Source organism: Protopterus annectens, chromosome 10.part0, assembly GCF_019279795.1.
Source record: "Protopterus annectens isolate FY-2018-M chromosome 10.part0, PAN1.0, whole genome shotgun sequence".
Classification (NCBI taxonomy): Eukaryota; Metazoa; Chordata; order Ceratodontiformes; family Protopteridae; genus Protopterus; species Protopterus annectens.
Window position 1 is genome coordinate 749,167,042 of NC_056744.1, and position 72,089 is coordinate 749,239,130.

The window sequence follows — 72,089 nt, forward strand, 5'->3', positions numbered from 1 at the left end:
CTTCAATCATTAATGATTTGCCATTAATTTGCCAGAAAACCACAATTTTATGAAAAATAGACCAAAAATATGAGGCGAAAAATCTAGACATTCTGCAAAAATCTGTACATTTGAGAGGTATGCTTGTAGGCTTAAAGAACTGTATTGCAAAAATTGTAGCACACAAGGTCATTTATTTTGGCTTCAGAAAAAGAGACACATAAAATGTACACTCCCTTTCTTAATATTATTGTTGCCTCTAGCATGATGGTCAAGTAGTCTAATTTTCTTTGTCCAAAAATCAAAAAATCAGTTGTGTGAATGGGTGAATCAAACCTGAAAATAGGGAAAAACTACAAAAAAGGGGCATCCTGTCCATGGCCAAATCAGTCCTGAAAATAGGGATTTTCCTCCAAAATGTGGAATGTTGAAGGGCTTGTTTCATTTTTATGCTGTTTATAAAATTATTTCATTTTAGTTTCATAAAACAGCTGCTTTTCACTAACAAAATTTCTCCTTAGAAACATGTTTTGTCCTTGTCACTTTTTTTAGGGATTATAGAGTGCCTTACAGATTAAAAAAAAACAAGCTATGAATAGGCTAATATCTAGTTTACCTGAGAGTAACCATTTAAAAAGGATGAGTATCTTGCTTTGCATCTGTTGCCAGCTCAATATAAATAGCATAGTGCATGTCTTCGAGACACCTCTCTTCCAGCGATCCTAATCAGAAAGTTAAATTCGGATTAAATTTTCACTAACCACACCAGTAGAAAAGATTGTGAAAATAAAGGTCTTTCCCAATAAGAAGCAAAATCAAACTATTGCTCTACATCATGTATTAGTTATTGCAGTTTACTTATGACAATAAGTCTGACTGAATGAAACTTAATTTTCCAAACAATGGTCTTCCATAATGCTACATTTCTTTAAACATTGTTGGTTGCATATTATGCTGTGAATAAACACACCAAAAGCACTGTAAAAGAAGAAACTTTTCAATATAGTCTCTTCAGAAACATACAGAAATATGAAAGTGTTGAATTACTTGGTTGTTAATGAATCCATGTGGGTTTTGAACACAGTGCTCTGCTGGGGGCAAGCCTGATTTATGCAAAATTAAACAGAAAATGTGACTGATCTACAGTAGAACAGAGAAAATGCGTGGATGGCTACTATCTCATGTTGATGGAGGGAAACATTAATCATTGATACACTTATTACTTTTGCATTTTTCACAGTGAGATTGTCTCCTTTTTAAACAACATCCAGTACTGGGAATGCTCCCTTGAGAAAGATGAATGTAGAATCAATGAAAGAAATTCATATTCTGCAGAGCACGTGGTGGAACACCAAAGGCACAGGAAATATTCTCTCAGTTAAGTGCAGTGGGTGGCAATCTTTCACAGCGAGCATTTATTTCATTAAAAGCATGCAGGTCTTTGTTGTTTTGCTTTCTGATAATTAATTTCATAGGAATAGTTTCTAAAAGATATCTCACAGTTGGCTGAATGCAGTATGTTACATTTCTCAGGACACACACTCACAAATAATGGAATGTTCTATCTCAAGGTTTAGTTACTACATTGGTGTCATTGCGAAATTTACCCTCTTATTTCCTACATGTCCTTCCTGCATTTCCTTATTGACTTCTGTGAGTCCACAAGGCAGCAAAACAAAAAAAAAAAAAACTACTGATATTGAAATTCTGAGATGTATCAGTCAATGAATGAGTTGATCATTTTAACTGTAGTCAAGGTGAACATCTACTTTATGTTTTATTTTCAAAACAGAGGAATGCACATTTGTGTAGAAACAGATTTGATTTAACAACTACATTTCATCATATACTTTTTATTGCAACAACATAATCTTCCCGCTGGTACCAAGGATTCCAGCTTACAGTGAAGCAGGGATAATTGTTACAGATATTGTATTTCATTCAGCCAGGCAACATTCTGCAATACTAGCACAGAAAATTGTTATGAGGGTCATACTAGTTGAACCTGGAGTAGATAAAAGACATCTGTGGCTTTACAGAAAAAAGTAATAAAAAAGGTCCAGTGCAGAAACATTACAGAATTCCAATGTTTTTAAAGCTATCTCACATATCTGCAGCTGAAAGTGCACACAGTACTTGAGTGAGTACTGAGTTCTTTGAATGACTGATGTCACACCCATTCCTTTCTCCTCCATTCATTCTTTCTTTCTTTTATCTTCTTCTTCTTCAGACTCGTGAATTTCATGTAGCATTACAAGGGAGCTACAGCCTATCCTGACACTTGGGTGACTATAACACAATTAAGCCATTCCTGAATAGGTCATCCAGCTATCACAGGATACACACATACTGAATCATAAATGGTACATATACCAAAAGAAAATCAGATGGACTGACATTTCATTTAATGCACATCTTTATGATGTGGGTTGATATTTGAGCACGCAGTGAAAATTCACACAGTCCCAGGTAGGAAGTGCACACTTTACGCAGAAGGCACCCCAAATGAGAACTTTGCAGGAGAATCAGGTACTGTACAGTGACAATACTAACTGCTCTGCAAGCGTATGAAACTGCCTAGAATTTGTTAAACAAAAGTCTTCTGTCGCAACAGAAATATCCAGTAACTCTGCAGCCATGGCCAATTACGGATTTTACAAAATATATTTGCATTACTGACATACTCATTCATTGATTGTCTGGTACCTACTTTGTGCAGTTCAGGGTTCTGGGAAACCATGACCTATAGTGGCACAAACACGCACATAGACACACACGCATGCACGCATGCACGCACACACACACACACACACACACACACACACACACACACACACACACACACACACACACACACACACACACATATATTCAGACATATATACAGAGACACAAAAAAAATATATATATATATATATATATATATATATATAAAAATATAGCTATATATATATATATATATATATATATATATATATATATATATATATATATCTATATATATATATATATATATATATATCCTTTGGAGTATAGGTGAAAAGTGCAATACTTGACAAAAAAGATACAGACTCTGCACACAAAACACTTCAGCCAGGATATGAACTAGAGAACTAACAGCAAAACAAACTACTCCTCTGCTGCGATATAATATGATTTGCTTGCCAAATATAAAACAGATATAACAATATGCAATCATGTATCATTCTAACAGAGAACTTATTTCAATCCATACTTTCAAAGCTTATTAATGGGATACCGTCTCATTCACAAAGAGGATTTGAATAGAAGGATGTTAAATCAGTAAGCAAAGGAGAAGAGTATTGCTGGAATTGAATTCATCCTCATGTTTTGGTAAGTACCTTCATGAGGTGGACCCCGTTTTTCACAAAATCTTACCAAAACGACACTGATATATGGACTGTATTTTATATAGCATATATCATGGACAGAAGTAGGTTGAAAAATAAAAAAGATAGCTGGGTGCACTACACACAGGGTAAAAAACTGCCCAGTCCTGGTAGATACACTGGTGCCAGGAATGAAAAAAAAAGGACGTGGAAACATTACTACAATGGTGCCACAGAGAGCTGTTGTAGAAGGAAGTAGTAGCCCACAAAAATCACAAAAATTGATAGGCCAGGAAAGAGCCATAAAGATGATAGAGTAGACAATTGAGGATAAGAAAAAAATTACATATTTTTATATTATGCAAGAAGCCCCGAATTTCCGGACAGAACATACATAAAAAGATTAAGAGAGAAATTAGAGGAAAGAAAAGTTCTTGCACAACAAAAACTGTCAGAAGCTTCAAATAAAATTTGTGTTCATTAATACAACAGATTTATGAAAAATATTATATAGACCAAGAAACATTTGAATGTTTTGGAAAAAGAAGCAACTGAGGAAGTGCAAAAATATAAATAACAAAATCTATAGATTTTGGAAAGGTATAAAAAGAAATATGGACGTGAGAAAGAAAAAGAAACCTGATGTGGTGCAATATTTAGGAAAATATTAAAGCCAAATTAATAAATACAAAAAAAAAAAAAAAAACAGCTCCAAAGATATTTAAAGAGAAATACAGGCAAAGGCATCCAGATATGGAAAATTTCACTATACAAAAAATAAGATCCCAATGAGAGAATGTAGAACAGAAAATTAGTGAAGTAGAAGTTAAAAACATAGAAGATGAAGTTATAGAATACCTGCAAACTGAATGATTTAGTGTAGAAAGTCTAACACAAGTTATATCACAGGCCCATTCTGTTCTTATGCATTCCTTCCGTGTACAAGTATACACTGTAAACTAAAGTTAAATGAACTAACTAAGACAGCGGCCTGCCCTGCCTCCTCAGCTGAAATCCAACAGGCTGCAGGCTGCTCACGTAGTTGACATCATCACGCATGCCTCCATGCGATGATGTCAGTCTAAAAAAGACGGAAAAAAAGGTGGGAAATTCAGAAATTAAGGGGTGTCACTCGGGAATCGTGGCAGCCCATTAATTTGGACCTCAAAACTGGTAAAAATGGAGAAATTCAGTACAGTTTAGATCTATGATCACAGCATGATGGAAACACAAGTCCCCCAAGTAAGGAGAAACAGGAGGAGCAGGAGACATCTAAAAAAGAAATATGGACATGGAAAAAATAAATAGATTTAATATGGTACAATATTTATGCAAATGTGAAAGCAAAACTAATCAATACAAAAAGAGCAGCACCAATGGTATTTAAAAAGAAATACTGGCAAAGGCATACAGATATGAAAAATGTTACAATAAAAAATAAGAAAACAAAGAGGAAAAGTAGAAAACAAAGAGGAAAAGTGAAAACAAAGAGGAAAAGTAGAAACCAAAGAGGAAAAGTAGAAAACAAAGAGTAAAAGTGAAAACAAAGAGGAAAAGAGAAAACAAAGAGAAAAAGTAGAAACCAAAGAGGAAAAGTAGAAAACAAAGAGGAAAAGTAGAAAACAAAGAGGAAAAGTGAAAACAAAGAGGAAAAGTGAAAACAAAGAGGAAAAGTAGAAAACAAAGAGGAAAAGTGAAAACAAAGAGTAAATGTAGAAAAGGGGATTAATAACGGAGACGGTAAAGAAATCGATACTGAGGTTATAGATTACCTGTGAAGTGTAGAAAGTCTAATTTTGAGAACAGCACAGCAGGATAGAGCAGTGGATCCCCAAAATAAGTAGAAACCAGTGGAGCAGGGAACACCTGATCAGTTGCCATATGAAGATACATTGAAGCCTTCCATAAGAAACCAGTACAAAAGTGCAGTTGGAGTTGCACAGCAAGGGAAGGAACATGACAATGTGACAACTCTGACACACAGTCAGTGTTGTGGAGTGACAGGCCAGTCATTTTCCATATGAAAGATCCACTGAGTATACAGGATGAAACTGAAGAATGTGCCACAGGAAGATTCTCTGTAACTTTTTGTAGAATGCCCTCAGGAAATGGATAACAAAAAAATGTGCCCTCAGTTTAGGAGAAAATGATCTATGATAAGAGCTGCTTGATTTAATAGAGATGGACAGACATAGTAAGATCAATGAAAGAAACAAACTACAGACAGCCAATAAATCCCAAAAAGTTACAAGTTTGATAAAACAAATGAACACAGTAATTAGGACTAATCATAGAGATTATAACAGAAGTAAATAGGATATATTACTGTATATCTTAATTAATAACAGATAAAGTCTTACCACAAAAACACAGGGCATTAAGGGAAAGGAAGGGGAGAAATCAAATGCCATTGTGGAACTATCAAATAGAGAGAATTATAAAGCAATTAAGACAAGACTGTTAGAAGAGGATAGAAGAGGGAACAGATCAACAAAAGTACTCAGAAAGATGTGATAATAGCAATGCACAGTATCAGAACAGATTAGGCTCTATTGCGCACTATTGCAAATAATAGACTAAAAATATCAGCACGAGCAGAAAACCTTAGAAGATACACAGATAAATATAAAGGAAAAGTACAAAACAAGCAATTTATTGATTACCCAGAAAAGTTTTATAGGGAATTGAGAAACAAGCCAAAAGGAATTGAGACACCACCAAAAAAGAAGAAATAGATAGATTTTGGAGAAATATCTATGAAGATCCTATGGAACATAACAAAGATGCTAAATGGATAGAAGTAAAAGCAAGAATAAGAATTTCAAATGTACAAGATATGAAATGGGATGAAGAAATGTCCAGAGAGACTGAAACAAAGTTAAGAAAATCTCCTAAGTGAAAAACCCAAGGCCCAGATGCAGTACCTAACTTTTGTCTAAAAGTATTCTTTACATGAAGATTTGGCCACAAGTAAGAACTATTGGTATGCACACCCCTAACAGACACCAACCTGGTTATTTATTTTATTTTATTTTACATTTGTTAAGTGGGAAAGTCCCGCTGAACACAAGTCCTTTTTCAGTGGAGGCCCAGGGAGAAAAGCTCCTCAAGAACAACATGTATAAATATCACAAATAATCCACAGTATACAGTTTGATTAAGGGTACATAGAAATTATATGCAGCTACATCAGTTATTCAAGAATGTAAGATATGCAAGTACAGATAATTCAACAGACTACATATAGTCAAGAGAACATATGAAACCTTATGAGACATCATGTGTCAGAGAGCCAGAGAATGCACCATATGTTTTGTGTTTGTTCAGGCAAGGGTTCATAGGTTCATGGGTGTGTACTAGGCTAATGGCCCTGGAGCCTTTACAAGCATAGCCCATAGGATTACCCAGGCATTGTGCCACCAACCTAAGTTCCCAGAGCCTCTGTTGAATAGAGCCACTGGAGTGATCACCGGGGTGAATTTTCTATTTCCCATCCGTTCATCAAGATTTCTCTTGAAGAGAGCCAGTGAGGTGCTCTTTTTGACATGTATGGGAAGTCTATTCCATAACATGGGCAGTCTCTGGTTTATGAACCTGTCCCTCCAGCATGTTCTGTTGATTGTGGTAATGAGGATGAGGTCTCTGGAATGTGTGGTGCGGAGGGCTTGGGATTTCTTTAGATATAGCATTTCTAACAGAGCTGGGTCAGACATGGCTTTGTAAGTCAAGCAGAGATAGCCTCTACGTAAGCGATATGAGACAGACAATAGTTGGTGTTTTTTGAGTCTGTCCATATAGGCTAGTTCATAGAGTGTTGAGTGCCAAAACTAGCCTGGACTGGTACAGGAACAGAGCCAAGTATTACCAAGATGAGTTTTTAGTGATTTTTTTGAACTGTGCTAAGGAATAATTGGATGATATATAGGTAGTCAGAGTATTCCATATTTTAGGAATGAAGTTAGAGAAGAGTGATTCACCAGCTGTATTACTGGCATTTGTTATGTCTAGAAGGAGTTTATTACTGAAGCTGAGACTTCTATTACTGGAATAAGGATGCAGTGCGTTTTTTTTTTTTTTGGTTGATATAGAATTTTATTGGCTAAAGTAAGTTGATTGTAGAGTAAGAGCTGAGGAAGTTACAACCAGTTGAGTTGCTTTAGGTCTGTTCAGTGGTGTGACCTATAGGAAGAGTCAAAGGTGAACCTGGCTATTTTGTTGTAGCAGGAGTTGAGTTTGGCTAAATCAGTCTTTTAAAGGTTAGCAAGAACAGGAGAAGCATATAGAATTTTAGAGATGAGGTGAGTGCATGAGATGGTGGACTTCTGTATAAAATGCCCAGTTTTTCATGCGCTTTCTTCATGGTTTGGGAAATGGGAATATCAAATCTCATTATTGTCAATCTCAACCCCTGGGGGGTTTGGTGTGAGTAACGGGAGAGACAATAAGTGGATCTTGTAGGTTTGAAGAGCAGAAGTTTAGTATTATTAGGATTCAGAAATAGTTGGAATTTAGAAAGCTGCGTCTCAACAGAAAAGAAGTATTCTTGTGTTAGTGAGTGGAGTTCTTGTAAGAAGAAGCTGCACATATTAGTGTAGATTCATCTGCATATCGGATGACAGAAGCATGAAGAGAAGAAGTGTGGAGGTTGTTGGTATAGCGAGAAAGACAATAGTAGTGGTCCAAGGATGGAGGAAGGGGGAACCCCTAGGATAACTGAAGAAAATGGGGAGAGGTCCTGCTGCTATCAAACTGCTTGCTGACATCCTCATAAATAACTTTGAACCAGGCACTAGAGGACTGACTAAGACCTAGATCAGAATGAGTATCGATAAGTATATTATGCATGACAATGTCAGAGGCCTTTGAAAGGTCGAGAAAGATAGCCAATATGAATTTTCCATTGTTTCTGTGGAGCTTTACCACATTGGTGAAAGACATTAGAGCAGTGGTAGTGCTATGAAAGGGGGAAAACCTGTGTTGAGTGTTTGACAAGAGTTTATGAGTATGTAAGAAGTCCATAATTTGTGTCTATATACATCTCTCTAGGATTTTGGATACAGGGGATAGAACAGCAATTGGGTGGTAGTTAGTTCTGTATTATCTCCTTTGTGTATTGGTATAATATGGGAAATTTTCCAAATTTCAGAGACTAGATTTTCAGACATAGATCTGTTAATAAGCATGGCTACTCAGTAGGAAATTGCATCGGCAGCAATTCACAGAAAATCGTCTAGTAGCTTGTCTGCTGCAAGTGTTGTGGGTTATAGCATATTAAGCCATTTGCTTATCATATCAATAGAGACATGATAAAAAGCGAAGTTGTTGTTATTATATTATTTGTAGGGTTCGGTGGTGGGGCTGGTTTTGATGGTTAGATAGGGGTAGAATGGTCTTAGTGAAGTATTTATTGAATTGAGTAGATATATTCTTTGAGGTGTTTGCAGTAGTATGGGACGGAGTACTCAGTTACCTGGTTAACAACAACAAAAACAATGCTCCTACTTAAGCAGGAACCCTCAAGCTATCATAAAAACTATAGACCAATAACTTGCCTTCTGAAAACCTATAAATAATACAATTAAATCAATGCCAACAGTTTATTGTTATTTAGAAGAAACCTCAATCATGGCAATGGAACAAAAGGGTAATCAAAGAAAGTCATATGGAACAAAGGATCATTTGTTTTTAAGTAAAGTCATACTGGAGAACTGTAAAAAGGGGACGAATCTAAGTATGGCATGGATAGACTACAAAAAGCATTTGACAGTATCCCATATTCATGGATAAAAGAGTGCTTAAAATGTATAAGATACACCCTACAGTGATTGAGTACATTACAGTGACCATGAAATAGTGTCAAACCACTTGCAGTTAGGACAAGATAAAGGACAAATTATTAGTCCAGGGATAAAAGTCCAAAGGGGATATTCCAAGGTGACTGTTTGTCACTGCTGCTCTGCTGTCTTGCCCTTAACCCATTAAGCTGTTTACTTAACAGATTAGGTCATGGCTACAATTTGGCTCCCCAAAAACAACAAAGTGTAAAGACTTCTCATCTTCTTTTTGTGAATTATTTAAAACTATATAGTTCATCAGATGAGAAATTAAAAGCACAACTATAAGTAATCAAAACTTTTTCAGATGATGTAACAATGTCATTTGGTCTTGATAAATGTGCAAAAGCAACCTTTAAAGCAGGAAAACTGCGGCATCAAGGAAACATCAGTTTGGGACACAAATGTGATATAAAAGAACTTGAGCCAGATGGAGTGTATAAATATTTGGGAATTGATGAAGAATCAACAATAAATCATAAACAAATGTGAATAAAACTTAGTAAAGACTATTTTAGAAGACTTAATATTGAAAATGGCATTGACATCCAGGAACAAAGTCCAGGCTATAAACAAATTTGCTCCTCCTGGCCTAAAATACAGTTGTGGAGTAACTGACTGACCTCTAAAGGTGTTGGATAGGTTGGACAGGAAAACAAGAAGGATGCTTCATGGTCATCAGATGATTTATAATAATCACTGCATACCAAAACTATATACTCCCCATTCTGAAGGAGGTATGGGCCTCCTTGAAATTGATTACATGTATAGCTTTGTAATAGTAGGACTGCATACATATCTGCTGACCTCACAAGACCCAAATGTAGTGAAATCGTGAAACATCAAAAGAATACCAAAAGACAAAAGTTAAATCTTGGTGGCCCAAAATAGTGGACTATGTACGTACACATTGGATTATAAAGTCCATTGAACATGTGGGAAAAGCAGACAAATGCAGGTTTTGTAAAAGAGAACTAGAAACAGATGTTCACCTTGTTGCTGGTTGTGATACACTAATGGCAGAAGAACTGTATACTGAAAGGCATAATAATGTGGCAAGACTGTTGCAATGGAGATTGTGCAAACATTACAATACTGAAGTAGCTGAAAAACACTGGAAATATGAGCCACAAAGCATTATAGAAAATTATGAAGTTTATATCACATGGGTTCACCTATTATCAACAGTTCAAAAAATAAATGCAAGAAAAATAGATAATGTAGTCCATAAAAAGAAGACAAAAGTAGCATTGATCATTGAAATTGCTACACCCAGTCACTGCAGTGTCTGATGTACAGAGAAACACAAAGTTACAAAATAACCGGATTTGCAGGCAGTAACAAGGGCAATGTAGGAGAAGGCTACCCAGACAGTTTCAATAGTAGTAGGAGCAATGGGTCTTATAATAAAGAATTTACAATTGTACTGACTGTAGATATGTTACCAATACACGTGACTCTGTATGAACTGCAGAAGGAGTCATTACTGGGCACATTGCAAGTGCTACAAAGAGCACTTCTGGCTAACTTCAAAGACTAAAACAATATTAATTTCTTGAGTTTAAATCATACTATGACTTAAGAGTGGGGTCCATTCCTGTCATGGTGTTTGGAAAACAAAAGACTTGGAGAAATTAAAAAAAAAATAGCTATGCAAATTACCTTCTGGGATGGTACCTACCTATAGTGTTATATGTAGGGATATAACCACCTGTATTTTCCCAGAAAATGGACCAGGGATAGTGAACTACTCACATAACATGTTTCAAATAGATAAAAAAGATCTATCTATCTAACTATATATATATATATATATATATATATATATATATATATATATATATATATATGGATCTAGGAAGTTTGCTTGACTAAGCAAACGACCAAAATCCAAACGGACGGGCATACTTACGCAAAAGTGCTTTGCACCAAAGAAGCACTTTCATGTAAGTATGACTGTTGTCGAGGCTGTACTATGGTGCAGTTAAGGGAAATTTCCCTTTTCTCCACTGTAGTGCAGTTTCAGAGGGAGAATATTAAAGTAGGGGTGTGTGCGGGGCACAGCCCCCCCCACATGTGTGGTGCAGGGAACAAAGCTCCCCTTGCTAAAATGTAAATGTAGTGTTTTTTTTTTTTTATTTTGTCACACGCTTTAACAAAAGCGCTTTTTCGATAAAAGCGCTTTCGTTAAAGTGTGTTTGGGTTTTATGGATTTGGATGTTTGCTCAGTCGAGCAAACATCCTAGATCTATATATATATATATATATATATATATATATATATATATATATATATATATATATATATATATATATTGTATTGTAGTTGCTAGCCAGTTAATAGCACTGCACTCATCCACATGGACGCTCTACAGACTCACCCAAAGGAAATGACTTACACATAATCGCACAGTAAACAAAGGGAAGCTGATGGAATCAAACCCCAGGTTTAGGAAGCAGCTCATAGTCTTAATAAATTCTGAGCAACCGCCTGACATAAATAGGTATATAAATAAAATAAGATAAAGTTCCAATGGAGTAAATGCTCTACTACGGACAACAGCAAAATCCAAATAAAACGTAACACAGTCCATAGAGCAAAACAATGGTGAGGATTTCAACAATTCCAAGATACTCTCTGTCCAAAACAGCAATAATTCCCCAAGACTTCAATATTGTAAAAATCAGGTTTATTCGAATAGAGTATGGTGGTAAGCGCTTTCGCTTTAGATTTAGGGTGCTTGAGCATATATCTAGGACACATAGAAGGGGAGACGTGGAGAATTATACTGAGATCCGTGAAATTAATTGGATAATTAAATTTAGAGCCGATGTACCACCAGGCATTAATGGTAAAGTTCCCCTACGTCCATTGTTAAAATCAAGGAGGCTCAAGGTTTTTAAATAATTTCTTACTATGTATTTTAATGGTAGGATGTATACTGTTTTCACAGGCACCCATTAGTACTAGGATGTTTTTTAAGATGTTTTAAGATTTTATAAGGTGTATTCCTTTAAGTTGCATTAGCTTTGGCGCCTTTTTTAGATTTAAGATATAAAATGTCTGCAATGTGGAATTAATTGTAATCTGGTCTGAAGAAGCTACATTAGCGAAAGCGCTTACCACCATACTCTATTCGAATAAACCTGATTTTTACAATATTGAAGTCTTGGGGAATTATTGCTGTTTTGGACAGAGAGTATCTTGGAATTGTTGAAATCCTCACCATTGTTTTGCTCTATGGACTGTGTTACGTTTTATATAAATAAAATAAATAAAAACAAAACAAACAAACAAGTAAATAAAAACACATATGCAACAGGCACTTTGAGCAGAGGAGTACCAGGAGAACGATTTCCTACAAGACTTGAGCAGTTAATGGTAAACGACCCTGGTGAACTCTGGACATTAGAAAGAAAACTAACTAGGTAGTAGTCTGGAATGGAAGTGATGTCTATTTGCAGCAAACTATAGCATGCTATGTGAAACCCAGATACTGATGTGTCAAAAGGATTCAGTCAGTACAACAACATTGTCTATCCCCCCAGGTGCAAGGATAAGACAGCCAGCAGGATGACCATTTAGAACTGGCTGCGCAATGCCTGAAACAATTTAGTCACATCAGGTATGAAATAATGATCTTCCTTCCCTGTGTCTTAGAACCAGGAAGAGCTTAGAGTAAAAACACATTCATTCATCCAGAATAGAGTCCTCTGCTATCCTTCTGTGCAATACAGAATCAGAATCATGTAACTGGGTCCAGCTCATGGAAATTTCCAAATTATAAATGCAGATCTACTTGCTTCCAGATCAGTACTCGCACAGTCCTGTTTATTTCACATATTTTTGCCTCTGTTTATTTTTCAGAATTAACACTGTTTTCAACAGTTCAGCCACACATTACATTTCAGTTTGATTTTAGTACAGCCATGCCACGGTGACCTACTGCATATATCAGGAATTACTGAATCAAGTTTGGAATAACCTTTTGTCTTGTTTTATCTGTAGTAGTGGTACCAGTGGAAGTGGTGTACTGGATTTCAACATTGTCCAAGTCTTGTTGTCCAGTAACAACATAAATGATTGCAGCACAAGACTTTAAATCAGACGACTTAACTATGAAAATACCACTCATGACTTCACCACTCCATGTATAGACAGCATTCTTTACTGAGTACTGTCACCCTTAAATAAGCCTGTGTCTACTTAAAACATCACCTTGATAGGCTGCTATTATTCATTTCAGCTATCAATGTGTATTCTCTTTTTATGATCCTTGTCTTCAGTTTTTACCACGGCTGTCATTCCGTACTTCGTATTCCGCTATACCTCTATAAATGTATAGTTACGAGCTTCAAGGAAACACTAAATAAAATAAATAATGAAGCAACAAAAAAGCAGTGTGAATCATGACATTAAATGTAACTGCAAATCCAGAGTGAGACGTGTTGCCAGATGATTCTACAAATGTCCCCATGATTAAATGGCTGTCTTAGTCCAGTATATTTAGAACATTTTGACTACTTTTTCTTTTTGTGCATGCAGAACATTGACAAGTAATTTGTTATATTTGCGCCTCAAGATGCATATTATATTCAAAAAAATTTGGTTTTAAACAATCATATATATATATATATATATATATATATATATATATCTATGAGTCTACTTCATTTGCTCTAACTTCCGATTGACCGACACTCATTTGCCCGAGACCATTTGACCGACACTCCATTTGACGGACACTTCATTTGACCGACAAGAATTATTGGCAAGAAAATGGAATATGCCCTCTTCCCCAATGTAGTGTGACCCTGGAGTTAGAATATATAGTTGGGGGGTGTGGGGTGTACAATATTAAAGCAATATTACAGCAAAACTAAACAATATAATATGAAATTAAGTGGGGGGGCATCGCCCCCACACCCCCCATTGTCGGGGGCTGTGCCCCCCACACCTCCCACTATATATTCTAACTCCAGAGTCACACTACAGTGGGGAAGGGGGCATATCACATTTTCTTGCCAATAATACTTGTAGGCCAAATGAAGTGTCGGTCAAATTAAATTTTGGTCGAATGGTCTCGGGCAAATGGTGTCAGTCGGAAGTTAGGGCAAATGAAGTAGATCCATATATATATATATAAATATATATATATATATATATATATATATATATATATATATATATATATATATCAAGAGAGAGAGAGAGATGTTATGTGCCTTCTATATAGAATAAAGAATCTTGACAAAATTTTACCAATGGATAGACACTCAGTATAGTGTTACTCCTTTATAAACACAATTTATGCATTCGGATGCACCATCTGCTTCACGTTTTTCTTATAATTAAAGTACAAGTTGCTTGGCAGTAATTGTTTTAGCTAAATTTTGGAGAGCAAAGCAAAATTATTCAAAACCAGCTATACAAAAATCTAAATTTGCCTCAGCAAAGAAATAATGATATCAATGTCATAGTTACCTCAAAGTTGTTTATTTTTTAAAAAAATGACAATGTGTGTTCATCATTTATTGTTGTTTAGCCACATCTTATTTCAACTAACTGTATGCATTAAGATGGCACTCTGTGCTAGTCTTGACAGCCATTTGACTATAAGCTAACTTCAAGGTAATAAAAATGCAATGACAGGAAGAATAATAACACACCTCCAAAAAGGACAACTAAAATAATCCTTATTATTTAATACATGCTCATTACTTCGCCCTCGTGGTCAAACCACACCAACCGTGGTTAAATCCTGATATATCCACACATAGTTGTGGATTATAGTTTAACTAATCCTGATGTTCATGGGCTAGGGCACAATGTTAATAATTATTAATCATTTTTTGTTCATGTCTTAATATGTGAGCATTCTAATTCAAATGGAATGTTTCTCAGCCACAAATATGTGACAAATCAGATTACAGAAATAAATCATGCAATACGGCCTTAGGTAAGCAATTATAATATAGATATTTTGGAAACAATGCAGATAACAGAAATAAATGAGGACTGCAGTGTTGCTTTACAAGAGAGTGATACATGACATTTTTATAGTTTGGAATACTTAAAAAGACGTAAACTCAGTACATGTTTGTAATCATGTTGTTTACATACAGTTGTTATCTGAATACTTAATGTCTCCTTATTTCGACACAGAGATATGAAAGAGAAAAGTAGAAAAAATGGGTTACAGTCTCCTGCTAGTAACAAGAAGTTTGAACTAAGATAGCTGCTGTCAGAAGCATTGATATTTCACCATGTGCCTTCGAGCATTCAGAAAGGCGCTTCTGAGGTTCTTCAGGCTGTCTTGGTGCTTAATTCCTGAGATGAGCTAATACAAGTTTTTAGGTCCAAGGAATGAGAGGGCATATCTATTATTTAAGATTAGGTTAAGGTCTCCATAAGCTGCATGACTTCTCTTTAAAAGTGACAGCATATATAACTAGCTGCAGGCAGCAAAACAAGAGGCCAGAAGTGAACAGTGGTTTAAGATGATGACTTTGAAAATATAAAAGAAAATGACGTTTTAGCTCTTTCTTTAGCAGACAAGCATATCATTCTGTCTGGTGTCATACAGAGAAGTTTGGATGATGGTGAAAACAAGATGAACAAAAAACAAGATGAAGTTATAGGCACATTCTTTTGTAGGGATTGTATTAACTACAGATAGGTTATATTCTCACTAGACAAAAACACTTCTTTCTGAAGTTCCTTTCTTTTCTCAAGGAACACAAATATACCTGAAGTCATTTCCCTGTTGATTTTGTTCTGCAGAATAAGACTTGGTAGCTGAAGATGATGACTAACTTGATGAAGCCATGCTTCTGGATTGCAGAAGCTATCATCTGTCAATATAGATACCTATTTTAGCAGCAGATACTGCTGACCACTGGGGCATGGCTGACCACTGGGGCATGTTAACCTGATGAGGCTCTTGAAATGTAAAGCCTTAGTCCAACTAAGGCTAACTTTGATTTGTTCTAAACTTAACTAGATAGACAACTTCTGAAAGTTATTTTCTAGCATGCTCGTGAGTGATCCAGAAGGCCAAGGAAGACCTAAAGCCAGGTATAGTTAAAACAGGGAGAAGAGTAATGACCCCCCCCCAAAAAAAAAAAATACTTCTAATATATATTTATCTACGTTACCAAGCTGGAGAAGCACTTCAGAACTGAACTCTGAGATATCTCTGAAAATACCATGGTGCTGCAGTAATGACCCAGAAATAAACCATGAGATGCAACTGACCAGATTGAGGTCATTTTTATAAAACAGCATTTATTTTGAAGTAAAAATTATTGAATATTTTGGATACTTCCCATTTTGTCAAAAAACTGTGTTACTGTTGAAGTAATATTACTGGGCAGTGGTGTTTAGAGAGTTTCCTTATCCCAACTGTTGTGTAATCTTGGAGTTGATACCTATATCTACATCTGTATATCTATATTTATATCTATACATCTAGATCTGTATCTAGATCTATACATATATATATATATATATATATATATATATATATATATATATATATATATATATATATATATATATATATATATATATATATAGAGAGAGAGAGAGAGAGATTTATATGTGTGTGTGTGTTAACCAAATAGGAAGTGTTCCATTCTTAGCATAACAAGTATGTCCTTTAGCAGGTTTATTATTGAAGTGGAATAAGTCTAGAAAAGAGGTAACATTATGCCAAGAATTATTTCTGCAGATTTTCCATTTGTTCATCAAAACTGCTCTAGACACTGCTTCTACTTCTGTTTCAATGCTGGCACCAGAAACAATGGAATACTGCCATTGTGCGCCTTTGGTATGTGTGCACTTACCCAATAGTTCTTAGCATATGTATTCACAGCGACAGAAAAAGTATTAAACATGTCATGGCAGTGTGTAATCTTTGCTTGACTCAAAAGCTTACTTTTGTTAAAAGTTTGTTCTGTACTTGCTGTTTCAATGGCTTCTGATGAAAGAAGGAATTGCAGTACAAGATTGATGAATATATGTTCCCTGCCCCCCCGTAGAGGTGGTTACTGACTTGAAACTGTAGTTTTATTGGCCACTAGGGGTCATTTCCATAACTCCTTCATCTTCCTCTCTTAAAACCTAGTTGCCTCGTGGTGTGAGCGTCTTTTCAGGCTTGTTGGCTGTTGGTGAAGCACCCTCCAAGAGGAAAAAACGCTGAGAGAAGGGAGCCACTTTTGAGATTTTAAGTATTTTTTCTCTGTTTATTTGCTAAGTTTTTCTGCATAGCTGACTAGCTTGAGCATTTTCTGGCTTGTTAAACTTGATTTCTGTATTAGTAGCTGTATTTAGAGCACAACCAAAGCTGTTTGCTGAATTTCCTGTTTGCACTTAATTTTAAATCGTTTTGTCTTAAAACTTGCATATTTTCTGTCCGTGACCTAGCACTCTTGTGTGGGGTCATTTACTGCACTGTTATAACTTGATATTACTTGTGAACCTCTGCTATCTCTGTAAAAACAAAAAAAAAATCTTGCTTTTTCCCACTTTTCTGAGAGTTAAAAAGTTCAGTTACAGGCTTGCTGTTCCTGAACTGTTTGAAAGTTTCTGTGAGGCCATTTTTGCTTGGGCTGCAGGAGGGTCTCTCTGTTCATCAGTGGCAGTGACTAACATTGAGCAGCTTCCCTGCCCCCCCGTAGAGGTGGTTACTGACTTGAAACTGTAGTTTTATTGGCCACTAGGGGTCAATTCCATAACTCCTTCATCTTCCTCTCTTAAAACCTAGTTGCCTCGTGGTTTGAGCGTCTTTTCAGGCTTGTTGGCTGTTGGTGAAGCACCCTCCAAGAGGAAAAAATGCTGAGAGAAGAAGGGAGCCACTTTTGAGATTTTAAGTATTTTTTCTCTGTTTATTTGCTAAGTTTTTCTGCATAGCTGACTAGCTTGAGCATTTTCTGGCTTGTTAAACTTGATTTCTGTATTAGTAGCTGTATTTAGAGCACAACCAAAAGCTGTTTGCTGAATTTCCTGTTTGCACTTAATTTTAAATCGTTTTTTTCTTAAAACTTGCATATTTTCTGTCCTTGACCTATCACTCGTGTGTGGGGTCATTTACTGCACTGTTATAACTTGATATTACTTGTGAACCTCTGCTATCTCTGTAAAAAACAAAAAAAATCTTGCTTTTTTCCCACTTTTCTGAGAGTTAAAAAAGTTCAGTTACAGGCTTGCTGTTCCTGAACTGTTTGAAAGTTTCTGTGAGGCCATTTTTGCTTGGGCTGAAGGAGGGTCTCTCTGTTCATCAGTGGCAGTGACTAACATTGAGCAGCTTCCCTGTCCCCCGTAGAGGTGGTTACTGACTTGAAACTGTAGTTTTATTTTCCCTTTTGGGTCTATTCCTGCTTCTTTCCAGCCCCTGCTATCAAGCACGCTTTAACGTGCTTTAGCCTTGATTAGCGGAGTTGCCACTAGAGCAGCATCGGGCAGCGCCGGTTAAACAAGGTTAAACTCTTTCTGGCTCCAGAAAGTCTGTTCTTCAATTTTTCCCTTAGAACTGCTCTGTTAGGAACCTAAACAGTTTACACCTACGCTAAAAAGTGCAGCACTTGTTTCAAATAGCTTTTTCTTCTCAAAAATCTCAGCACTTGTCTTATAAGCATATCCCTTGTCTTATAAGCATTCTCTTTGCAGGTCAAGCACTCCTATATTATACAAATCTCTCACTAGCAAAACCCCCCAGGAGTGCCCACTTCCCTGCTAAGCCACTTTTCTGTCTCATACCAACTCATAATTCTTTCTAGCATGTCGAAGGGTCAGATGCTGGCGTCCTCTCCTGCCCATTTGGTGAATCTGGGAATTCTGAGACAATGTTACAATTGCCTCATGTACACGGACAACCATCTCCTCCTCCCATGTAACACTAACACTTGTGAGAGATGCAGCTATTTAGCCAGACTGGAGGCTGAGCTCTCTCAACTCAGGACTGGCAAGACCAGGCAGGAGGAGAAGGCAACTACACACACCACAATACCAGTCTCACATAACTCAACCACACCACTGAATCAAACACATAAACACACTAAGACATACTCGGAGGCTCTGAGTAAAAATTTACCTAAACAGCAGAGGCCTCCAAAGCAGACACCCAAGCAACTGCAAACTCAATACACCACACAAACAACACATAAACAACAAAATCAGTGTGCAAAGCAGTCACTGCCCTTAAGGCCAAATACAACACCAAACATACTTGTCATAGGTGACTCCATAGTCAGACACACTGACGTCCCGCTCACCAGACTGAGTAAGGAGAAGGTCACAGTAAGCTGCCTGTCGGGTGCTAGAATCTGCCACATAACACAAGCACTCAGGTCCCTCAACAGCAGGTACAAGTACGACTCAGTCATTGTCCACGCTGGTGTCAATGACCTGAGACGTACCTCCTTGGACTACATGAAAAGAGACACTGAGGAGCTCTCTGATTATGTAGCCCAGGCAGGTATGACCCTGACCTTGAGCAGTATCCTACCTTCACCTAGAATGATGCCACAATACAGTGATAAGATGATCAGCTTTAATAATTGGCTTAAATTCTGGTGTCATTCAAAGGGGATCCAATGTCTGTCTGCCTGGGATGACATGCTGGACAAGCCACGCTGCTTCGCAAGGGACGGCTTGCACCTGTCACCCCTAGGCTTCCGGATATTGGCAAAGGCTCTTGCCACCCCCATAGTGCCTTTTTTAGGCAAGGCTCAAATTCTAAACCTACCACCCTAGAACACAAAAAAGTAAAAAACTAAGGGTAATGCTGCTCAATGCCAGAAGTCTCAATCTCAAGATGCATGCACTCGAGGCCCTTCTCAGTATGGAGAACATCGATGTCTGTGCTGTGACAGAAACCTGGTTCAAGGCTCCTGAGAGCACCCCAGCACTAGCAGGTTTCACCTCATATCATGCGTTCCGGCCCCAAAATCCGGACAACACCAAGAAAGGAGGGGGGTGTCCATATTCATAAAGGACACCCACACCTCAAGGTTGGTGGCAACGCACGATGCATCGGAGACCATCCAGGTGCAATTAACCATAGGCAAGACTGCTCTGCAATTTGTAGCATGTTACAGGCCACCCTCTCAAACTCAGGAACCTCACATGGCCTTCCTGAAAACAATGGAGGGGATAAATGTATCTCCAAACACCATCATACTAGGTGACTTCAACTACCTTAATATAGACTGGGAACACTACTCAAGCCCAAACACTCTAGCCCAAAGGTTCCTGGAGTTCATAAACTCAAATGCCATGGAACAACTAGTCACCATCCCCACAAGAGGAGAAAACATACTTGATCTCATCATCACGAACATGGGATCACAATGTTCAACACCGGAAGTATACCCCTCACTGGTGAGATCAGATCATAAACTAATCTCACTGGAGGTCCTCATCCCGCCCCACCTGAAACAAAAAGACCACAGTGAAAAACTTCTCAAAAGCCGACTTCACACTTCTAAAAACTAGTGTGGTCTCCTTTAAGGCCCCTGAGCCAGTGGTAAACATTACTCAAACCGCTGAATCACTTACAAATGCCTTCTACCAGCACCTACAGGACTGCATGGATCAGGCAATCCCAAACAAAACTAAGACTCTTTGTACCAAAGGCAAGCGTCCAGTCTGGTGGACCCCAGCCATAAACAAGCTCTACAACAAAAGGAGGAAGCTATTACAAGATAGAGCAAAATCCTTGAAAGGTAAGACACCTTTGATCATTATAAGTAAAAAACTAAGAGCTCTCATAAAATCATCCAAGGCAAATTTTGAGAGAAAAATCGCCAAGGATTCAAAAGACAATCATAAGGCCTTCTTTAGCTATGTTAGAAACCCAGGAGGAAACTCCCAGATATGCTCAGAATTAGTTCAAAATGATGTGTAGATTACTGAACCTACACACATTGCCAACATACTGGCTGACAGGTTCAGTGCAAACTTCTCCCCTCCCCCCCAAAAGGAGAGATATCTATACCAGAGGATTGTAGCCCACCAAACATCTCCAACGCCCAGGTGAGAACTGCTCTCTCCAAAGCAAAAAACACAGCATCCATGGGACTGGATGGTGTCCCTGGCTGTGTGCTCCATGAACTCAATGAGGAATTAAACCCGCAGTTAGGACAGCTGTTTAATCTTAGCCTCACCTCAGGATACGTACCCAAGTAGTGGTGACTGGCGACTGTGGTCCCACTTCACAAGGGCGGTGCCTCCACCGACCCTGGAAATTACCGTCCCATTAGCTTGACAAGCCTTATCTGCAAAGCCATGGAGAGGATCATAATGGAACTCATAAATAAAGACATAGGGAACTTGCAGACTTTGGATCCAACCCAGTTTGGCTTTGTCAAAGGCAGATCATGCCTTTTAAACTTGGTTGACTTTTTGAGACAGTCACCAAGGCCATTGATGAGGGAAAGGCAGTCCATACAGCCTACCTTGACCTGGCAAAGGCCTTCGACACAATACCCCACTCAGGTATCATCAAAAAACTCATCAGCTTGAATGTAAACCCATACATCACAAGATGGGTTGCAAACTGGCTAAGTGACAGAACCCACAGGGTCAGAGTTGCTGGAGCCATGTCAGACTCAAAGCCTGTCACAAGTGGTGTCCCACAGGGCTCAGTCCTGGGTCCACTCTTGTTCGGCATCTACTTTTCTGAAGTACAAGCAAACACAGGAGGGTTATGGCTGACAAAGTTTGCAGATGACTGCAAACTGTGCGCCATAGTCGAAAACACATCTGACACAGATATCCTTCAGAAGGGCCTCACAGAAACGGATAACTGGTGCCAGAACCATGGCCTAAAGTTAAATGCCAAGAAATGCATAGTCATACCCTTCGGGAAAAACAAGGTTACCCCTAGCTACCATATAGGTGGCAATCCACTGAGCACAGAAGAAGTCATCAGGGATCTGGGGACCCAGGTTGACAGTAGCCTTTCGTTTGACACTCATGTTGCTAAAGTAGTTAGGAAAACCTTCTACATTGCCCACCTGATCATGAAGGGATTCACATCTAGATCAAGGGAGGTCATCGCCCCCCTGTACTCATCACTCATTAGACCTATGATTGAGTACAATGCTCCATTCAGAATGTATCTGACCAGACACCTGCAGCAGCTGGAAAGGCCCCAAAAGTTCCTCACCAAAAGGATAAAGGGTCTCAAAAATATGTCTTATGCTGCCCGACTGAAAGAACTCCAGCTCTATTCAGTCTCATACCGCTTGCTCAGAGGTGACCTGTGCCTGACATATAAGGCCATGTCAAACCCTGATTTGATGAATATGCTTTACCTCAAAAAATCTAGATCCCTCAGAACCACAAGAGCGGGAGACTTAAACCTTGACACGGTTATTAATAGATCATGCTGGAGGGACAGATTCATCACCCAGAGACTCCCTATGCTGTGGAACAAAATCCCAGTACATGTGAGGCAGAGCACCTCGCTGGCCTTGTTCAAGAGGAATCTTGACCAATGGATGGGGGATCGCAGATATACCCCAGGGATTACTTCAGTGTCACTGCTTGACAGAGGCACAGCAAAATAATAGGCATAGTTTTATTCAAACTAAAGGGGTGGCGAAAGCCAAATAACTATGGGCTAGGCTTATAAATGCCCTTGGGCAGATAGCCTAGTATGAACCTATGAACCTATATGAATATCATGCAAGACGAGGCAGGAGAGGATTCTCAAGAAACTGCAGACATGCATGGTTCACTTTCTTTTTATTGTTTATATATTGTTTATTTCCAAATAAACTCCAGACTGGGGCCAGTGCCAATGGAAGTTGTATGAGTGGAGCTTGATTCATTCTTCAATCCCTGGACCAGTTTGCATTCCTTGTCCACTGTAGGAGAAACTGTTAGATAACTAGACCTCACTTTCAGCTATGTTGGATTCCCCATTTTTTTCTGCTGGTATAAGATACAATAGATTCATCATCAGGGATGGCTGGAATGATGTCATCAGCATTTCACAGAAATCCAATATTAAGGAAGGCCTTCTTGATATGCGAGACATGAATCCAAGTAGTCAGCCCTTCACATCAAATGGCAGTACCTGTCATAAGGAGAACCAGGAAGGGTCCTTTCAATTTAGGTTGAAGGGGGTTGTGTCTGGAGAATAATCGAACAAACAGCCAGTCATTAGGGATGATGTTATGGCAGGAGGCAGGATCAGGTTGTTGTTGAGCTGCAATGATCTGCAGACAAGCAAAAAGCCTAACTATACATTGGTTAAACAGGATGATGTCCTGCAATTTATCAAGGTGCAAATTACCATAGACAATGTCCCACACCATATCCTAGCAAGTTATAGGTAATCCTCTACATCCCAAGAATCCCATAGCTCATCCCTAGACCTACTGGAATCACTCACCATTAAACCAAACACCCTGTACATGGGAGAGTTTAACTACCTCTCTATAAACAGAAAAACATACACAGCCTCATATTCATAGGCATAAAAGTTCAGGGACTTTGTAACTCAAATATCCTTAAATAGATAATGTGCACACCCACCTGAGGTACAAGCATACTGGACCTATTACTCACCAGTATGGGAGAATCCTGCACATCCATCCCAGTTTCACATCCTCACTGTTGAGGTCAGACAACAAAGCTGTCTCCTTCAAAATAAAAATCAATTCAGTAACCACAGAAAATCTTGTAATAGTTAGGAACTATCCCAAAGCAAACTACATCCTATTAAGCAATAGTTTGTCAAAATTCAATACCCCACCCAACCCTGAGTTCACAGTAAACTATGCAGAATTGTTCTCAGAGACTCTGAGCAATCATGCAAATGGATGAATATAGGCTGCTGTACCTACTAGAAGTATGTCCAAAACAAACTCTAAAAGCAAACTATACTGGTGAAATACTAACCTTAATAGGGTAAACAACAAAAAAAAGTCATGGTTAAAATCAGAAAGAGCTGCTTCCATAATGACAGGAGCTCTCTAATTAAACTCAGTAGGAAACAAAGAGGACTAATTAAGTCCAACAAAGCCAATTACAGGGTCAAGATATTCTCACATACTGAAGACAACCACAAGACCTCTACAGCAATGTCCAAAATCTCAAACACATCACACATCAGTGTACCAAACAGTTGGTCAGTGGTGTCACCTTCAGTGAGCAGAGTAACATAGCAAATGTTCTGGCAGACAAATTTAATTTATACTTCACTCCCCTCCCCACCCCCAGCCCCAACTTCTCCCAATGAAATAACTACTAGCATACCCCCCAACTATTAGTAAAAATGTCCTGGCAGAAATCACTAAAGCCAATACACAGCCTCAGGGGGACCTGACAATATTCAGGGATGTCTCCTAAATAGCTTGCAGCATGACCTATCAGGAACACTTGAGTCATTTTTCAACTCTAGCCTCAAAACAGGCTTTGTACCATGATAATGGTGGAATGTGATGGTTATCACACTTCACATGGGTGGACCATCAACTGACCCGGAAAACTATAGACCTATTACTCTGACTAGTCTAATATACAAAGCCATGAAACAAATTATCATGAGCATGATAATCAAAGACATAGGCAACCTTCAGAACTGGGTCCAACCCAGTCTGGCCTTGTCAAAGGAAAGTTGTACCTTTTAAATCTGGTGAACCTCTTTGAGAAGGTCACCAAGACAATGGATGTGGGAAAATGGTGCATACTGCCTACTTGGCCTGGTTAAGGTGTTTGATACAATATCCCACTCTGGTAGAGTTGACAAATTCACCAAACTGGGTATAAATTACTGCATAATTCATTAGATTGCCAGCTGGCTTACAGACTGGTCCCAGGAAGTCAGGACTGGTGAGACAGCCTTGGAGTACTTCAAGGTAATGCGCTGGGACCACGGTTTACTATCAAAAGGATGAAAATCAAGTCCACAAACGGTGATTTCCGTGACAAATAACATCGACTCATGAATATGAAGTAGGTTGAATGATCTACGCAGCAACATTGACAAATTCTGTCGACCTTAATGTGGAACTCTCCCATTGACATACATGCTGTAAATGGGTGAAACTCTCCCATTGACATACATGCTGAAAATGGGTGAAACTCTCCCATTTACAGCATGCATGTCAAAGGGAAAGTTCCACCTTAAGGTGGAACTCTCCCATTGGCATACATGCTGTAACTCCCTGCTCGTGTATGTCCTTCTAAACAGATGTACAAATGAACATTGACATTCCAATAGTTGCTCCTACCATGGTCGAGGAGGTGGCTGTTGGGCATGTTACTGTCGTGCTTTTGATGGTAAACCCTGGGACCGCTCCTATTTGCCATCTACTTCTTGGATGTAAAGGTAGTCTGCTGAATAGGGTGAAAATATCCTGGACCTGGTGCTCACAAATAGGAGGAAGAGGAAACAGTGCACCCACCATCCTTGAGTAATGTCTACACTGGTCAGATGAGATCACAAAGTGGTAATCCTTAACGTAAATATAAATGTTGAACTCCCAGAAAACCTGAGAACATGTAAGAAGTTTCCCAAAGCTAACTACCTCCTGTTACTCAAAGACATAGTTAAATTACAAGCCAACATCAAATTTAGAGAACACAATGACATATGTAGAAATGTTTAAAATACCCTGTACAAGTATATATTTATGAAATTGCATAGAAACAGCATTACCGAATCAAAATAAACTTAGGACAAGCTCCAAAAGCAAGCTCCCTTGGTGAATCCTCAGTATAAAAAGGTTGCACAACAAAAGAAAGGAAATCATACCCATATTTAGGAAGTCTATGCCCAAAAGACAAAAAAAAAACTGCGTCATTAGTCTCAACAAGCAGATCATGGGACCAATCAAGTATACCAAAGCAAACTTCAAGGCAAAAATAACCTCACAGACTAAGGATAACCATAAGGTATTTTTCAGTTATATAAGCAACCTTAAAGGAACACCCAACAGTGTGCTGAGCTTTTAGTACATGGAACTTCCTATACCAAACCAGGGGCTATCGTAAATTTGTTGGCCAATAAATTTAGATCCAGCTTCACCCGCAGCTTCCCCCACCCCCTGGATATTCCCCCTACCATTTCTACCCCACCTAGCAATAAAGGACAGGTCCACAATGGGCTCTCCAGTGCTAAAAACACTAAACCAGTAGGTCTTGCTAACATCCCAGGTTGCCTCCTAAATAGCCTGAAACATGACCTATCAGGCCCACTAGAATCTCTGTTCAACCACAGCCTCCAGACAAGATTTATCCTCGAGGAATGGAAGACTGCAACAGTCATCCCTCTGAATAAAGACAGACCTTTAGCAGACCCAGGGAACTACAGACAAATGAGATCGACTAGTCTTACATGCAAGGCCATGGAAAAATTATTGTTGACCTGATACACAATGACAAAAGCAATCTTCACACAATGGACTCATCCCCATTCGGTTATATTAAGGGCAGGTTATGCCTACTAAACTTGGCTTACTTCCTCAAGAAGGTCACTAGAGCAATGAACAAGGGAAAAATGGTACATTATATCTGCCTTGACCTGGCAAAGGCATTTGACACAGAATCTCACTTGGGTACTATAGACAAAATCACAAAGTTAGGCATAAATCCCTATGTCAGGCCATGGATAGCCAAATGACTCACAGATAGAAAACATGAAGATGGCATGGGGGAATCCATTAAGAGGCCTGTTACTAGTAGTAACCCACAGGGCTCAGCACTGGGACCTTTCCTGTTTGGCATATATTTCTTTTAAGTCTAGAAGACTGTAGAGGGCCTTTGGCTGATCATATCTGCTGATGAATGCAAGCTGGTTGCAGTCAGTGAATCCCCCAAAGACATAGATATCCTCCAGGTGATTCTGACATGGACATATAACTGGTGCTGGAACCATAGCTTAAAACACTGTGCAAAAAATCCATTATACCCTTTGGGAAGACAATCACCTCTGAAAATTACAACATTGATAAAACTACGCTATGAGTAGAACCAGTGGTAAGGGACTTGGGAACTTAGGTTGACAGTAACCTGAACTTTGATGATTATGTGTTCAATGGTATTGAGAAAATCTGTAAATGTGGTGCAGTATATAAGCAATGTCATGGTATCCATATCTACGAAGATCATAGTCCTGCTATTCTTAATCCTCATTAGACTAATAATTGTGTATGAAGCACCCTTCAACATGTGCCTAACTGGGTATTTACAACAGATTAAGTGGCCACAGAGGTTCCTCAATAAAAAATACAGGATGTAAATAATATGTCATATGCCTACCCCCTCAAAGCCTTGCCCATGTACACAGTCTCCTACAGACTACTGAGATGCAATCTATGCCTAACTTAAAAGGCACTCTCCAATCCAGCCTTGATGGATCTGCTACACATTCACAGATCAAACAGTGCTAGAGTTACCCCATCTAAGGATCTAAACGCTGTCTATAACATAAGCAAAACATATTGTATGGACAAGTATGTGCCTCAGAGATTACCCCATCTCTGTAACAGACTCACCGTTCATGTGAAACAGAGCTCTTCACTTAGCCTATTCAAATGCAATTTAGACCAATGGATGAGAAATCACAAATTCATCCCTGGCTTGTTGCCTGTGGCCCTAATTTAAAGAGGTAGTTTCTAGATGCAATAAAGCACAGGCATAGCCTGTGGGCATTAATAATTGGGAAAACTGGCGCATGAATTGCTACGTTTTAAAACAGCTATATGGCTGGTAACATAGGCTACTTCTGTAATCTTATGATCCTACGACCTTATAAAGGCTAATGTCAAGGGTCTTTGGCTGACAAGGTTCACAGATCACTGCCGAGAGCTATCATAGAGTCCCCCATGACACAAACATCATACAAGAGGGTCTAACACAGACACATGATTACTGACAAGGCCATGGATTAAAACTCAATACCTAGAAATAAATTATATTGTCTTTTAGGAAAACTGAAACCCAGGCTAATTACTCCATTGATAAGACACCCCTAAGAGTTAAGTTAGTAGTAAGGGATCTGGGAGTATATGTAGACAGTAATCTGGCCTTTGAACAACATGTGCCCAAGACAGTAAGAAAATCATTCTGTGTTGCCCAACTTATAAGTAAGGGCATGGTATCCAGGCCCAAGGAAGTCATACTGCCACTTTATGCAGCCCTTATCAGACCCATCATTGAGTATAACGTCCCATTAGGTATGTACCTGATCAGACATATGCAACAGATGGGATACCCACAAAGGTTCTTTACCAGGAATGTTAGGGGTATAAACACATTGTCCTGTATGGATCGCCTTAAATCCCTATCTCTATACTCAGTCTCCTACAGGTTACTGAGGGTCGACCTATGCCTGGCATAAAAAGCATCCCTAGATCCAACACTCATGGACCTTTTGCACATCTACAAAATGAACCGCATCAGAACCACTAGATTGAATTATTTAAATTTTGCTGATGGCATTAATAAGACACATTGATGAGACAGATGAGTGTCTTAGAGGATCCTCATAATCTGGAACAGACAGGCTCTCCATCCATATGAAGCAGAGTTTATCCCTATCTCTATTTAAGCGTAACCATGACCAATGGCTGGGAAATCAGAAATTCACCCCAGGTCTGGCCCCAATGTCTCTGAAATACACAAGCAGACTGTAGTGTTCAAATTAACACACCAAAATGACCTCTGGAAACTTCCTAACTAACATAGCACCTCTTAATAAATGCCCATAATGCACAAGGACACAGCTGGGTTGAATTGCATGGCTAGACCCTGATGGTTGCTAACCTAGTATATACCTATGAAACTATGGCAAAATGATTTATTATTAAACCTGTAACTCCAAATCACTGAATAGTGGTCTAGTTGGCATCCTCATGGGTCACCTCATAAGGGTTTCATGGAGAGAATATGTTCTAGGAGAGCTAATTGGACAACAGATACTAATTGTAGAGGCAGAGCCTCCAGCCACTTAAGACTGGCCTCTTTGCAGTTTTGCAATTCTAGTTTTTAAGGTCTGATTAATTTTTTTATCAATTCTTGAAGTTTGGGGTCTGAGTGGATGATGATACTGTGTTTACCTTTATGATTCTATGCACTTGCTGTTTTATCTTGTGATTAAAATGACTCCCTGTGTATAACTGAATATAACAAAGTACTTCAAACCTGAGCAGGATCTCTTGCAACAGTTTCTTACAGACTGATGTCATATCATTCCTAGCCCAGGGATAAACTTTGACCCATCCAGGGAAAACATCAACACTTAATAGAACATATTTGAAATTTTGCAGTTGCAGAAGTTCAGTAAAATCCTGCTGCACACAAAAAAAATCCCCACAGCTTTTCTAAAGACTGTGTAAACAGGAACACTTTTTGACATATTGTATTGAACACACACTAATCAAGTACTTACAAAATGCTGAATGAGTTTGGAGATATAAGGAGCACACCAATCAGTTGAATTTATCTTATTAATGTGTTTTTTTTTCCAAAATGAGAGGGCAAATAATAAGCCTGCACCAACTGGACTAATAAAGAGGATGGGATAGCCAGCCTCCCATCTGGATGGTGGTATAACAACTCGAGGCACAGCTGCAGCTGTCAGGGATGCATTGTACATTTTTTTTAATTTCTGTAAAGACACAGGCATATTAGTTATTTGCAATTACTGCAAAAATGAAGCCTGGACGGGATATGACTATGCAGCTTGCCTGGTCGTCATGTTAGCAAATGCATTTCTTTTTGAAATGTAAGAATCTCCAATCCTTTGAGTGGCACACTTGACCACAGCTATTTCTGCAGGGAAAAGAAAGCTCAGTTTAGCAGAGCTGCTCTGAATTTGGCAACTTGCCAGAAACCTGTAGTGAATCTGAACTAAATCTAAGGCATTCATTACGATCAACAAAAAAAAAAAAATACAAATGTTTTCAGCTTGTGTTGCACTTTTTTGAACTGCATTTTGCTTACCTGCTGTTTCATTTTTTGTTTTTTGTTGCTGCTTTGACTTTTTTTTCTGAACTTTGAAACTCTAGCACTTTTGTATTGCATAGCATAGGCTAAATTCAGATCTGCTGAATCTAGGCTTTTTGGTATAAATTGAGCATTTAAACTAGCCATCCTACATTAAGAAGGCCCTCTAGTACCCTTGTAGCAGAAGTGTGCATCCCAGGACCCATCTGAGTTGGGGATTGTGGGAATAAGGATCAGTTTTGGGCTCTCCCATTGGCTAGTTTGTGTTGAAACTGTTTAACTTCACTTGTATTTAAGCACCGCATTTGCGTGTAGCTGTGCGCCATGCAACGTGGTTTAGCGTGGGTCTATATTATAACATAGAATTTTATAAAGTTCGAATGTTATAATATCGAACCAGTAATGCTGAACGCTGAAAACAGCGAAGGTGCAGCACACCAAATTCTTTCCCAGGGAAAGAATTCAGTGGGCCGTTGCTGTGTCTTCATTGTTTTCAGCATTCGAAATGTTGGAATGTTACGGGTTGGATTCAGGCAAGTGTGCGATTGTGTGTAAGTTAGGGTTAGGGGGCGGGTTAGGTGAGTTAGGGTTAGGGAGTGGGTCAGGTAAGTGTGTGGTTGTGTGGATGTTAGGGTTAACGCATGGGTCAGGTAAGTGTGCGATTGTGTGTAGGTTAGGGTTAGGGGGTGGGTTAGATGAGTTAGGGTTAGGGCGCAGCTGAGGTGAGTGTGTGATAGTGACGGACCTTAGGGTTAGGGTTGGGTTAAGGTAAGTGGATAGCTAGTAGTGTATATAAAGTTTAGTTTAGGTTTAGGTGTAGGATTTTAAGTGTATGTGTGTGGATTGCTGTTTTTTGTGTGTGTTTGCATTGTGTGTATGTTTCTCGGAATTCTGACTGTTCGATGTTTGCAGATTTCGATGTTTAAGGTTCGATATTATAACATTTGATGTTTAAGAACTTCGATGTTATAATATAGACCCTTTAGCGTTGCCATGTAAAGATGCAAATGGTTAGAAGCAACAATTTTCCCCTTGATAACTGTTAAGAGAACCCTCTCAGCTTTACTGCCACTCTGTGTGCAATGCAGTTGCCCATTACTACTCATTGAGCAAGTCAGCTGTGCATTCTGAGGTGTTGACGCATTCTTCCACCCTTAGCCTTCCACAGAACACCTGCCCTTATTAGTTTCACAAACAAATCCCGGTCCAACTAGCCCATTCCCACTACTCATTACAATATATACCTACCATAATGGATGGAGAGTTTCCCACTGTTTCCCCAGCCAACCTGATTGACATGGGAATCCTAAGGCAATGTAGCAATTGTCTCATGAATACTGATGACCACTTGCTCCTAAAGCAAACAAATACAATATGTAACAGATGTAGCTGTATCATAAAAGAAGAATCAGTCCCCTGACATAACAACAAACAAGACATACAAAAGGTTGTCAGTGCACACACACCTTTCTCTCTCACACAGGAAAAGTTCATGACACATAAACCCACATATGCGGAGGTACTCACTAAGGGCCTACCAAAAGACCAGAGATTTCCCAAGTGCAAATAATATACAAATACTGGTAAACAAACAGAATCCACCATCACACATAACACCACACATATCAGTGCCTCAACAATTAAGACCCTAAAGCAAAAGACCTCAAAACCAAAAGGTCTGGCTACAGGCAACTCAGTAGTAAGACACACAGATGTACCCCTCACAAGGCTGAACAAGGAGAAGGTCACAGCCAGCTGGCTGTCAGGGGTCAGGATCCATCAAATCATGCATGTACTCAAGTCCCTCAGCAGCAGTTATCGTTATGAGTCTGTTATAGTACAAGTTGGTGTGAATGACTTGAGATGTACCTCTCTGGACTATATGAATGGAGACATGACTGAACTCACAGATTATGTGCCCCAGTCAGGTATCCCTAGCCCTAAGCAGAATTCTACCTTCATCAAGGATGATGCCACAATACAGCAAACAATAATTGATTTCAATAATTGGCTTAGCTTCTGGTGTCACTCTAGAGGGATCCAGTATCTGCCTGCCTGGGAATACATGGTCAACAATCCATGCTGTTTTACTGGAGATGGCCTTCACCTGTCTCCTCAAGGCTTTCAGATACTGACAAAGATGCTTGCTCCCACATACTGCCTTTTTTAGGCAATTCCCAAACAACAAAATTTATGATGTAAAGAAATTCACTAAGGAAAAACTGAAGGTCATGGGGTTTGATGCTAGGAGCTTAAACAATAAGCTGCAATCCCAGAAATGACTCCTCATCTTGGAAAATGCTGATGGTTGTGCAATCACAGACACTTGGTTCAAGGCCGCTGAGATCACACTGGTCGTTCAAGGCTACAATGCCTTTCACATGTTCAGACCCCAAAGCAAGAATGAAAAAAAAGAAGTTGGAGGTGCATCCATCTTCACTAAATTGAAATACACCTCGAGTCTGTTGAAACAGTATTACTCTCTTAAACTATAGGAAAAATACCCTTCCACATCAACACTAGTTACAGGTCCCACATCATGAACCAGGATCAGCTCACCACCTACCTGGACTTGCTAGAGTAACTCAGAATACAGCCAAACAACTTGGTCATGGGAGATTTCAACTATCCTTTCATTGTTTGGGTGACTCACATGAGCACAAACACAATTGCTATGAGGTTCCTGAACTTTTTTAATTCAAATGCCCTGGAACAATTACTACGCGCACCCACAAGGGGTCAAATGCCTGGACCTAGTGCTCACCAAAATGAGGTATCTCTGTACTATCCCCTATGTTTTGCCCTCCCTGGGTTGGTCAGACCATAAATCTGTCTCATTTGAAGTAAAGATCAAACCTGACACCCCCACAGGAGTAAATAAAAATGAAAGTTTCTTCAAAGCAAACTATTGCCTACTAAGCGATGGAATAAAACATTTAAAAGCCCTTGCCAACACAGACAACAGTATCTCCTATGCAGAGGAATACACATTTGCCCTATATAGCCACTTAAACAAATGCATTGACTCGGCTGTACCTAACAGGAACAAAAACAGGTCTTCCCAAAAAACAAAAGCCACCCTGGTGGACTGTAAGTATAAATAAGTTATACAACAACAACCAAAAAAAAACTTGCACCTAAGAACAGGAGGAAACTAACTCAACAGAGGAAAAATACCCTCCACAGCTTTAACAAGCAAATCAGATATGTCTGAAACCTCAAAGTGAATGTCTAGCTGTGTGCCGAACTTATACTGGACTGTACCAATCACACTGAACCTGAGGAAATTGCCAACCTGCTAGATAACAGATTTGGCATAACTTCACCCCCCCCCCCCATACCCACCTGATATACCCCAAAGCAATCCCGACACCATTTCTCTACCAAGTATCTCCAAACAAAAGGTCATACAAGCACTCTCCAAGGCCAAAAACACAGCCTTTATGGGACCAGATAACATTTCAGGCTTCTTACTAAACAATATAAAATAAGACCTAGCAGAACCACTTAATGCTTTCTTTAACCAGAACCTGAGAACTGGCTTTGTCCCAACAGAGTGGAGAACAGCAACAGTAATCCCCTTGCAAAAAGGGGGTCCATCAACTGACCTTGGGAACTATCAACCCATAAGCCTAACCAGCCTTATCTGCAGGGCATGGAATTAATAATTATGGACCTTATCCACAAGGACATAGGTGACCTTCAAACTCTTGAACCGAACCAGTTTGGTTTTGTCAAGGGTAGATCTTGCTTATTAAACCTGGTGGACTTCTTTCAAAATGTCATCAAAGCCCTACATGAGGCAAAAACAGTACATACCACCTATCTAGATTTAGCCAAGGCTTTTGACACAATCTCCCATTCAGGTATCATAGAGAAACACTCCCATTTGGGGATTAACCCATACATTACTAGATAAGTATCCAACTGGCTCACTGATAGAATGCACGCTATCAAAGTTGGGGTGTCCACCTCCACCAGTAGACCAGTTACCAGAGGGGTACCGCAACAATCTGTGCTAAGCCCTCCACTGTTTAGAATATATTTATGTGAAGTCCAGGTGAAGGCAGATGGTCTGTGGCTTACCATGTTTGCAGATGACTGTAAACTGGGTGCAATCATAGAGTCCTCAGATGATGTTAACATATTACAGAAAGGGCTGACACAGACAAATGATTGGTGCCAAACTCATGGACTAAAACTTAATGCAAAAAAAAAAAAAGCCTCATTATCCTCTTTAGCAAAAAAGTAGCCTCTGCTAATTGTGATATAGATTGGACCACCTAAGCTCAAAATCAGTGGTATGAGACTTCGGAACACAGGTTGATAGCAATCTAAACTTTAATCACCACGCGTCCATAGTAGTAAGAAAAACATTCTACGATGCACATCTCATAAATAAGAGCATCACATCCAAGATCAGGGATGTTATAGCTTCACTGTACTCGACCCTTGTCAGACCACTAATTGAGTATAATACTCTCTTCTGTATTTACTTCAACAGACACCTGCTGCAAATGGAGGTACTACAGAGGTTTCTTACCAGGAGAATCCCAGGCCTCTAAAACATGACATACACGGAAAGACTGAAAGCCCTGTCACTCTACTCTGTATCATGCAGGCTGCTGAGAGGATCTGTACCTAGTCTGCAGAGTAGTCTCATACCCTGCCCTTATGGAATTGCTGCACATCGGCAAATCAAATGAGACAAGAATAACTCATTCCAAGAATATCAACCTAGCCTGGGACATTAACAGAACATGCTAGAGAGACAGATATATCTCCCAGAGATTACCACTCCTTTGGAATAAGATCCAAGTCCATGTAAAGCAGAGCTCCTCAATGACCCTATTCAAGTGCAACATTGATAACTGGATGGGTGACCAAGAATTCATCCCGGGGTGGCACCTATGTCCCTCATGGAAAGGGGCAGTCAGTGCTGATCACAAAATCACTCTGCTAACAATGAATGTCTAAATATGGTCAATAAGGGTACTCAAGTTTTTACATGGTTAGACTTGTAAAGACACTAGGGACATTAGCCTTGTAACCTCCTATGAACCTATGAACCTATCTAAGAGTTCACTGACAAAGACAGAATTTTTAATAAGAGTTCCTGCTGATGTCATGTAACCTCTTTCTTTCCCAAGTGTCCCAACATCATGATAGCGTAAGCCTGTAAAATTCAGTGCTGCTTCATCCTTTGCCAATTTGTATGCTTCAGTAATGGGTATAAGCTTAGCCATCTATGCCAAAACATTTCCATTTAATTATCCAGTCAATAATGCTTGGTTTGCTGCACAAAACAAAACTGTTGCCATTAACAAGCCATATTCTCTTTGAGGGCAGAATCTATCAACAAATAGAAGTAATAAGAAGTTTGTAACAGGACATCTTTTAGATCTGATATAGGAAGAAACACATGGTTAATAAACACATAATCATGGGGTTCATCGCTGTAAGAATCAAAGTATTAGGGTTAGGAGAAGGGCACCTAGTAATCTGCAAAGAAGGATTATTAAGTAAAGAAAATTCATATTTTGGCAAATTAGAGGCTCACATCTACTGTGTTTCAGTTTTTAACAACAGTACTTCAACAGAATGTGGAACTGACACAAAAGCCTTGTGCTTTAAAGTTAAGACACCCAGCGTTTCTACTATGCCCACTGTCATAGCAACCACACTAAGACAGTGGGGGAGACTGTAGCTAGAGGATCAAATTTATACTAAAATAAGCGGTAGGTCTAAAAATCACCATTTTTATCTTGTGTTAATAATATGAATATTGCTTTATTTCTTTCACTACAGAATAGAAAAATACTTCTTTGAGAAATCCTGCAGCCCAAGAGTAGAAATGTTTGAAAAAGAGATTTTTGCATGAACAAAATCTTGTTCCTGTGGTCTTGCTAAGGCAAAGACTCAGTGATATCTTTTTCAATAGTTTTGTTAAAGGCTTTAATACAGCTACAAACTTTGAAATCTGTTGTCATTTGTAAAAAGTCAAACCCAAAACGGCTCAGAGTTGTTTCCAAAATGTAGGGCATGGTGCTTCTTGAATAACAGTAATTTGCTTGGCTAAAATCTGCTGAGATCCCTCCAAAATAAGATGTCCTAAATACTGGAGTTGTGGTTTCTGTAACTGCAATTTTGCCTTATTAATCCTGAATCACAATTCCACTAATGTAGTCAAACGAAAAATACTATCCTGTTGACAAGAAGAGCAAAAGTAAGAAGCTAAAAATAAATCATCCACATATTGTATAAGGAGAGAGCCACAGGGGGGCTTGAACTCTAACTGTTGCTTCATTTATCCAGGTAAATGGGCAGGTGATTCTACACAGCACTGAGGTAGTCTTGTCCATGTGTACTGTTGCCCTCTGTAAGAAAAGCAAACATATTGACTGTCTGGGTGAATAGAGATAGAAAAGAAAGTGGAGAAAATATAAATCACTGAAAAGGTGGTAACTTTTGAAGGAGCTGAGCTTAGTTTGTTTGTGTCTTTCGGCTTTTCCCGGTTAGGGGTCGCCACAGCAGAACTCCAGTCTGCTAATGATTGGTAGATGATTTTTATGTGCCGAGTTACCAGCGCTGATGCACAACCTTCAATGAAGGTACGCCCATTCACGCATGTCTCCACGCAGAAGAAGCTCTAGCTGTGAATCGAACCGGACAGCGTCTTACTGTGAGAGGCGACAACACTACCACAGCACCACCACCACGGATAAGGAGCTGAGCTTAGTATAGTAGCTAAATTAAGTGCTAAAATGAGCACTACTGTTGAATTTACTGTTCTTAAATCTTGTACAAACCTATAGGTGTTCTTACCCATTTTTAACCAGTAAACTATGCCCAGTGATGGGGTAATAGTAGGAACTATTGTTCCTTCTTGAAGTAGCACAGAAATAACAGGTTTAATTCTCTTCTCTGCCACACGTGATAAGGGGTAACAGACTACCACTGGAAAAGACTCAAAGTTTTAAAGTAACCCTTAACTGGTTCTGTATCTTTTATGAATCCTACCTCATGTTATAGGTAGTCTACAACTGCAGGGGAATAGCTTCCAGTCCCTCCAACTCAGTGTCACACTGAGGTCTGTTCCAATCAAAGTACTGTAAGGAGTGTGTCTTTATCTGAATAAATATTGAATGAATTCAGACCCAGTGGAGAGGGGTCACTGAGGACATGGAGAAAGACTGTATCTGGAGTGCAAAACACAGTACACCTTAATTTATACAACAGATCTCAACTGATTTAAAGGGGCAGAATTTCAGACAATGGAAGTGTACTGATCTCGTCTCTGGGTAAACCAGTGGAATCCTGGGAACAGTGACACCTCTAATAAAGATAGTAGAAAGTGGAAGTCTTTTTGCATCAGGTAAAGTTATCATAGATGAAGTTGTTCTTCTTTCTGTAAGGAAAGGAAGAGTAGAATTATGCACTTTAATGTTAAAACAAAGTTTGTGCATGGTCCACCCTGCTGGGTTGGAGCTTGAGTAGGTGGATAAAATTTTATGTGAAGCACCTCAAGGCTTGTTGCTAGGCAATTAAAATCTATTGCTACCTTCCCCTGTTTCTCCTGTCACTAACCCTTCTTCTCATATTAGTATGAACCTAACGAGTTAAAAATCGACTAATCTCTTTTGTTGTTCTTTTTCTTCTCTGATTATACTTTTTGCTGAATACTATGTTTGATTAACAATTTCAAGTATACCTAAACTTGGTCAAATTAAGCAGACCTTTTTTATATGATCTCATACAGGTGGTAGTAAACCTTTGACAAATCCCACTGAGAGCCCGCTAGCTGCCACACTTTCAGTAGGTGCTAAGTGTTCTGAAAAAAACTCAGATTTATCATGTCAGCAAGTAAGCATTAATTGATTAATTTTCCTTTTGAACAATGGCTTCACTTCATGCCCAGTTAGGCATCGGAGGGCACAATACAGTTATAGCTTTTAGTACATTTTCCCATGCTGCTGAAAATTCATCATCTGTATGTTTTGGGATAGTGGCACCAATAGTTGAATTTAACCATATCTTTTTGAAAACATCTGGTGGAGTAGAAGCCTTCAAAACTACCTACAAGTCTTCAATCATGGGAAATTGTACTTTCCTTAAAAATCTTAGCATACTCAGTTGAATGTGTATCCTTATCTTCAGATTGTTCTCAGCATTCATTAAAAGCTGACCAACAAGAGGCAGGTACTTCATTTCGTTTTTGTTTGAGTTTCTTTTTGAGATTTTGTAAAATAAACTCACCAGTAATTCCACCCTCAGGGAACTGCAATGCAGTATCATAGTTTTTTGAGCTCTGACTATTTAACCAAATACTTAACGTCTGTCTCTTCCATTTTATGAAACATATCTTTAGCTGCAGTTCCAGGCTCTGGTTCTTTTAATACCCCCACATTCATACTCATTGTAACACAATGCAATGGAAAAATGCCTGCTCAAATATGGTAAAACCAACTCTCAGAGAAAAAAGACCACTATCATACAATAAATATGTAACAAAAACTTACGTGGCGAGATTTCAAGCTCTGCTGAAGGTGGAAAGAATATAACTGAGAGATGGCAAACTAGGAAATACACCAGAAAAACCTTCAGTTTTGGGCCCAAAAGGTGGTTTCTGCTGTGAGACTTTCACTGTGCCAGCTGTCAAGATACAAATAAAAAATAAAATTCATACAACACAATTTAGCTGAGTAGAATAATCTCCTTTATTGTAAAAGAGTAGATGAGAGTGGGAGATTAAGTAATCAATATTGTGTCTTCCTGAACAAAAAAATACAGTTATTTTTATACTGGGAAAGCTTCTGAACAAGCATGTTGTTATCATTCAGACTATAGCCATTGACCAATTAGAACTAAACAACTCTGTCATTTTGTTTAATGAGAAGCTGCAGACCCTTTATCTAAGTTTTGCCTTATTACGCGTAAGGTCTGATTTTCAATGTTGGCACTAGGAAATGCCAAGACAGTGAATAAAACCCATGTCAGGCATATTCCAGGATCTATTTTGTCATGGCAGAGCAAATTGTTATAAAAAAGACCTAAAACATTTCTCCTTTCTTACACTTTTCTCTTCTCAATACATCTGCAGGTGCCCTGCTATATTTCACCACAACCTCTGCCAAAACAATGACTGTGTGTGCTATAATATCACATATTTTACTTAGAAAACAGTTGAAGCTGGGCCAGAGATATGGACCACATTTCATAGTACCACAGTCAGCAGCATCTGACACAGAAGAGGGTTGAGATGCAGAACCAGCAGCATGGGACAGTTATGGCAGATGGAAGCAGGCACACTATGCCATGGCACTCGTTAAGAGGCAGTGAAGTGCATCGACACTCACCACTTGATTAACAGGAGAGCTAAGCCGATGCAAACGTAACATCATGCAGACAACCAAACCTTACCTACCCATACAATGGAAAGCTACTCTGACCATCAGATATAGGCATCTCTAGCCAATGACATTTTTGGCATTAATAGCGAAAATGAATGATGAACCTGTAATGAAGAAGTACTATAGCACATAAACAGAGGTAAACTGTAAATAAAAGTCATTTATATCATTTATATCTATTCAGGAATATAATAATTATCATTGATATAGCCAGCAAACAGAGACACTTCTATAGTACAAAGATACATTTTACCTAAAGAATGCATTGCCTGCTCACTACGTACTTCAGACATAAGCATCCCCAGTCACACACACTTCTAGAAGTCATGGCAATTTCAGCATTATCTGCACAAGGATGTGAGCAAGTTATACTGCTCAACTACTATTAGTGCTACTAATAATAATACTGCTATTATTATTAAAGAAATTAAGAATGCTGAACAAATTAAAAACCTAGTACAGATCCAAGTGAAAACATGACCTTTGTCTAGACAAGCATTAGCTTGATTTCCTGTAAATCAGATATAGGCAACCCCAAATCACAGACTATGCAAAGGTCAAGGCACAGTCATCATTATCTGAATATTGTGGTTGAGGTAGGGATTCATAGGAGGGCATGTCTGGGAAAGAGAAACTGTGTCTAAGTGTGAGAGATGAAGTAATAGCAATTATGCACTCTCTGGGCCTATATCTCCAGATGTATTGAAGTGCATTTTGAAATGAGTGTGCACACGTGCACGCAAGCGAGTGTGTGTGTGTGTGTGTGTGTGTGTGTGTGTGTGTGTGTGTGTGTGTGTGTGTGTGTGTGTGTGTGTGTGTGTGTGTCTGTGTGTGTGAGAAAGGTGGTGCCATGGTTAATGGTTAATGTAAGGTGTACTGTTTGTGGATCCGTAGGGGTACAGCTACTGCATTTGCAACAGTTCTATACCCAGGCACCTGGACAGGTGTAACCTGTGCATGGAAAAGGATCACCTTCATTCTGGATGCTTCTGACCACATGAACTACCGCAGGAGTTGCACTGTCAGTTTCATGACCCTAGCTTGAGGTTGGAGTGCTACCTGAATGTGAGCAATGCTTGCTGTGTGAGCTGTCATCATGACTATATGCACAACCACAACCACCTGAATGACCATGCTTGGATGTGGATGCATCCACCACTGATATAGCCTTGGAAGTAGTATTAATGCATGACTAGGATTTGTCAGATCCATGGACACATTGGCTGACATCTGTTGATATATCAGCACACCAGCCTCATGAATGCTAGCTCTGCCACAGGAGAAAATCCAGGCCAGACATTGCATGATCCAGTGTGTCAGTCATCCTGTACAATAAGCCACAACCATGGCTCAAACAATCTCATACATCAGAACACATGATCTACAATAACCAATATCTTCCAAGGCCTGAATGGAACTTGCCTGTGCCTCCATAATGGCCTTAGACATATGTTACGTGGCAGGTACTGACACACCAACCTTAAAAAGGAGGACAATAAGCATACCTTCTTTGATCTCTACTGACAATCCTGTGTGATACTTCACCTGTATTAAGGTTTAGGGAAGATTCTGCCATCTCTTCAGCTGTGGTAACTACACTACCCAAATCAACTGTGTCTCCATCAACCTGTCCACTCTTAGATGGGTCTGTGTCATTGGTAAACTTCGGCACAATGACATCATCCATACAATGGGAAGGGATGTGGGTACCAGAATCCCAGTATCAGATGTATTCCCTGCATCCCCAGACTTTGCCTGTTGATCACTGCCATCATTGTTATAGGCTATAATACTCTAGCATCAGGTGGAGGATGTCCACAGTACTGGTAACAGCCTCACTGGTGACTACACCTCTGAATACACCAAGAAAAATATAAAAGTAATAGAAACAGAAACATAAATAATATAATTTCTAGGGCAAAATAGATCAGCCATGCATGCAATTGCTGTAATATCAAAGAGTATTACATATAACTAGTCACAAAAAAGACTGCCCGTACCATGTGCTTGTTGTCATTGTACCTCAGTGCCAGATGTACTGTTATTTGATATGGTATTATATGCATAAAATTTAACAAAAAATGTAGAATATGTCATAACATATATTTAAATGGCATATCTAAGACAACAGTAGTGGAAATCCACTAGTTATCCTCCTCCAGTGCCCCTACACACAGCACTGCACCGTGAAACTCTTCTGAGCTGCCTGGTCCCCTGAAAGTTGACAGGAACTCTTCCATCTCAGTTTTTGATGGTCTAGTAGATAGGCTGTCTACTCTCAGTAGTCATTTGCTCCTATGCCAAAACCTTTGCTCTGTTAGTAGTCTTCATAACCATGTCATTGGCCTATGTTCAACCACATGGTACACATGACTCTGGTCAACAAAAGCACTGATATTGTCAACTACCTGCCACAGGACAAGATAACAGAAGGGCTTGTCAGAGGACCACTTATCTAAGACCAGTACATCATGGGGACAGAGAGTCTGTATTATGACCTCATTCTCAGCATCTGAGACAGGAGGTTTTGGTGAGGATGACACCATCTTATTTTCTGGGTTTTGGTGACATATCCCTGTTGTGATATCAGAAACACTTATATTACATAAGCACAACACAATGGGGGAAGGTAGTTCAAGCTGTTACACTTGTGGAGCAACGTGTATCAGTGTGCAGTCAGAGGTTATCATTGTAAAAAATGATCATACAACAATGCAAACACTATATTATCCCATATGGATTAATCTCTCTCCCCTGCAAGGATAAAAGCTATAAACGTCTGAAGGCAACAAACAATAATTGGTGCAAGAATATATATAACTACTAAGAAAATAATGCATCATAAGCAGTGAAACAGTGGTTAGTGTAACAAAAACTTACACAACTCAATGAAGTGAGGCACATTTGAAATTTTAAGTATGTTACAATAATACTAAAGCACTTTTAATGCATGAAAATGTGTGTTGCCCAACTCCCAAAAAAATACAATTAGCATAAATGGAATAGAAGTTATTTGAAAAAAACACTGCCAGGTACACAGAACTCATTGCTAATAATTTATTGACCGGTACTGTGAAGGAGTAGTTGTGTGGAGGAATACAGGCTGTGAAACATTTTAGACAATATTGTATATACTGCTAATCAAAATTGTTGTCAGTAATTTGTTTTGCAGCCCTTGGGAAACATAGCAGTCTTTCCTAGCACAATGGAAGTACCATCGCCCAGCATCCTGCTTATGTGGTGCAGACTAACCCAGAGGGCACGTGGAATATGTCAATTACCTCTAAACTTATTATCATTTCTGAATCACTCAATTTGCTTCATGTACTGTGCGTATAAACATGGCATTGATTCCTACATGATGATGTGCATGTGCCTGAGTACACGAGCTGTTATTAAGACTTTTGGCGAGGTAATACTTTGTAAGCACTCCTTATTAGCACTGCTGGTCAGGAATGATGAGTCCAGCATCCCTGCTAATGGGAAGTATATTAAGGGAGGGTGTGCCACAGAAAAAGGACTTACAAAGACATTTTAAGTTATATTTATTGAGTAATGAGTGGACCTTGATACACATTTTTATCAAAATTTGCAAGAAGATGAAGTGCCTGTTCACACATTGAATGAAGATTACTAGCAATGTGGCTGAAACCTAAAGTATACATACAATGCAAAAAGAGAAAGTTTATATTTATGGCAGTCTTTACAACATGCCTTGCACTAATGTAGTACAAAAAATAATGCACAGCAACTGCTATCAGTAACTCTTGCCTTGCAGACAGTTGTTTGAAACCTCACATCCTTTGTTATCCTCACTTCTCCAATGATCTCAGTCACACAGTTGTACTGTGACAGGAAAAATTACAACAGTCTGACAACATGGGTATAGTGCCGAATAAATGTAATTTTCAGAAGTAAAACTCTTAAGTGCATGTGCCTCTTCTTTTTTTTATTTAAAAGTTCAGGTGGCATAGCCTGTTCAAAATGGCAATGTCTTATTGTAATGGCGCAGATGCAGTATTCAAATTCAATGTCACCACAGAAACACATAGGTGAGAAGTCAGAGGGGGAAGCAGCAGCTGCTGTGGGTGTAGGCAGATGTAGGCATGCTCAATATGCCCTCACACTGGCTAACAGACAATGCATGGCACAGTCACTCACAATCTAAGGGCATAAAACCTTCCTCCTATGCACATACATATAGTAACATTGATGCCAGGAAACTCTCACAACCTTTACCTACCCATGTATTGGTTGTCTACTGCTTGCATCAGACAGAGTTTTCCCTGAACTAAAACTGCTGCAACTGTTGGATTTACAAAGTAAGCACTGAACCTTTGTATTTTGCAATAATATGAATGACTTGCATATCCTTGTATGTTGTTACTTGGTAATTTAAGTATGTAAAGCTGGGAAATTTGAACAGAAATTACCTTAACATGTGGCAGTAGAGAGTTATTTGACTTATATGTGTCCATTATTAAGTAGTAGGCCTTGCGCATCAAAGATCCGCACAGTCATACCTCTCAAAAGGAATGATGGTCACTGCATGCACTCAGTTTAGCACCATGTGTTTTTACTGGAAAATCATTAAAGAGAGAAGTTAGAAAGTAATGAGATGCATTTCAATTTCAGACTTCACAGCCCTCACAAGATCACTAACAATAAAGATGGAAAAAATTGATGCTATCAATTGTCTAATTTTTTAGACCAATATAATTCAAAGATACAATTATCAATTCAACATCACAAATAAAGATATAATAAGCACTAAGTCAACTATGCACCCTGAACATCAGACACAAAGCTTATGTATCCCTGAATCCAGAAAATACAAAACAGGTATATGGCACAGTTATTATCACTTGGACAGGGTGTTGCATGAGGGGGCATGAAGCCTAGGCTGACGCAAAAGGTCAGTGAGGGTGTGTAAGTAAGAAAGAGAAGCAGGCAGACATTCGGATACAGCAACAAATGCCCAGTGTGACAAAATGAGTTTTAAACTTCATGGCTGACTCATATGACTGTTTTGTGTGTGTGTGTTTGTAGGGGTCCTCCAAGTGAAATTGGAGTGTGAGTGTCTGCATGAACACAGCCAAGCTCTGTACTAGCTCTACATCTTGGTATGTCAGACAGGTGTGATCTGTGCATGGCAGAGGTGACAGTTCATTGTTGTCATACCCGACAATGAGAACTGGCTTTGCCAGGAGTTGCACTGGCACATCCACTCTCACAGTCCGATGCACTGCTGCTACCTGATCATGACTGATGTCTACTGGACAAGTTCCCTTCACAAGGATGCCCAGGACTATATCCCAATGGCCTGCCATGTCTGAGTGTGGACAGCTCAACCACTACTGGAGCAGTGGAAGTACTGCCACTATGGGAGCCTGATCAGGCATGATCACATTGGCTAACAGCAGATAATGTGGCTGCCCTACACCAATGAGGATGCCATACTCCTCTCAACAGATGTTCCATTACAGACACCACTTGTTCCAATGAGTCATTCATCCAATCCACTGAATTGGAAACACAGTGGAGGCAGTCATGCATGTCAGCCTGTGCCACATCTACAACCCTAAGCATTTCTCTGGAGGGTCTATGGGAACATGCCTGTGCTTCCATGATGGCCCTAAACATATGTTGAATGACACTGGAAGAGACACCTGGATCACGTGGAGGATGGACCGCATGCCTCCTACAAGCACTCCTAACAACCCTCCCACATGGCACCTTGCCCATACTTTGGCTGCAGCCAGAGTGAACAGGCACTAAAGCAGCATTAACCATGCTTTCCTGATCAATGGTCTTACCCTTCAACTGTCTGATCTCTGAGGGCTCACTGGAATAGGTAGGTGTAGGCCTACTGACTGTGTTGGATGGAATTTCAAGGGGACTGGCTGTATGTCAACCTCAGTGTCAGATTCAACTCTGCACCCTCCGAGTGTGCCTCTGTTTGACCACCATCATCATCAGAGTGTGCTGATACTCTGACATCAGATGGTAGAAGCCCCACACTTCCACTGTCAGGATCACCTGTGATAATAAGCAACAAACACAGAAACAGAAACAATTAATACATACACTACTATAGCCTAATATATGCTAATAAATAACAGTGGTGCCACTATCAGACAGCACAGCAATACACACAACAGTCCTGACACCAATATCACACACTAAAATATTTTTTGAATTGCTCATCAGTACTGACATAAAAATGTCTGGATTACCATGTGCTAATGATATTATGCTCCATAGTCTAGATGGTCACGGAAGTAGTTAAGCAAAAGGTAAGGACACCATCATCACAATTAACAGTAACACAGGGGGTAATACTTTTTGCCCTTTATATGTACATTAACTGTACATTCAACAAGAACTTGAATGTAAAGTCCATCCTAAGCCCATGTGTAATCAATCAGAATATGTTAACTGTATCAATCTTCAATCCCCCGTAAAACATTCTTGTGAAACAGAGCTAACATATTTATTTAAATTGTTTTACTATACAACAGTAACTACCTGGCATCTCCTCCTAGGACATGCTTGCTGTCCCTAAAACAGTAGCACCAATGTCAAGGACATGCTGCTCTGCACTTTCCAGGGAGCTGTCTGGTTCTCTGACACTTGGACAGCACCTCTTCATTTCCTTTTAGTGGTGGCTCTGTAGCAGCCCCCCCCCCAGTACCCATCCATTCATGAGCCACTGCAGCTGCTGTCCTCTTTGGAAAGAAGATCATGTCAGTGGCTCTATGGAGGACCTAATCATATGTCCTGCTGTGTCTACCTACTACATTCACATCTGCAGCTATCTCTTGCCAAATTTGCATTCTGCCCCAACACATTTCCATGCCCCCTCTCAAGCAGGCAGGTACAATGTCACCTAAAAGCTTTCACAATGACCTGATTCTCAGGATCTGTGAAGGGTGGTTTTTAGGGAAGGAGATACCTGGGTGCCTTAGTCTGAGAAGTCCTAAAATATGAGAGAAGGATAATACACGTGAGTATCACATAACTGCAAAATACATGTTCCCACATAAAACAGAAAAGGTAGGATTTCAGTATTACCCAATGGAGAAACATAAAACAGTCTAGAGATTTGAAATATGAATAGCAGGTTGGATGCAAAAAAGGAGAGTAACAACAGTAACATAGCCTTGTTTGTGCCATGACAGAAATGCAACTTTGCTGCCCTAGCCCCAAAATAAGAGGCATATGATATGTTTTGCTAAAAAATATCACTGAAATGGTAGAAGTGCTATTAAATGAACTGTCCCTGAAACATGTCTACAGATATAACACAGAACATTTCATTTTAAGGAACTGCCAATCATATATACCTGTGAAATGCCCTGAAAAACATGTCCATGCCATCAGTGCACTTCTGACTAATGCATACAGATAAAGGCATTGTTGTTGTAATCTCTCTCTCTCTCTCTATATATATATATATATATATATATATATATATATATATATATATATAAAGTATTACACAGTTTTTTCTTAATTACATTTCAGCATATGCAGTATATAGCTGACAAAATGCAAGCATACCTTCTCGAGTTCAGTAGTCTTCTCTTCTGTGTTCTCCACATAAACAAGCCTCCTCACCTTCAGTTTCCTTACCTACATGGTTGTCTTTTTATGGCATATATTCAGGGCTGTCAGCACTGTGAAGATACAAATCAGGTGTGAAACTCATTAGAATTGATTAATCCCAAATACTTGGCTCAGTGTTACAGATGTAAACATAATGCAGGCACTTCCTCTGTATTTGTTTTTTAATTGATTGCAGCTATGAATGATTATTGGTAGGGAGAAGGAAAGCACAACAGCAATACAGATTGCCATACATCCAGTGGGTGTGTCAGGACAGACTTACAAAGTGTTAGATGCAATTTTGTCAAGGCTGGAAATGTAAGCAAGCAGCATACAATTCACAGGTTCTGTTCAACATCCAACCTACCTTTCATTTGTTGGTGCCTGCATATTATATTATAGCCATTTAATATCCTTTCCAATTTTAAGGACAATGATATAGAATGGCTTACAGACTGCATGTCTCAGATTATTGGTCAGATAAGAGAAGAATGAGCAATAGTCACAGAGAGGTAAGACATAGTGCATATTTGCAAGCAATACTCATGACTGGTTGTGTGATCACTCAGTGCACTACATCCAAAAATAATAAATGTACAAATAACACTTATATGGTTTACGTCCAAAAATAATAAATGTACAAATAACACTAATATGGTTTCACATTACTGTAGATGATGTTGCAGTAGGTTGTATGCAGAATGATTTCAGTTCCTTGCTACAAAAGTGTTTATGTGGCAAAGAGGGATAAGGCATCCTTACTGTGTTCTTAAGGTTTACTGGCATGAGAGTTCAAATCCAGAACTATGTAGAAATATTTCATGTGTACGAACATTTTGTAGTATGCATGTCTTGCTTTCCCTCATTTCAACTACTTTTTCTTTTTGTTGTGCCTCAGCTAGCAGTTCTTTATTAGTTTGTGATAGTGAGCTAAGTCTGTACCTTCCATTTCTATGTATACTGTGGGTGTTTTCAGGTCAATTATAAGATAAAACTCAAGTCTCCCATGCTGCATGCTTCTCAAAATCAACTGCATATATTTCAAAGTCATAGCCTTTGGCAGAGATTTTTTTTTAATGGTGTGGGGTGCTTTTTGGAGTTTGCAACAGCTATCATGTGCATGTCTTCTTGGAGGTTATTCAAATGTTTAAACATAGCCTCACATTTCTCCAAAATGCATGGGTGACAATTTACTTGGACCTAAAACTAACATCTCTCTCTCTCTCTCTCTCTTTCTCTCTATCTCTCTCTCTCTCTCTCTCTCTCTCTCTCCCTGTTAAGAAAACTAATTTCAAATGCATGTGCTCCTGGCTGTAAATCAAGAATAAAATAGTCATGCTATTAGTAATATATCTATTAAACTGTGACCATATTCTCCACCACCAGTGTAGTATTTCATATATAAGAATCTGGTAATCCAGTGATTACATCCAGAAGCAACATCTTGGTACTTTAAAACTTCTTCCAGTCAAGTTTTTGGCTGGGATTCCGAAAGAGTGGTAAGAGTGTGAAGCTTTGCTGCATTAAGGGTGCAAACTATGATGCTCAGATCTACAAGCCTGAATCACAATGTTATAAATTAAATTTGAGGTGATTTGCAGAGAAATAAGGTACTTTTTTGAAGGAATCACTGGGAGAATGTTTTCTAATTGCTTTGCATAATTAATTTACCTATTCTTCTCTGGTGGCTGGTGTAAGAAAATATGAAATTTTCTAAGCCAAGACTAAATCCTGTTTTTTCTTTTTGGTGTGTTTAATGTGAAGATGAACATTAACAATACAAGTTACCAAAGAATTAATTTTGTAACATGGAGTGACTGCTAAGCTGGAGTAGCATTTTCCAGTGGCAGATCAGTGACAGTAATATAGAATATTTCCTTGACAAGGGCAAACCCAAAAAGTGGTAGGTCTCCATTTACTAACTGGGAAGCCCTGCACTGAGCAGTATAATTGGAGTACTAAGATTAAATGGTTTAGATTATTGACAGGTAAGACTACAGAAACATCATCAAAAGAACTATCCAGGCATATGATATTGCTCTTCAAGTAACATTCTCATCTGGATGTTAAAATATGCTGGTGGAGAAATCAGATGGTACACTTTAATGCTATTATGGAATGCACTGATTATCCTAAGGCAGAACTGTCTGTTGTCCAATTACATGAAGGATTATTTGGACTGATTACATGCTGTTAATTAAGATTTAAGATCTTTGAAAAATGTTTCTTCCCAAATGAGTGAAGACCCATGGCATTCCCCTGGTGGTGCACACTCTAACTCATTTTTGTTTTCCCATTGCAGTCCACTGGAATACCAAGCTGCTTAACCAATCTCCCTCCTAACTGAAAACCAGCTTCATCCAACTACAATCTCTCCCTGGAATGCATTGCTTAGCAGGCCCAAAGTATACATACTCAACATTTTCTAGCTCAAGTTTGTTACATCTAAAGTGCACAGCTATTGTTTGTTATATCTAAAGTGTACAACTGATGCTCATGATTTCTCTCTCCTCATTATGCACACTGTCAAGGGTTTGTCTGCCTTTGAGGTTTTCATCACCCCCTTTCTTCTAATTCACATTACCTTGACAAACTTATCTGCTTCCGCTGATTGACCTGTGACTATGTTCTATGCCCTGTATTCATTCTCTCTATATATATACATACACACACACACACACACACACACACACATATATATATATATATATATATATATATATATATATATATATATATATATATATATATATATATATATATATATATATATAGATGTGCCCTCAATTCATTCTCTCTCTATATAACCATTAGTTTATGGCAGTAGAAGTAATTTATGAAAAATTTAGGTTGGGTGATATAAGTAATGTCACAGGAGGGAAAGAATTAAGATTGCTTCTTAAACTGTCAGCACATAGAGGTGCAGGTTTGAATGAATCAGTACCTCTTAAGCCAGTTCTGAAAGAAAGAAAGCTTCTTAAATATGTATACTGTTATGTGTGTTTTTATGGCAATAACCTTTTATGGTTTCTGTTTTAAAAGAAAGCTGTGCCTTTAAATTTTTATGGCTATTGTACTTGAATGTTTTTTACTGGTAGATATTTAATTGATTGCATTTTAAATATTTGAGATGCTGCTGATTTTTTGTATGGTCTGAAGAAGCGATTTTATCACGAAAGCGCTCACCTGTGTTCAAATAACAGTCTATTTGGATTTTACACTGCTCTTTGCCATCTGCTTTTTATTGGTTTGCTGTGGTGCTGTGTTCTACATTTTTGTTTATATATATATATATATATATATATATATATATATATATATATATATATAAAACTAGCTGCTGTTCCACTTCACAGACCCCTGACTTTTTCTCTATATAATCCCTGCACCTTTAGTCTGTTACCTGACTCCTTCCCAAATCTTACTCCGTTCCCCTTTACCCTCCTGCATCTGGCTTGCATCCCCTGTTCCTTCTCTTTCTCTCATTTCTTCTAGCCTAATCCCTCTTGTGGACTGAATATCTTACCCATACTCTACCATGGTTGCAATAGCTATCCTTTACTGCCTTGCCTTCTATTGCAACAACTTCTCTCTTCACTGATTTTTTTTCTAGCATGATACAGCCATGAAAGTGGGGGCCCACTCCACTCAGCCGTCACTGTACTCAGGCTTCACTTCACTTCCCTACCCTACTGCCAATTCCCACCCACCTCACTATCTCTAGATTTATACTCTCACAACCACATCACTTCTTCGAATCAGCTCCTCCCCTTCTTGCCAAAACACCTCACTGTCATACACTAGCTCCGCCTGCTCTCCACACCTCTTCCTGTCTGTACTCCATTCTCAATCCCACTTCATCTTCCATTGACCACTTGTCTCTATCATTAAACCTTCTTTTTCTCTCCTTTACACCCTCAGACGTTTCTGATCCTTGTCTCTCTTTCACCTCCACCCTCCAGTTTCTCTTCTACTTTCTACTCTTATTCTTTACCCTCCCACTACCAATCCCCCTTAACTTCTTTCCTTCACCCCTTCACCTCCCTCCCTATATCCCAACATGATCTTTGCATATCATATCTTCTTAACCCCTTCACTTTGCCTGCTATACTTGCTATAAAACTTATATCTCTCCAATCAACCCCCCACCTTCCCTTACACACCCACCTTATAGTACTGACAAAGCATACCATATCTTAGTAACATCTTATTTGTTTAACTTACCCACCTATTTCATGCACAAACTCTAACTCCTTGTCATCAACACTCTTCCACACAAAACTATGTTCAAGCAACTTACTAGCAAATTTAAACTCCCAAAAAATATATATCTTCTCCACAATTATTTTGCTATGTAAAAATAATAACCCTGGCCTCAACACCTTCCCCCATCTTGGCTCCAACCCAACTCATTACTCCCATTTAACTCTACTTCTATACCAACCACCAAGGGCATTTCTATCTTATCTATAAATATTCATAGTCTCCTTTAAAAAAAATCACCAGACTTCATGTTTGGATTGACCACTACCTACTCAACATAGTAGTACTTACAGAAACCTGGCTCAAACCACATATCACAGATTCTGAAATTTTTCTACAAGGTTAAAACATCATCCACACAGAAAGACTACACAAAAAAGCCAGTGGCATAGCTATACTATAATCCAACAATCTCAACATTACACCACTAACTGTATCTCCCCCTGGCCTTTCCCCTGCAGAACTAACACTTGTCAACTGCAAACTAAACAACTACAAATCACTTTGCATCATTGGTATCTATATTCACCCTGGGAATAATATCCCTATTATAGAAGATATACTTTTCTTCATCTCCAACAATATCGCCAATGAAACTACCATCCTAGGTTATGTCAGTATTGACTGGCAAACCCTGACCATTGATACCTTACATCTAGCCTAAATCTCCATGGCTTCACTCAACTAATTTCCACTTGCACCCACTACAACAAATCTAGTATAGGTACTATCCTTATCAAATCCTTGTATCTAATCTCATCTTATATGACAACCCTAAAACCCTCCCAGACAGTAGCAGTGACCACCTACCTGTCCATGTATAATGACTGTCCTCTCATCCCATTAGACAACTCAGATACATAGAGTGCTACAGTCTCTCCAACATCAACACAGAAGAGTTCAATAATATGCTTAGCTGTATAAATCGGTCCTTCCTCCAAAGCCAACCACTACAGGATGCAGTTCTGAAGTTCAACTGCATTTATCAGGATGCTTTTAATGCCTAAGCTCACCTCATGAAAAAGAGAGTCAAAGCTCTCTATGCATTATGGCATTCCCATTCAACCTGAACCCTTATGCACAACAGGGACACAGGTTGGAAAAACTGGCTTAAATCCAAATTCACCAATCACCTTCAAACCTACACACAACTTTGTAACTGTACAAAAAACAAGTCAACTTAGATAAAAATAACTACTATCTAAAACCTCAAACACTCCAGCAAAACAACCCTAAAAGTTCTGGAACACCATTACTATAATCCTGAACCCTGGGTCTCAAAGGATACTAAACCCATTCTGAAACCTCTCTCCCTCTGAAACTGCCACTCTATTCATTAATAAGTTAACACAAAGCTTGCATCTCTTACCCCACATCACCATCCTCACCCCCTGACATCATACCCACATTCTCTCTCAAACCAGTTCTTACCTCCTACATAAAATCTTTCCTTACCAATCGTAAACTTTGATCTCCCTCTGTGAATAGTATCCCTCCAAAATTCCTCAACCTTGCTGCTAACTCTATTGCCCTTCCTATTTCCATCCCAATGAACAAATCTCTTCAAGAATCATTAGTTCCTTCTATCTGGAAACAATTTCACATCATTTCAATTCATAAAGTTGGACAATCTATAAAATTCACTAACTTTAGGCCCATTGCTATTCAGTCCCCTCTCTCAATAATTCTCAAAAAATGCATTCACAATCAACTTCTAGAGCACCTCCTAAATGGAAATCTATTCACATCCACCCACCATGGCTTCTGCCCTAACCACAACACAACTACTGCTCTATTTTCCTTCACACACACCATCAATAAAGACAGAGAAAAAAATAACCTTGTATCCACCCTTTTTCTGGACTTTCCAAAGCCATTGACACTGGCTCTCACCCCCTAGTTCTTCAAAAAATGTCTGCTCTTGGCCTGTCTAATTCTATTCTCAAATGCTTATCTAGCTGTCTTTCTACCCACCAACAATCTGTTAAGTGGCTTTCCTCCTTGCCCACCCTCCTACCTGTTAACACTTGTGTACCTCAAGGCTCCATTCTTGGACCTATACTTTTGAACATCTTCAGAAACTGTCTTCATACATCCTGCTCTCATTCATCCCTTATTCAATATGCTGATGACTCCACCATCATCTGCTCCTCTGATAATTTCCAATACCTGCAAATTCTTACACAAAAATCCTTCAACTCAACAGAAAGCTAGCTAAACAATAAACAACTTATCCTCAACCCCCCCAAAAAACAGCTTCTATTCCTCCCAAAGTCTCTTCTCACCAAAAATCATCCTTTGTCATTACTTATCTTGACAACACCTCAAAAGAAATAATGACACACACTAAACTCTTGGGTGTTATCATCGATAACCTACATGTTCAATACTGCATCGAAAAGACTCACAAGAACTGAAGATGTGTTACAGAACAAAAACATTCCTCACCAATGACACTAAATGTGTCCTTGTTAATGCTTATCTTCTCCCACCTTACTGTACACCTCTCCTATCCTAACAAAATCTACAATTCACCATTAAAACAAAGCTAGAGCTCTGTTACAACAAAATTGCTAGATTTGCTGCTAACAAACTTTACAACTCACACCACTGTATATCTCTAAGAATCCTAATCTGACTCAAGCTACCTCACCAGCTCCTCCTCTCAACTTCTCTTCTTTCACTTCATAATAAACAAACATACTTCCTGTCCTGCCATTGCTCCACTCCTCACTTTCTATACACCATATCACTCACTGTGTAGCTCTCACCAACCTCTGTTAGAAATCTACAACCCTAAAAATCCCTAGGCCATTCCCTTTACAGCTGTGCTGTTGTTCTTGTCTGGAACAAAATAAGTCTAACCATCCAATTCATCCCAAACAGTCTCAGCTTGAAGACTCCCCTACGGAAAAACTCCTTAACTCCTGGCTCTGCCTATGTCATACTACCCATTAACCTACCACCCACCTATCTCACCTCTCTACTCCCTCCTTTTCACTCCCTAAACCCCCTTCTACAACCCTCTCTACCCACCATTCTCACTTTCTTCTATACTACACACTTCCCTATTCTCATTCCTAATCTTCCACTAGCCCCCCTCCCATCCCCCAGATAGTTAACCTCCCTCTTCCATGCCCCTCCACTCTTCCCCTTTGTTCACAGCCTTCTTTTTCTTCTTATCCACCACCTACATCCTTTTTTCTTCTCCCTAACTCCTCCCATCTACTTGTACAGCAACTCTGCAGATATCTCTGTTCTCCATGGAAACCTTTCTGCTGCTGTAACTTACTAATAATCTCTGAGGTCTCCCTGACAACTTTCCCTATCTTTCTATTTCATTACTAAATCTTGCATTCATACACAGACCATGGTTTTAACTTCACTATGTTTAATCTGCCTATGCCTGTTAATTTTGAAAAACATTATTGTCATTATGTGTATATTTTTCCAGAAAGAGTTCCATATTTTTCTTTTTTTCTTCTTTTTATTCTTTATTAATATTGTTATTGTTTTATTGTATTATTATTCTTTCTGTTTTGCTGGAGATTTTCTCACCAGGCCTCCGCTGAAAAAGGACTCATGCCCAGTTGGACCTATCCCAGTTAACAAATGTCAAAATAAATAATATAATATAAAAATTTACTTTCTGCAGCAAAACGGTGTGCCCAAACAGAATGTTCCCTAAACTGATTATATAAACTGAAGCTTAAAGACTGATACTAATGGTGAAAATGAAATTGCCCTTTTCTTTTTGTTCTCTCTTCTCCAAGTTTGCATTAAGATAATTTTATTTTATGTTATTTAAAGAAATGCTCAGCAAAAGAATTACTAGCTGCAGACATTTTTGTTACGAGCACAATGTCAGGGCTGTAGCATTTAAAAATGAATTGTTCCAAGCTAATATGCCAAAAGAATAGAATGTTTATGTCTTCTTAATATTCAAACATTATTGCTGAATGTGTAGTGCCTAATCTGCAAATAATTATTTTCAGGGTAGACTAAAATTGAATCTTCGTCTGGGCTTAAGGAAATTTGTTTATAGATAAATATAAAGAAGTGATAAGGTGATAAAAGCAGAAACTTAGAAGATAACTCATGAGAAAGTGGCTGAGTTTGGCCCAGTTCTCAAAACAAATTTGTAGTTGGAAAGATTTTGACCACTCAGTTGTCAGAGGGCAGAGCTTTCAACTTCTTTACTCAAAACTCAGTGCCAGAACATAATGGGGGGCTAAGACCAAAAATCCAGGGCAATTTTATATATTAATGTAACTCACTTAAAAAGGTCAGCACAATAGGTCTTGAGACAACATGAATTCTAATGTCTGTCATTAATGACTGACTGTAATCCTCCGTGATTCCCCTGAAGTTAATTGTGGTCCTTCTGCAAAATCAGGAAGAGTTGAGATTCATGCCTTGGGATTTAATCTTCCTTCACTAGAGAGATTTGTAGGAGACAATTGTCAAGTAGATGAAAAGCTTTAGTCAGATCAATAAAAATGACCCAGTCATTTCACCTTTATCTGTACATAATAATGATTGTGCCATAGCTAGACCAGAAGATAGGTGAATTAATCGAAAGTAACCCCTGGAATTCAATGTAATCATATAGTCGCATGCAGAACAGCTCTTCTAGTATTTTTTCCTATTGCAAGCTGGATATATTTGGAACTCTAATCAGACCAGGAGCTAAGTTTGATAATTTTTTTGGAATGACTTTTAATGATACCATTTTTCTAGATGTCTGGGAATGAGTTGTGACAAAGAGATATGTTGCCAACATGTTTGGAGTTCCTGCCTTGAACTATAAATGTAAACTGTCTGCTGTTATTAGGGTGCCTCTATATATTTTGCAAAGCATTTGTTCTGTGTCATTCAATCTGATGATCCAGATGGAGAATTGTAAACTGCTTTCTGGGGAGCTTTGGTTGGCTGATGAGCTATTGGTAGTAGCTAAAAAGCAAGTTAGATAATTCTAAGGAAAAAAAACTTTGGTTGAAATAAGACTTTTGAAAGACCAGACTGTTCTAGTTTTGGTCCTAATTTTTTTCTGCCTGTTAACTCAACTATGTGCTTACAGAATTGCCTAACTTTATTGAATAGAAAAGACTTGGCATGAGGTGTTCAAGAATGTGGTGTTCTGAAACATAGCAGTGAGAGAAAAGCAGCTGAGAAAGTTTAAGATGATGGAGAAAAATTGTCTGAGATGGATAGTTGTAAACACACAGTGGGAGAGATAAGTAAATGAGGATGTCGGAGAAGCCAAGGAAGCCCATGTTGAAGAGACTGAAATAGAAGAACAGTTTATTATGGTTTGGTAACATGTGCTGGAAAGGAGAATGTGGGCATGTAAATCTAATTTGGAAATGTCAGGAAGAATGTGAAAGGAGACCAGCACACCAAGCCAAGAGGTTGATGGACTACATGAGAGAAGACCAGCAGAAGGCAGGCATGACTATCAAAGAAGGTAGGGCAATTGCTGTGAATCAAGAGAGATATGATGACAGTCAACATGACACCTTGACCCCATGTAAAATTTGTAAAAGGGGTTGATGATGAAGTTGAAAACTGGTTTTGAAAGAGTTGGTTTTCTGTCTTTTAATGGATTGCTTAGCTAGGTTCCAAAGGAGTATGAAACTTTCTCTTGAATCTTTAAAGTGCTTTCTTTTTCCTTTGGCTCCTATCTTCAAGCTTTAATAATTACCTTATTTCCTTTGTCATTCATCTGTTTAATTTGCTTTGTGCAGTGGGATTTTTAATGAGAAATAGAGTATTTTTCAGTCAGAGTAATAATGATGTAACTCTGACAGCAGTAAAACTGGCGTCTTGGGCAGATGTGAAATGACTGCAGTCTGATAGAGTTATGTATAGAGGTTTTGGAAAACTTTCATAGAATTGGGTTTAAAATAGATACTAACTGGTTTTAAAGAGCATTCCAGTCTTTTATTTGTGCTCCCCTACTAACCAACCTATCTTCCTCCATCTCTTCTAAACTAGAATCTTGTTACAATAAAATCTCAAAGTTCGCCACCACTTCCAAATACTCCACTCACCACTGTAAACCTCTCCACCAGCTGCAATAGCTAGAACTCCCAAACAACCTTGACTCCCTCCAACTCATCACCACTCACAAGCTTATTTTCAAACCAACTATATGCCCAGCACTAACAAACATCTTAACATTATATACCCCAAACAGAACTCTGAGATCTACCCACCAAAATCTAATCTCTGTTTATAAACTAAACCATCCCGCTGGTCAGCTTCTCCTATCCTTTTCCATCGCCACAAAATGGAATTCTCTCCCTCCATCTCTAAGAATTTCTGGAAACCCTGAACACTTCAAAACCCAACTGCATTCTTACCTCAATCAAAAATGGAAATGCAATTGCACTCCATCTACCTAACATGATTAATACATAAATACTTTATAACACACAAAATTTGTTCTTCTTTGCACACTTTTGATTAACCCTATGTACTGCCTTCTTGCCAATGCTACCTCTATACCACTCTCAGAGGATTTAAACCTCTGTATTAATTTAACTCATGCTAATATTAATGCATAAAGAACTCATCCATGCTAATGTTACTTCTATATCATTCTCAGATGATTTAAACCTCTGTATTAATTTAACCTTGTACTACTGTTCTCAACCACTAAGCATGTAAATATGCTTTACATCCTTCTCCAAGCTGCTGTTTAACTTTTGTTTAGTTTTTGCTATTTTGTATGTAAAATTTGCTTAGTTAGTTTCTGTTTCCACTATGCATTGTACTTCATATTATGGAGCTTGTACTATGTATTATTGGAGCTTTTCTCCCCAGGCATCCACTGAAAATGGACTCTTTGAGCCCAGTGGACCTCCCCTATCATCAAACTGGAAATAAATAAATAAATAAATGTGATAAAGCTGTGATCATCTAGTGATGGGGCAAGAACTAAAATGCCCTTGATTGTATCTACAAACGTAACTATAGACAGAATGTCTAAAGGGTCCAGATATCACACAAATCAGTCCTTCATTTGATGGACAATCATTAGAGTTTTATTTATTTTGGCTAAGAAAAGTTAGATATAATTAATCTAGTGGAAAATGTATTTGTTGCTGTGAAATTAAGTTTTAACTGTGAAAAATAATATTTTCACTTTTGGTTAAGTGGGAGAGTGGGAAGGTGAACAGCGTCAATACACAGTTTATTAAGGGTTTGGAAAGGAGTGTGAGTTATTAACCAGTTAGGTTCATGGGCTAACATGGAGGTGGTCTGAGCATTTTACATTTGAATTTAGGGAACTTCTGTAAAGAATGACTGTCTCCTTCCTGATCTTTCTGGTGGTATGCAGATTAACTCATAAATGCAAGCAAGAAAGTACGAATGAAGGATGGGGTATCAATCTTAATCCAGGATTTTGTTAACACTACAATTTCTGTGGACTGACTTTGTAAGAATGCTTCCATCTACATTTTTAGGGAGCCTGCATTCAGTAGCTGGAATTTAAGGGTTAGTGGGAAATTAAATGGCTTAATGGAGGGGTTGTAGTAATGGTCAGGTCGGGCCTAAACATTGCTTTGAAGAAGGAGGTTTAGGATAAGCAATGAAACAAAAATAAAATAAAAATCTATTTGAAAAATATGACAATAATAAGGTACAAAACAATTTCTGCAGCCTTATTTAAAATAGTTTGCAGATGTGTTATTCTGACTGCAAATATTTTAATGAGATTTAAAGTTAGACAAAACTGGAAATTAATGTTGTGTCACTGAGTCAGAAAAATGGAATAAACATAATGTCATAGTAATAAATCACAAAAATAAAAATGTTATACTCGAATGAGTGACAAACTGAAATTATGCCTTAGTCATTGTAGAATGTATTCAGTATACAAACAACTTAAAATATACAAGCTACATTTCGGGAATAATTGTAGTTTTAGTAGTATGAAGTATTTACAAAAGGAAAATGGCAGCTCAAAGATATGCAAATTTAAATTATTCCAAAAACTTCACATAGTGAAAGCAACTGAAAAACGATTTTCCTGCATTACTTAGTATCTGAATGTCAGAGAAGAAAGATGTGTTACAATTCTGATATAAGGGAAGGTATATTTTTATAAAAAAAAATACATTCACTTATCACTGCTAATTGGATGTCTGGGGATGCATCAGCTAGTGGGAAAAAGCCTTTAGCTATTTCTTTCTGTTCAGGAACAGAATAATGCAAATTAGGAAGGGGACTACTGGGGCTGCTGAATTAAACAAAATAACTAATTTTTCTCAGTCCTGGCTTACAGTTTAAGTAAACATTAAACCTTAAATATTGCTCTGAATTCCTTTTTAATACTGTAAGTGAATACTTCAGAACAACAGAACAATCTCTGTTTCACCTTCGGTGTATCTTAAGGCAAAACACCAAAAGGATTTAGGGAAGTGTAAGGAGGGGAAATAAAACGGACATGATAAGGTGGACCTTAAGTAAAATAATGGACAGCAATACCTCTTTTGTGATAGTTAAAGCAAAACAAAATGATATAATACAACTTCATGTGTGTGTGTGTGTGTGTGTGTGTGTGTGTGTGTGTGTGTGTGTGTGTGTGTGTGAGAGAGAGTTAAAAGGTCAATACAGACAAACCCAGCCAAGAATGTGTTCATTGTGCACTACCTGAAACTTCTTGTAGTGGAGGCCCATGGGATACATCTAAATGACTATTTAAGGACATAGGTTCATAGGTAGATACTAGGCTATCTGCCCTAGGGCATTTATAAGCCTAGCCAGAGTGTATTTGGCTTCCGCCTCCCTATTAGATTAGCCTACTGTGCCTCTGTAAAGTAAGTCACAGAAGGTACCCTTTTAAGATTAGTTTACTGTGCCTCTGTAAGCAGGGACACAGGAGAGATCCCAGGAGTGAATTTGCAATTTCCCATCCACGCGTCCAAATTTCGCTTGAAGAGGGTCAGCGAGGGGCTATGTCTAACATGAATTGGGATTCTATTTCAGAGTGAGGGGAGCCTCTGGGAAATGAATCTGTCCCTCCAGCATGTCCTATTTACTTTTTTGCTGAGGTTTAGGTCCCTGGAGCGTGTAGCTCTAAGGGACTTGGATTTTTTGAGGTGGAGCATGTCCATTAATTCTGGGTTTGACATGGCTTTGTACGTCAGGCATAGATCACTTCTGAGTAGGCGGTAAGCAACTGAGTAGAGCTGGAGTTTCTTTAGTCGAGCTGCATAGGACATCTGTTTGTAGCCCATGATCCTCTTGGTGAGGTACTTTTGGGGTCTCTCCAGTTGCTGCAGGTGTCGGGTAAGGTACATCCCAAAAGGGGCATTGTATTCAATTATGGGCCTGATGAGTGACGAGTAGAGGGGCACAATGACCTCTCTTGATCTAGATGCGAACCCTTTCGTGATACGGTGGGCTATATAGAAGGTCTTTCTAACCACTTTGGCAATGTGATTATCAAAGGAGAGATTACTATCTACGTTGGTCCCCAAATCTCTAATTACTTCTTCCGTACTTAATGGATTACTACCTATGTGGTAATTTGTGGGCACCTTGTTTTTCCCAAAGGGGATGACTATGCACTTTTTAGCATTTAGCTTGAGGCCGTGGTTCTGGCACCAAGCATCCGTCTCTGTGAGACCCTTTTGGACAATGCTTGTGTCAGCTGGAGATTCGATTATGGCCCCCAGTTTGCAGTCATCTGCGAACTTTGTCAGCCATAATCTCCCCGTGTTAGCCTGAACCTCAGAGAAGTATATACCGAACAAGAGAGGTCCCAGAACTGAGCCCTGTGGGACACCACTTGTAACTGGTTTGGATTCGGACATGGCACTTGTGATTCTGACCATGTGGGTTCTATCTCTGAGCCAGTTTGCAACCCATCTCGTGGTATAGGGGTTGATATTTAAGCTGGTAAGCTTATTTATGATGCCCGAGTGGGGTATTGTGTCGAAGGCTTTTGCGAGGTCCAGGTAGGCTGTGTGGACTACCTTGCCCTCATCTATGGCTTTGGTAACTGTTTCAAAGAAATCAACTAGGTTTAAGAGGCAAGATCTGCCCTTAACAAAGCAGAATTGGGTAGGGTCCAGTGTCTGGAGGCTCCCAATGTCTTTGTTTATGAGTTCCATGATAATACGCTCCATAGCTTTACAGACCAGACGAGTCAGGCTTATGGGGCGATAGCTTCCGGGGTCCGTTGTGGCACCACCTTTGTGGAGTGGGACCACTGTAGCTGTACGCCATTCTTTGGGTACATATCCTGTAGTAAGGCTAAGTTTGAACAGTGACTTATTGTGAGGGTTCAGTTCTTCTTGGAGCTCGTGTATGACACAGCCTGGGACACTGTCCGGTCCCATAGATGCTGTGTTTTTTGCTTTGGAGAGGGCAGCTTTTGCCTGTGCATCTGTGATGTCAGGGAGGTTACATTCAGTTGGGATAGGCGTTTGCTCCTTTGGGGGGGGAGGGGGAGGAGAAGTTTGCACTGAATCTGTCTGCCAGGATGTTGGCTATGTCTGTAGGTTTGGTATATTTTGTACTGTTATGCAACAATTCAGAGCATATCTGGGAGTTTCCGCCCATGTTTCTGACATAACTAAAGAAGGCCTTGTGATTAACTTTAGTGTCTAGGGCAATTTTTCTTTCGAAACTGGCCTTTGATGATTTTATGAGGGATCGAAGTTTCTTGCTAATACTGATCAGAGATGCCTTCCATTTTTGGGATTTTGCTCAGTCATGTAGTAGCTTCCTCCTTCTGTTGTATAGCTTATTTATGGCTGGGGTCCACCAGACCGGTCTCCTGTTTTTGGAGGAGTGAGTCTTGGTTTTATTTGGGATAGCACGATCCATGCATTCCTGCAGGTGCTCATAGAATGCATTTGTAAAGGATTCTGCGGATTGGGCTGTATTATCCTCTGGCCCAGGGGCTTTGAAGGATTCAACCTCAGTCTTGAGAAGTGGAAAGTTGGCTTTGGAGAAATTCTTTACAGTGATTTCCTTGGCTGGAGGTGGGGACGGGATATGGATGTCCAGGGAAATTTGTTTATGGTCTGATCTTACCAATGAGGGGTTTACCTCTGGTATGGAACATAGAATCCCCATGTTGGTGATTACCAGGTCCAATATGTTGTTCCCTCTTGTGGGAGTGGTGACCAGTTGTTCCATTGCATTAGAGTTTATAAATTCAAGGAACCATTGGGCAAGGGTGTTTGGGCTTGAGTAGTTTTCCCAGTCAATGTTTGGGTAGTTGAAGTCATCCAATAACATAGTGTTTGGAGAGACCTTGATATTCTCCAGTGTTCTCAGGAATGCCAAGTGGGGTTCCTGTAATAGGGAGGGTGTTCTGCAGCAGGCTACAAACTGAAAGGCAGTTTAGCCCGCTGTTAGTTGCACATGGATGGTTTCTGATGCTTCCTGCAGTGCCACTAACCTGGAGATGTAGGTATCTTTGATGAATATAGATACTCCCCCTCCTTTTGTGCTTCGGTCCAAGTTTTGAGGACAAAACGCATGGTATGAGTTATAACCTGGTAGTGCAGGGGTGCTCTCAGGAGCCTTGAACCAGGTTTCTGTTACTGCACAGACATCGATTTTCTCCATACTGAGGAGAGTCTCGAGTGCGAGCATCTTGAGGTTTAGACTTCTGGCACTGAGTAGCATTACCTTTAGTTTTTTTATCCTTGGGTTGTCTATGGAGGTGGGTTTGTCCTTTGAGTCTTGGCTAAAAAAGGCACTATGTGGGTGGCAAGAGCCTTGGCCAGTATACGAAAGCCTAAGGGTGACAGGTGCAAGCCGTCCCTAGTGAAGCAACGTGGCTTGTCGAGCATGTCATCCCAGGCTGACAGACACTGGATCCCCTTTGAATGACACCAATACTTTAGCCAAGTGTTGAAACTGATCATTTTGTCTTTATACTGTGGCATCATTCTTGGTGAGGGCAAGATGCTACTCAAGGTCAGCGACATACCAGCCTGGGCTACATGGTCAGAGAGCTCCTCTATGTCTCTTTTCATGTAGTCCAGGGAGGTACGTCTCAGGTCATTCACACCAGCATGGACAATGACGGAATCATACTTGTACTTGCTTTGGAGTGACCTGAGTGCTTGTGTTATGTGGCGGATCCTGGCACACGACAGGCAGCTTACAGTGACCTTCTCCTTGTTCAGTCTGGTGAGTGGGACGTCAGTGTGCCGGACAATAGAGTCCCCTATAACAAGTGTATTTGGTGTGTTGTTTAGCCTTATGGGCTGTGACTGTGAGGCACACTGATTTTGTGAGATATGTGATTTGTGGGTATTGTTGATGGGTGGCTGTTGCTTGGATATCTGCTTAGGAGGTCTTTGCTGTTTAGGCAGATTTTTATTTAGAGCCTCCGAGTATGCTTTTGTGTGTTTATGTGTTGGGTATGCAGATGCAATAGGTCTGTGTGAGACTGGATTTGTGTTGTGGGTGGTTACCTTTTCCTCCTGACTGACTGTGCCAGTCTTGGGTTGAGAGAGCTCTGCCTCCAGTTTGGCTGTGTAACTGCATCTCTCACATGTATTAGAGTTTGTTGGAAGGAGGAGAGGGTTGTCTGTGTACATAAGGCAATTGTAACATTGCCTCAAAATTCCCAGATTCACCAGTGTTACAGCTACTTGGCCTCTGAATGCTCATGAATTTTTATTTTTTTAATATTTTATGGGTAGACTCCAATCAATAGAGCCAAAACTCAATAGCTGTATACACGTCATGTTTTGTCCTTTTTTTTACCTTCTCAGTATAGCATAAGAGGATTGTTTGGCTATACTTTAAAAACACAGAGTTTAAAATCAAGCCTAATGTATATAAACATTAGGGTGCTTGCAAGATATCTCAATTGTCATTCATGCCAATGGGTAAAAAGGATTGTTATAAAAATGGAAATAAGATATGGAGCACTAATATGTAGGAATGCAAATGTATGTATATACATGCACGTGTGCATGCATGTGTGTTTGTGTGTGTGTTTGTAGCATTAGGGGCAATGGTAATGTCTGGGCTAATTTTAGCACACATGAAAGGTGATGCAGTGGAGAAGATGTATTGAGGTTGATGTTTTGAGTTTTAGATATGTCATGGCATAATTATATATATATATATATATATATATATATATATATATATATATATATATATCTGTACATCAACATATATTTATACAAAAAACTCCACACTAAACAAACTCTCATCACTCTGAAGAATATAGATGGTCTGTGCCATTATCAAGGCATGGTTTAAAGCCACAGAAGGTAGGCTGGCAGTGCAAGTTTTCAGTGTCTTCCAATCATATAGATCATCAGCTGCACAGACAGGGACTAAAGATGGAATTGTCTCAATCTACCTTAGCAACAAGTGTACCTCAAGATTGGTTAGACAAGATGGTACCCTACAGCTCATCCATGTGCAAATCACCTTAAATAAAGTCACTTACCATATCTTGGCAAGCTATAGGTCACCATGCATGTCTGATGAATCCAACAACACTCATCTGGATGTACTGGAGGCACTCAATATCCAACCAAAGACTCTATTCATGGGATAATTTAACTACCACTCTATAGACTGGAAAGCACACACTGTCACCAACATGTAGGTGCAACATTTCCTGGACTTTATTAAGACAAATGCCCTTTATCATTTAGTGCACACTTCAACCAGAGGTTCAAACATACTGAACCTTACTCTCACCAATATGGGAGAGATCTGCCCCCCCACCATGTCATATCCTCACTGGTGAGATCAGATCACAAAACTGTCTTGTTTGAAATAAAAATCAACATAGAAAACCCAGCAAAATATGTTACAATTAGAAACGATTCTAAAGCAAACTACTTCCTATTAAGCGACAGTTTGTCAAAATTCAATACCCTGTCCAGCCCAGAGTTCACAACAGCCTATGCAGAATTTTTCACAGAAATACTGCACAAACGTAAATTGCTGCATAGACACTACTTAGATACCATAAGTAAGTCACACCCCCAAAACAAACCACACTAGTGGAATCCTAATCTTAAAAGGGTATATAACAAAAGGAAAAAAAGTCATGGCCAGAGTCAGAAAGCAACCCTTTTAATGACAAGATCTCACTAGTTAAACTAAACAGGAAGCTTAGAATACTAATTAAACCAAACAAGGCCAATTTCAAGGTCAAGATAGCTTCTCACACAAAGACAGCCACAATGCCTTCTACAGCTACACCCAAACCTCACAGGTAACACACAACAGTGTGTAAAAGTGGTAGCAAATGGCGCCACCTTCACTGAGTAGAGTGACATAGTGAATCTGCTGGCCAATGAGTTCTGCTCAGATGCTACCAAAACTAAGCTCACTCCACCCCTTGTGAAATCCATAACAGCATAATATGCCCCCCCAACTATTATCAGGGAGAACGTCGCAGTGGCACTCAATAAGGCTAAAAACACAGCCTCAGTGGGGCCTGACAATATCCCAGGTTGTCTCCTAAATAGCCTGAAACATGACCACATGAGTCACTTTTCAACTAAAGGTTCAAAACAAGTGACATCCCAAGCAAATTGAAGATGGCAATTGTTATCCCCAGTCATAAGGATGGACCATCAAACAAAGCTGAAAACTACAGATTAATTACTCTGAATAATCTAATATGCAAAGCCATGGAATTAACTATCTTGTAAATAATCAACAAAGACATTGGCAACCTACAGACATTGGACCCATCCCAATTTGGTTTTGTCAAAGGAAGGCCATGCCTACTTAACCTGGTATACTTCACTGAGAAGGAAACCAAGGCAATGGGTGAAGGGAAAATAGTGCATACTGCCTAACTTGACCTGGATAAGGCATTCAACACAATACCCCACTGAACGACTATGGACAAACTTACCGAATTAGGCATAAATCCCTACATAACTTACTACATTGTTAGCAGACTCACAGGTAGGACCCAAGAACTCATGATTGGTCAAAACCACTTTCACCAAGAGGCAGGTCATCAGTGGAGTACCACAAGGCTCTCTGCTGCGCCCAATCCATTTTGGCATCTACTTTTCAAAGGTCAAGGCTAATGTCAAAGGCGTCTGGCTCGTCAAGTTCATAGATGACTACAGATTGGGAGCTATTATATATTCCCAGTATGACAATGGGTCTAATACAGATAACACTACCTTGACTTCGCAAAGGTTTTTGACACAGTCTCACACTCAGGCATTACTGATAAACCTAGAAAACTGAATGTAAACCCCTTCATTGCAAGATGGGTTACCAACTAGCTCACAAACTGGACACACACTGTCAAAGTGGTGACTCCACATCAGCCAGCAGACATGTTACCAGTGGGATATCTATATCTACATATATATATATATATATATATATATATATATATATATTTGGATCTAGGACATTTGCTCGACTGAGCAAATGACCGAAATCCAAATGGCCGGGCATACTTACGTGAAAGTGCTTTTCACCAAAGAAGCACTTTCACGTAAGTATGACTGTTGCCGAGGCTGTACTATGGTGCGGGTAAGGGAATTTTCCATTTTCTCCATTGTAGTGCAGTCTCGGAGGGAGAATATTAAAATAGGGGGTGTGTGGGGGACACAGCCCCCCACATGGGGGGTGCAAAGGCCCCCTGGTAAAATGTAGCTGTAGTGGGTTTTTTTTTTTGTCACACGCTTTAATGAAAGCGCTTTTTTGATAAAAGCGCTTTCGTTAAAGTGTGTTCGGGTTTTATGGATTCGGACGTTTGCTCAGTCGAGCAAACATCCTAGATCCATATATATATATATATATATATATATATATATATATATATATATATATATAAAAACCCAAAGCTTTTGAATGGAGATCGCAGTACAGTGCTGATCAGGAAAGTTACCCTTTTCCTCACTGTAGCATGATCTTAGAGTTGGCATGTTTGAGGGGTGCAGGGGAGTTTGGCCCCTCCAAAAACATAAAAAAGGTATATGTAGCTCTTTGTAATTCTTGTAATGCTTTCTACATCTGTAAAACCGAGAGAAAGCTAAAAAATAGAATTTACGAACATCAGCACGCAGTCATGAAAGCAGATGTCAACAATGCTCTAGCCAGACATTGCCTTGAGTTTTCAGGCCATGCATTCCATTTCTTTGTATTACAGCAGAGAGAGATGGACCTAAGGGGTGGCCCATGGCAAATTCGCTTGGAAATTGACGAATTGCTATGGCAGATCAGGACTAGGGCCCATGTATTTCCTGGTATTAACGAAGGATTATCAATTAAATGTGTCCTAAAATGGCTATCCTATAATAGGTAGACATCATGAAGTATTTTTACAACTAAGCCATTGTGTCATCATTTGGATTTACATATATATGTATTTATTATGCATTAGTCTAAAATGATTTTATTGTACAGGACTTTCTTTATTCAATATGGGCAAGTAGTTAGCCCTGTGATTCCTATGGACATGTTTTATATTATCATTAATGATTTATAATTTAGAAGCAGACTATAACTTAGAGTTTAAAGTCGCTGATCTTTTTAACAGCAGACAGTATACTAAGCTGAAAAGTACATTTGACGTATATTGGGTACTTGACAACCCTAAATTTTACTCTTTCATTGCTAATACTTAGTATATGCAACAGGTATTCAACAAGTATAGTTGAATTATTGGGCAAATTACTATTTTTTGCCATTACCATCAAGCTTTTAGTCTCATGTTTATTTTCGGATTGTCGTACGGATATATTTTTTGTGTAGGATAGCAATACAATATAACTGCTGTTATATACTTAGTTGTGATCGACTGCTTTTTAGCCTTTCTAATATGCCTATTGCTTCTGTACTACTTTGAATTTAGTACTGTTTTGACCAAGATTTTTTATTTATCATCATGAGTACATTTGTCATTTTCAATTCAAGTAACGTCATCTGTTAATTTAAAAGTTGCGTATTTTTTGTAATGCAACATGGTTTAGTAGGGGGAATCTCAGTATTGCTCTATGCTCCGCCCTGTTTGATGCTCCCACTAGCGGATATGTTTTGTCCTTATACGCTGTAGTGTAATATGCGAATCTTAAAAGTAATTTGACAAGTTTTTATTTAATTGATATAGTGATATTTTTGCATATATTTAATGCATTAATTACTTGCTCTTATTGATGTTTTGTTTATTCATTTATTTACATTTTCATGGTTTATTTTTTAACTTGGAGCGATGTCGTTTTAAGGTTGTCATGGTTTTTTTCTAATGTAATAATGCACTTGAACTTGATAGGTTCAATGTTTTTAATTGTGTAGTATAAGATAATTTTTTTGTAACCTTGTGGTTGTCTGATGAAGGCGGGTTATTTGAACCTGCCAAAAGCGCTTACCATTATCTGGATTTTACACTTTTCGTATTGTTTTTGGAGTATTTTTGGAGTATTAAAGCTGTGTTCCCGCCCTCCTATTGTGTGCAGTCTGTTCCTTCAGCAGTTTTTTGTTCGTTTTTGTTTGGTTCTTCACTGTAGCATGATCTTAGAGTTGGCATGTTTGAGGGGTGCAGGGGAGTTTGGCCCCTCCAAAAACATAAAAAAGGTATTTTTTTTTTTTTTTATGTTAAAGTTTTTGGAAACTTGATCATATGGTCCTAACCATCTAAATTTCAAGTTTCTGAAAATTCGATAATCTGATAGGGATCCATATTATATATATTATATATCTATATCTATCCCTACATCTATATCTAATCTATATCTAATCTATGCATATATGTATATATATATATATATATATATATATATATATATATATAGAGAGAGAGAGAGAGAGAGAGAGAGAGAATTTGTAAAAATGTATATAAATATATATGTCTATATCTATCTATCTATCTATCTATCTATCTATCTATCTATCTATCTATTTAAATACATTTACTTAAGTTTTCTTCTCTTTATCCATCTTAATTGGCAGCGTGTATTTCAGTTAGTTAGATTCCACTTCGGGGTAATCACTACAATATTTTTTTTTAACTGGCACCAAGAAATAGGGTGAAGGCACTGGGCATGAAGAAAGTGTGGTACAATCATATGGCAAGGAAAAAGAGGGGTTGGGTTTTGGGGAACAGGAAATCACAGAGAATAAGGGGTTGATAAGTATATTAGCAACAATTTAATATGCTTAGTTAACAGTAGACATACAGGACTTTCAATATTGGGATGCTTAGAGTAATCAACAATAATTAACCTCATTACCTGCAAAATGGATGCTTAGAGCAAACATAAGCAAGGAACTTTCCCTATAGCTGAAAAAGTGTGTTCACCTTGGACTCATTAATTAAGCAAAAAGCAAATGCCACACCTGAATATCTTTAAGAAAAAGATCAAAATATAGAAGCGTTTGTACTATTTAGAAAATGTTTCAGTCATTTAGAAGTTAAAATAAAAGCGACTCTTCTTGCTAGTATTTTGCTTGGTTATACCTCTTTTAAACAGAGAGGAATATCCCAAAAGCTAGCCGGTTTACTAGCACATTTCAAACTTAATAAAAGAGGTCCAGGTAACATTAAACTCTTTTACATGCAAGTGTATAACTGATTACTTTATAGATCTATTCTAGTCTAATTGCTGAATTAATCTGATTCTATTTAGTTTTCTCTTGGCTTTTTTTCATTTTCAGTTTACCTATTACTGGCTACACCACAATTCATACAGTTTTATACACATTTTATTCACTCTTCATAAAGTGGTAAAATATTACCTATTCCCATCTACTTACTGCCTAAAAAGTAATTCACAAACCCACTACCTACCTTGCATTGCAAAGCATCCTCAAACAGAGAAACCTATGATCTTGTACCAAAAGTCTCTTAACCGCCACCAAATTTTGTAACTCAGCAGGTGACTCACTCTCCACTTCCTATATTACCAGACACTGGCCCTCTATCCCTGATACACTAAAACTAGACAGCACAAAATCAGCATTTAAACACAACCTGAAACAAAACCCAACGTCCACCTTGCTATGCTCTTACTCACATCCTAATTATTCAGACTTCCCACAATTTTATTTTTTTCTTCCACCTAACTTCCAACCCTAATTTCTTAAACTTTGGCTGTCATATCCCATCTTATTTCACTATCCCAAGACTATATTTTTCCACAATTTCATTGTCTGACTAAATTATTAACCTCTTATTTATGGTGTTGTGAAAAAAAGCTATTTCTAAGGTCATTTTTGAGTCTATATCAGAACATCGAAGTTTTAAAACTTCGAATGTTCTAATATCGACCCGTTTTAATCGAACGCTAAAAACAGCAAAGCTGCAGAACACCGAATTCTTTCCTAGGGAAAGAATTTGGTTGGCCGGTTCTGTGGCTTTGCTATTTTCAGTGCTGTGGTGGAGATTTACAGGTCGGGTTCAGGTAAGTGTGTGATTGTGTGGTTGTTAGGATTAGGGCGCGGGTTAGGTAAGTTAGGGTTAGGACGCGGGTTAGGTGAATTAGGTTTAGGGGCGGGTTAAGTGAGTTAGGGTAAGGGCGTGGGTTAGTTGAGTGTGCGACAGTGATGGACCTTAGGGTTAGGGTTTGGTTTAAGGTAAGTGGATAAATAGTAGTGTATGTATAGTTTAGTGTAGGGTTAGTTGCAGGATTATGTGTATGTGTGTGTACTGATGTTTTTCAGGTGTGCTTGTGTTGTGCGCATGTGTTTCAGAATAGCAAATTTTTTCCCAAGGAAAAAATTCACTGTTCTGAATGTTCGATATTATGTGGTTTAGATATTTTAGGTTCGATGAAATAGCATTCGCTATTTTCATCTTTCGATAACGTGATATAAACGCTCATTTTTTTCTCTGTTACTCCTGTTCAATTGTTAAAGCTTATATCTTGCCTCAGCTAAAATAATATAAATAACGTATAAAGATGCTTTCCTTTTTCTAGTTTCTCTCTCTGCAGTTTCATTTTTTTCTCTGCAAGTTCAAGTTACTATGCTGTTTACTTGATTTTTCTCTCTATACAATGTATAACAAAGTATAATTGTTTTGTTAGAGCAGAGTTTTACTCCTCAGACCTATACTGAAAATGGAACTGTAAGCCCAATCAGACTTTCCCTGTAAGCAAAAATAAATAAATAAGTAAATTGGGATAAGCACAGAATAAATCCTCTAGTTAAGTGAAGATGGACCACACTCTTCAAGCCATATCTGGCCTAGTCCCTCACAGCAGTATGACAACTTGGCTTTATTTGATTTAGTCATGTCAACAAATAACACAGGAAGTGAGCATGGGTATTCACTAGTTATAAGGGGACTAAGTAGCCAAACTACTTCTACCTATGCCATAAACCCAATTCAAAAGTGGGAGGAGTCTATGTACTCCTTTTAGCCAGTGAATGTCCACCAGAAATTCCAACAACCTCTGTCCAGTTGCCTAGCTTGGGATACCTGGAACAGCTCTGTTGAGCTCAAGCAGGATGTAAACCTAATCAAGCTGTTAAAAATGAACTAAGGATTGTTACAGTAATTTCGGTTCATTGACAGGACAAAGTCTCTTGGCTTGTGATCCAGAGTCTATTACTCAGAAGGAGGGCAGACATGAAATTATGTGGGAATTGTGGTGAGAGAAAGTCTCCTGAAGACAGTAAGGGATGTCATCCGAAACTCTGGCAGTCACCCACAACAGCTTGTGAAGGTGAGGAAAGATAGCATTCAGGAATC